At 48.8% G+C, this 70,335-nt stretch overlaps 3 protein-coding genes across 3 annotated transcripts; all 3 read left to right on the top strand.

The window, feature by feature from the left end:
- Positions 1–10,376: 10,376 nt before the first annotated feature.
- On the top strand, positions 10,377–19,712 carry SCART1 (scavenger receptor family member expressed on T cells 1). Its single transcript, XM_081074546.1, has 12 exons — positions 10,377–10,667; positions 12,015–12,323; positions 12,630–12,935; positions 13,079–13,396; positions 13,471–13,785; positions 15,387–15,701; positions 15,876–15,944; positions 16,019–16,333; positions 16,599–16,634; positions 17,138–17,263; positions 17,551–17,766; positions 18,216–19,712. The coding sequence occupies exons 1-12, from the start codon at positions 10,565–10,567 to the stop codon at positions 18,290–18,292; spliced, it is 2,505 nt and encodes an 834-aa protein (XP_080930672.1). The 5' UTR covers positions 10,377–10,564; the 3' UTR covers positions 18,293–19,712.
- An 842-nt stretch (positions 19,713–20,554) lies between these two features.
- LOC308508210 (scavenger receptor cysteine-rich domain-containing protein SCART1-like) lies at positions 20,555–33,170 on the top strand (the record flags this gene model as incomplete). Its single annotated transcript, XM_081074564.1, has 12 exons — positions 20,555–20,615; positions 20,975–21,547; positions 21,885–22,175; positions 22,848–23,162; positions 28,794–29,099; positions 29,243–29,560; positions 29,635–29,949; positions 30,024–30,338; positions 30,947–31,261; positions 31,885–32,022; positions 32,447–32,545; positions 33,082–33,170. The coding sequence occupies 12 exons, from the start codon at positions 20,555–20,557 to the stop codon at positions 33,168–33,170; spliced, it is 3,135 nt and encodes a 1,044-aa protein (XP_080930690.1).
- A 21,942-nt stretch (positions 33,171–55,112) lies between these two features.
- On the top strand, positions 55,113–66,343 carry CYP2E1 (cytochrome P450 family 2 subfamily E member 1). Its single transcript, XM_081074724.1, has 9 exons — positions 55,113–55,315; positions 56,262–56,421; positions 58,736–58,885; positions 59,116–59,276; positions 59,700–59,876; positions 60,851–60,992; positions 64,426–64,613; positions 65,083–65,224; positions 66,004–66,343. Exons 1-9 carry the CDS (start codon positions 55,139–55,141, stop codon positions 66,186–66,188), a joined length of 1,482 nt encoding a protein of 493 aa, XP_080930850.1. The 5' UTR covers positions 55,113–55,138; the 3' UTR covers positions 66,189–66,343.
- Positions 66,344–70,335: the final 3,992 nt, after the last annotated feature.

The following is a 70,335-nucleotide window of genomic DNA, read 5'->3' as shown; positions in this document are numbered from 1 at the left end:
TAACGTTCAGTATTATATCAGTCTCAGGTGTATATCACAGTTATTCAACAGCACCCACCTAGCACTGTACAGTTATTAACACATTATTGGTTATATTCCCTTTGCTGAAGTGATTGCCATGGTCACATCTGACAGTGCACCACGCTATCACAATATCATTGATCTTCCCCCACTTTCTAAATGTTTCAATTAGACTTAACAGTCAATATTATTTTATATTAGTTTCAAGTGTATAGGATAGTGGTTAGACTTTTATATAATTTATGAAGTGATCCCCCTGATTAGTCTAGTCCCCACCTGGCATTATACATAGTTATTACCATATTATTGATTATATTCCCTATACTTTACCATCTGCGACAACATGGGTGGACCTAGAGGGTATCGTACTGAGTGTAACAAGTCAGGCAGCAAAAGACAAATGTCATATGAGTTCACCTATAAATGGAATCTAAAGAACAAAATAAATAAATGGTTGCCAGATGGGTGGGTGAAAAGGCGAAGGGATTAAGAAATACAAATAGGGGACGGCTGGTTAGCTCAGTTGGTTAGAGTGCGATGCTCGTAATACCAGGGTTGCCGGTTTGATCCCCGCATGGGCCAGTGTGAGCTGTGCCCTCCACAACTAGATTGAAACAAATACTTGAGTCGAAACTGATGGGTCCTGGAAAAACGCACTTAAAAATAAAAGTTAAAAAAAAAAAGAAGTACAAACTGATTGTTACACAGTAGTCGTGGGGAGGTAGTGTATAGCATAAGGAATATAGTCAATAATATGGTAATAACTATGTATGGTGTCAGATGGCTACTAGACAGAATCCATTTTGAATGAGGTTTCCCTGTATTAATTTTCACATCTCTGATACCAAAGTCTGTCAGTCAAATACAGAACAATACACTTTATGAACATAAAATCCCTAATAAAGTTTTTATAATTAAATTTTAACAATATAAAAAAGGAAAAAAATATCATAACCAGGTTCAGTTTGGCCCAAGAATGAAAGGTTAGTTTAACATTCATCAAAGTAATTTATCATATTAACAGAATAAAGGGGAAAATTATATGCTCATTACAATATATGCAGAAAATCCATCTGAGAAAATTCAGTGCTTATTCATGCTGAATCCAAGATATGTATGGACATGCAAAGGACCTAGAATGGCCACAGAAAAATCTTGAAAAAGAACACAGTGCCAGAACTAACAATGTGTCATTTTCATCCTCATTCTACAGCTACAGCAACGACAGTTGTGGGACTGGCGTAAGGATAGAGCAAATGGAGAGTCCAGAAATGCCCCCCACACACACATGCACTTAGTTGATTTCAGTCGGAATGCAAAGGCATTTTAATGGGAGAAGGGAAGACTTCAACCGGCTGTGTTAGGGATCCACATGAGAAAAAAACCCTGGCATCTCCGTCATACCACATACAAGAATGAGTAAGGTGGTCCTAGACCTAAGCGTAACAGCTAAAACAGTAAAGTGTCTAGAAGAAAACATTTACAACCTCAAGAAAGCAACACTTTCTTGAAGAGATACAAAAAGGGGAAAAATTCATAAATTGGACTCCATAAAAATTAAAACCTCTGCTCATCAAAAAACACCAAAATGAAAAGACAAGCCAGAGAAAATATTTATAAGCCACATATCTGACCAAGAAGTTGTATCTAGAAAACATAAAGAACTCCCACAAATCAATAGTAAAAAGACAAACAGCAACAACAAAAGGACAAATGACTCCAACAGTTGATTCTCAGAACCTGTGTGATTAGTGAGTGAGCACATCAGCAGGGGCTCAGCATCACCAGTCACCAGGGAAAATAAACTGAGGCTACAGTGAAAGGGCACTGCCACACACACGAGTGTGTACAATTTAAAAGACTGAGAAGACCAAATGTTGGTGAAGGTGTGAGGCAGCCAGGACTTTCCTCCGTGGCCAGTGAGAATGTGAAGTGGTGCAGCACTTTGGAAACCATTTGGCTGTTTCTTTTAAAGTTACATACACCTAAGACCCAGCAATTCTACTCCTAGACATTTACCCATAAGAAATGACAAGCATAGCCACAAAATAACTCACACCAAAGAGTAGACACCAGCTTTACTTATAATTGCCCAAACTGCAAATCGTCCGAGGAACTGACGTTGGCACGGTTGTAGAGCTTATTCAGATTTTGCTGGTCACACATGCACTCATGTGTGTCTGCGTAAGTTCCAAGTTGATTCCATGTGCAGCTTCATGTAACCACCACTGCAATCAGGTTATTCACCTGTAACGTCACCATAGGACTCCCACATGCAAACCTCCACTTCCGACATACCTAACCCCAGAAAACCACTAATCTGGCCTTCATCTCTGTAATTATGTTATTTCAAAATGTTACCTAAATGGAATTATGAAGTATGTGTGCTTTTGAGATTTTTTTTTTTTAAATCTAGCATCATATCCTTAAGGTTCACCTAAGTTGTTGTGTGGTTCCATAGCTTGAGCCTTTTTAGTGCTGAGTAATTGTCCATGGTATGGACGCACCATCGTTGATTTAACTATTTGCCTTTTGATAGACATTGAAGTAGTTTCCAGTTTCTGGCTGCCATGAATAAAGCTGCTATAAGCTTTGCTGTGGAAGGTTTTCATGAAAGTAAATTTTCGTTTCTCTGGTAAAAATGCCCAGATGTGCAGTTGCTGAGTCATATGGTAAGTCTAGTTCTCTCTTTAAAAGGAACTGCCAAGTTATTTCGCAGAGTGACTGAGTGACTGTGGCTCTGTTCCCGACGAGTGTGTCAGTTTCTGGTGCCACCCTGGTGGTTCTATAGTGATAGCTCGTTGTTTCTAGTTCGCATTTCCTTAGTGGCTAATGAGGCTGAACATCTTTTCACATCTGTATATGAAGATCCTCTTTGGAGCTAGGACTTTGTGTGCCCATTTTCTAAGTGAATATTTTAAATGTTGAGTTTTTGGAGTTTTCTAAAATACCTATACTCTGAATACAAGTCCCGTGTTGAATATGTGATTTGCAAGCATTTTATCCCAATGAATATTTTTACAATACTTTCACAAAACAAAGATTTTAAATTTTAACAAAGCCCAATTTATCATTTTTAATGGAATTTTGCATTTGGTGTCAAGTCTAAGAATGTTTTACCTCATATTAGGTACCAAAGATTTTATCCTATTTTTTCTGGAAGTTTTACAGGTTTACGTTATACATTTACGTCCACGATCCTTTTTGAATTAATTTTTGTATAAGGTCTGAAGTTTAGATTGAGGTTCATTTTCCCCACCATGCGTATCCAATTCTTCTGGGACCACTTATTGTATATGTGCTGCCGAAGCGAGCACATGGGACCACTTATTGTAAAGTCTATACCTCCTCCATTTAATAGCTTCTATTCTTTAGTCAAAAATTAATTAGGTATATTTGTGTGACTCTGTTTCTGGATTCTCCACTCCATTCCATTTATCTATCTGTCTTCATTACTATATTCTAGGACCTTTCCTTTGTCATATAAATTTTAGAATAGGTTTGTCTGTGTCTACAAAAAACTTTGTTGAGATTTTGATAGGAATTGCCTTAAAACCATACATCAAATTAGGGAGAATTGGTATCTTTGCTGTGTTGAGTCTTCCACTCCATGAACACACCTCTCCATGTATTCACGTCTTCTTTGATTTCTGTCATCAGCATTTGGGAATTTTCATCAGACATATCCTTTGCATATTTTGTCAGATTTATGCCTAAGTATTTCATTTTCTTTGGAGAAATTGTAAGTTGTATTGCATTTTTTATTTTAGTTTCTACCTGTGAATTGTTAGTATATAGAAATGCAATTGATTTTTGTGTTCTGATCTTGTATCCTGACACATTACTGAATTCACTTATTAGTCCTAGGAGTTCTTTTTGTAGACTCCTTGGAATTTTCTACATAGACCATTATGTCATCTGTAAATAGAGACTTAAAAAAAAAATTGTCTTCTTTTCCAATCTGTTTGCTTTCATTTTCTTTTTCTTGCCTTTGCCGTAGCTAGAAACCAATAATGTGTTGTGTAAGAGTGGCGGTAATGGACATGATTGTGCTGTTTCTGATGGTAGAGGGAAAACTTTGTCTTTCACTTTATATATGATGTTAACTATAGGTTTTTTTGCAGATGCTCTTTATGAGGTTGAGGAAGTTCCCATCTGTTCCTAATTTTTGAGAGTCTATTTTTATTTATCACAAAAGGAGTGTAAATTTTGCCAAATGCTTTTTTGGCATCATTTGATATGATCATGTGATTTGTCTTCTTAACCTTATTGGTATGGTAGATTGCAATGATTGGTTTTCAAATGTTGAACCAGCCTTGCATGTCTGGAATAATTCCCCTTGGTTGTAGTGTATTATTCTTTTTGTATATTGGGTTATATTTGATAAAATTTTGTTGAGAAACTTGCCTTTAAATTCATTAGAGTCATTGCTCTATAGCTTTCTTTTTCTGTGCTCTCTCTGTCTGATTTTAGTATCAGGGTAATCTTGGTCTTATATAATGAGTTGGAAAGGGGTGTATCTTCTTTTGTTTTCTGGAAGATATTGTGTGAAATTGGTGTATTCTTTAAGTGTTTGGTACAATTCTCTAGTGAAACCATCTGGGCTTAGACATTTCTTTTAGTGGACAACTTAGACTTTATTTTTTAGAACAGTTTTAGATTTGCACAAAAGTAGAGAAGATAGTAAAGAGAGTTACCATATATCCCACACCCAGTTTTATTATCATTAAATTCTTACATCAGTGTGGTCCTTTGCTACAATTAGAGAACTGATTGACATATTATTATAAACCAAACTCCATAGTTTATTCAGACTTCCTTAGTTTTTACCTAATGTCCTTTTCTCTGTCCCAGGATCCCATGAGAACAGCTCATTACATTTAGTCTCATGTCTCTTTAGTCTCCTATTGGCTGTGACAGTTTCTCAGACTTTCCTTGTTTTTGATGACCTTGATAGTTTTGAGGATTGCTGGTCAGATATTTATTTTGTAGGATGCCCCTTTACTGGAATTTGTGTGATCTTTTTCTCATTAGATTGTGGTTATGGGTTTTTGGGAGGGAAATCACAGAGGTAAAATGCCATTTTCATCACATAATGTCAAAGGTATATATAACTAACGTGATTATGACTTTCGATGTTGACTGTGATCACCTGGTTGAGGTAATGTCTGTCGGGTTTCTCCACTGGAAAAGCATCTTTTTCCTCTTCTTTCTATACATGACTCTTTGGAAGGAAGACACTATATGAGGACCACACTTAAGGAGTAGAAGTTTATGCTCTCCCTCCTTGAAAGGAGAGTGTCTATACAAATTATTTGGAGTTCTTCTGCATAGGAGATTTGTCTCTTCGCATTTATTTATTTATTTATTTGTTCAATCATTTCTATCAGTATGACTCATGGATATTTGTATTATAAACTTTGGGTTATAATCCAATGTTGCTTTATTTTTTTGTTGTTTTTCAAATTATTCTAGCTTTGACCTTTGGGAGTTTTTCAGTTAGCCCCTGCATACCTTGTGCATACCTTCATCAATGTTTCTTGTTATTGTTTGCTTTTGCTCACTTCTTGACTTTCTGGCCCTACGAGGTGCTCTGGCTCATCTTGTGTATTTCCGGCTCCAGTCCTAGAATCAGCCATTTCTCCCAGGAGCCCTGTTTCCTTCTGTTGCAGATGGTGTTAGAGACCAAAGTCTGGGAGCCAGGTTTGCTTATCGCTGCTGGAGTGTATTTGCTTCTAGGCCCTCTCAGCTGACAGAGTGCAGAAATACATGTGCGTATCCACGTATCTATCCAAATACACACACACATCTATAAATACACACACATGTCTATATACACATATCTACAATTATTTCTGTACGTAACTGTCTATATGTATATTTAGCTAAGCACTAAATCCTCCTGATGTCTCCAACTCTACTCCATCACCACACGGATTCTTCTAGCCCCTGCCACCATTTGCTGATCTGTGTATGTCCATACTAACTGTGAGAACCCTGGCTTCTGGAGCATTTTGATTACAAAAATTTAATTTTGTTACTAGTTACATGAATATTCAGGTTATCTTTTTTTTTCCTTCAGGTTATCTATTTTATCTTGGCTAAGTTTTAGTAGTTTGTGGTTTTCAAGGAGTTGGTCTGCTTGTTCTAATGTGGCCAAATTTACGAGTTTACAGTTGGTCATAGTGTTTCCCTGTCATCCTTCTAATGCCATCCTTCTAACGTCACCTTTTAAATTCCTAATACTGATTTTTGTTTTATCTTTTTAAATCTTTGTCAATCTTTTTAGAGGTTTATTATTGTATTGATTTTTTCCAGATTTTTTAATGTTTCATTAATTTTCTCTGTGTTTTCCTGTTTTCAATTACATTGATTTATGCTTTTCTGTTTCTTGTGTCCTTTCCTATGTGTACTTTGGCTTTATTTAGCTCCTTTTTTTTTCTAGCTATGTGAGATAGGAATATAGATGATTGATTAGAGATCGTTCCTGTTATGTAAGCAGGTAGCACTCTAAGTTTTCCTCTTAGAATTATTTTAGCTGCTTCCCACAAATATGCATATGTTGTGTTTTCATTTCCATTCAGTTGTTTGGACTTTCACATTTTTCTTTGAGATTTCATCTTCAACCCATGGATTACTTAGAAGTATGTTTAATTTCCAAGTGTTTGCATATTTTTCTGTTGTCTTTCTGTTATTGATTTCTTGTTTGATACTATAATGGTCAGAAAACATACTCCGTATGATTTAATTTATTTTAAATTTATTAAGGTTTGTTTTATGACCTAGAATATAGTCAATTTTGGTGAATGTTTCATGTATGCATGACAGAAAGATCTTTTGTTATTGTCCCAGAGATCTCTGCTGCTGTATTATTTTGTTCTATTTTCTCTCTGTTATTTACACTGAGTAAATTCTATCTGTTTATTTTCAAGTTCACGGATGCTATCTTTTGTCATTTCTTTCTACTATTGAGTGTATTCCGTGAATGAAATTTTTTTCAGTTATTGTATTTTTGGTTCTGTGTTATCCATTTGTTTCTTTAAAAACCAACAGCTTTATTGAGATATGAGTCATGTAGCACAGACGCATTCTTTAGAAGTGTCCGATCCAGCGGTGGTAGTGCGCTTGGAAGTATGCCGCCATCACCACTGGCTGGATTCAGAGCGTTCTCATCACCCCAGGAGAAACCCTGTGCCCCTTTTCCACACCCGCCTCCTTCCAGCGCCTGGCAACCACGAGCCCACTTTCTAGGTGGATGGATTGGCCTGCTCAGGACATGTCATATAAATGGAGGCATATTTGTGGCCTTCTGTGTCGGACTTCTTTCACTCAGCATCATGTTTTCAGGTTGACACCGTTGTAGCGAGCATCAGTGCTCCATTCCTTTTAATGCCGAATTTGTCTCCATGGTGTGGACTGACCCTGCCTGTTTATCCCTCCATCAATGATGCACAGTTGGGTTGTTTCTGCTGCTTGTTTATTGTGAAGAATGCTGCTATGAGCATTCATGGACCGGTTTTTGTGTGGACGTGACTTTTCATTTCTCTTTGATCTGTACCTAGTAGTAGACTTGCCAGCTCACGGGGCAGCTCTGTGTTTACCATTTTGAAGAGCTGTGGACTGTTTCCCAACCCTACCAGCAAAACATGAGTCTCCCAGTAGCTCCACGTCCTTGCCACTGCCTCAGTTTTCCAGCTTCTATGTCTTTGCTGAGATTCTCTATTTTTCATTTGTTTCAGAAGAATCTGCACTTCATGTTGGAAGCATTTTTATGACTGTTGGTTTAAAATCCTTGTCAGATAATTCTGACAGCCCTAATTCATCTCGGTGTTTGCATCAGTTAATTGTCTTTTGTCATCAGAGTGTGGGCATTTTGGTTATGAAGTCAACGGACTCGTGATTGTTTTTAAATCTTCTATTTTAGCAGGTGGTCACCTGTTTCAGCGTAGGGTGTAGGTTCTGCCTTCTTCTGTGGACTTCGGTTCCAATGAGTTGAGTTTTCAGTCCTGGCAAAGCCACCCTGGTCTAGCTCACTCTTCTGGGGAGCAGAGGCCCCACGTGTCCCTGCTGGTTCCCAGGATGTCAGGTGTCACCGTGTCACTGTCTATGGTGGGGAGCTGACGCCACTGGCACACACAGGGTTGTGCTGCTGCTGTGGCTGTGGGCAGATTGGACTGCCTGCCTGATCGTGGGGTCTGAGTGAAGCAACCCTGTCAGCAGTTATCACCAAGGGAGGAACCCACAGCCTGGGCCCCTCGCTCATGTCTGGCAATGCTCACAGCTGCTGAGGCCATTGGCTGCTCCACTCACAGACTGAGAATCAGAGCCACTGATAACTCTGGAAAGGTTCTCGCTGTCCCCATTGGTCCGGGGAAGCTGTTGGTGGCTCTCACTTCTGTATATTTGACTCTGAACCATCATTTCCGCCATTGCCCCAGCTGAGTGGCAAGAGCTGGCTGTGGTCATGAGGGCAGCTCTCTGGGCCTTGGGAGTTGGGCGCCTTGTCCTCGCTCTCTGGGCGGTCCCCATCGGTAAGTTTCTCCTTCCTTCACCCATGGAACCTCCTGGGGACAGTGGCTCTGTAGGTGCCGGGACCCTGAGGTGGGAGGATCTCCTGCTATGACCAGCAGCCTGGGTCTCTCTCGGCCCAGAGGTGGGTGGGATGTCCTGGGGCAGGAGGGCATTTTGGCTCCAAAGTGCAGACCACTGGCGACTCTTGTCCCAACACTGAGCAGGCCCAATCCCAGGATGAACCCAGGGCCCTCAACCCCACTACTCAGAGCTGAGGGTGTGGGCTGGGTCAAGGACGGATGAAATGAGGGACGTGGTTGGCACCTGGTCCCAATGACCCAGACTGACAGGATGGGTCTTATGCAAGGCCTACTCCATCCACTGTCCCCTGGGACAGGACTATAGTCCCAGGGAGATGGCACACCAGGATGGGGGACACAGGTTTATGGGGCGGAGCTGCTGGGCCTAGAAGCCAAGAGGCAGAAACATACATAGGGAGGAAGCTGTGGAGAGGGGGGCCTGCATGGCAGGCATGAAGGCACAGCATGGAGAGGCTGCGGGTGAGAGAGTGAGCGTACGGCACTGTGGGACCTGTGATAGGGTGAGTGTGAGAGAGTGTGCCAGTGTGGGCATGCACATGTGAGTGCATTAGTGTGAGTGCATGAGTGTGAGTGTGTGGGGCAGGGAGGCAGGAGAGGGTTGCGGCATCCTGGAAGCTGAAGGAAGACAACATTCCTGGGCAGGCTGATCCAGGGGTCCAGCCAGGAGGTCACCACTGAGCTGGACAGAAGGGGCACACAGGTGGTGGAGGAGGGAATCTGTGGGCAGCCACGTGGAGGGGCTGAGTGATGTGGGGTACCCACAGGGGGACCCGTTTTGTGTTGGAGAGGCAGACATCGGTGTACGTGCATATCTGGACAAGAACTAGGAGGGTCGGGAAGGTGATAAAGGGGCTTTGGGGGAAGTGTCTCCCTCTGGACCCGTGGTGCGCCTGTCTTCTCCAGGACAGGCCCTGGAGGTGGTCTGGGTGGCTCAGGCTGGGACGACTCAGCCCCACTTACGCAGATCTCCCCAGGACTGCTGTTTATTTCCCCTGCACCAGCCCAGGACTGGGTCACAAGGATGGAGGGTCAAGGGGCTGTGAGGAGGTGGGAATGACCTGGGTGCAGAGACCTAGAAAGGCTGTGGTAGGAGGAAGTGCCCATGGTCACGTTTCGGGACTGGCTCGACTGGGAGGTCACAACGGTGGCCTCAGGCAAATGCAGATGTCATCAGCATGTGGCCAGTGCTCGCTCGTCAGCCTGGCACGGACAGCTGTGGCCCGTCTGAGGCTGGACTGTGCTTCTGCAGATGGACCAGACGCTCTGAAGCTGGCGTACAGACACAGTCAGTGTGACGGAGTGGTGCTGGTCCGGCACGAGGGTGAGTGGGGGCACGTGTGCAACCAAGAGTGGACACTGGCGGAGGCCTCCGTGGTCTGCAGGCAGCTGGGCTGCGGCTCTGCCGTGGGTGCCCCCAAGTACGTCCCACTGCCCGGAGAGATGGTGCTGCCCAGGCTGCACAACGTGTCCTGCAGGGGTGACGAGCCCTCCCTGTGGGACTGCAGCCTCGGGGCATGGACGCAGCTCCGCTGCCCCCACGAGTGGTTGGTGGTGGCACTCTGCTCCAGTAAGTCAGCCAGGAGGGCTGGGGGGAGCAGGGTGGGTCGGGGGCTCTGACCTGGCCCAGGCGGAGTGCCTAAGAGGGACTGCCATGCCCAGTGGAAATGGATACTGAAGGAGGCAGGCCGTGTGGCCAGCAGCATCCACACCTCCTGAGTGTGTGCCTGTGCCTGGCAGATGGCACTTTCCGTGAGATCCGGCTGGTGCAGGGCCGAAGCCCCTGCTCTGGGCTCCCCGAGATCAGGAATGTGAACGCCGCGGACCGCCTGTGTGGCCTACACAAGGAGGAGGCCACCGTGTTCTGCCAGGAGCTGGGCTGCGGCCCTGTGCTGCAGGCTTCCCGCCAGGACGTGGGCATTGTCAAAAAGTACATGACCTGCAAGGGCACAGAGCCCACCATCCGGAACTGCAGGCTCAACAACAACCTCCGCGGTGGCTGCGACTTCCAGCACGATTCCGAGGTGGTCTGCTCAGGTGAGGCGCCCTCCATGCTTAGGGCTCCCTCCTGCCCAGGGGAGGTGCCCTCCATGCCCAGAGCTCCCTGCTGCCCAGGGGAGGTGCCCTCCATGCCCAGGGCTCCCTGCTGCCCAGGGGAGGTGCCCTCCATGCCCAGGGCTTCCTGCTGCCCAGGGGAGGTGCCCTCCATGCCCAGGGCTTCCTGCTGCCCAGGGGAGGTGCCCTCCATGCCCAGGGCTTCCTGCTGCCCAGGGGAGGTGCCCTCCATGCCCAGGGCTCCCTGCTGCCCAGGGGAGGTGCCCTCCATGCCCAGGGCTCCCTGCTGCCCAGGGGAGGTGCCCTCCATGCCCAGGGCTTCCTGCTGCCCAGGGGAGGTGCCCTCCATGCCCAGGGCTTCCTGCTGCCCAGGGGAGGTGCCTCCATGCCCAGGGCTTCCTGCTGCGTAGGGGAGGTGCCCTCCATGCCCAGGGCTCCCCTGCTGCCCAGGGGAGGTGGCTCCATGCCCAGGGCTTCCTGCTGCCCAGGGGAGGTGCCCTCCATGCCCAGGGCTCCCCTGCTGCCCAGGGGAGGTGCCCTCCATAGTAAGGGCCCCCAGCTGCTCAGGGAAGGCGCCCTCTGTGCCTGGGGGCCCTCCTGCCCAGGGCTCCCGCTGCCATTTTCCTCGAGGACACCTGTTCATCTTGCTGCTTCAGAGAAAATAAGAGCAGGCTGGGGAAGGCAAGGGAAGGACGAGAGGAATGCTGCTCTGAAAATCTGGCCTCTTTAGCTCGTCACTCTTTGGACAGAGACCTAGAGGACAGAGCTCTTTTGGCTGGCTCAGAGCAGGCGCAGGGGTCCTGGCTCAGAGCCCTAGGCTGACGCGGCTCCTGGCTGTCGCTGCGGCATCTGTGCTGTTTTAGCTACAATGGTTGTGTAGCTGACATGAGTCAGGTTGGGTTTGACTCCTTCCCTCCCAGCCCTGTGTCAGATGTGACTGAATTGTCCCTCATAGGTCCTGGAATTACAGCAAGCTAAAATGAGGTGAGGGCAGTGCTCTGTGGCCTAAGGGTGCCTTGACCTTGCCTCCATGATTATACAGTGCCTCCCTGCCACTGCCCTGGGCAGGCAGAGGCTGTGTGACACGCGTGGTTACCTGCATCAGGTGAACTTAACCTCTGACCTTGGAGAAGCCACCAGGGACACCTGCTTTGTTCTGGGTGCAGGGCAGATGGGCCTCTGGCTCTCAGCTTCCTCCTGGTACTTGGCAGACCCACTGCCTGGACGCAGATCTCCCTGGCTGGCACCTTCTGTGCTCCAGGGGCGTGGCTCCAGGTAGAGCTGTTCACCTGAGAACAGCTGTCCCTGAGAATTTCTGTCCTCCCCCAGGACACACCGAGGCCCGGCTGGCGGACGGCGAGCACCCCTGTGCTGGGCGTCTGGAGGTGAGGCGCGGCCTGACCTGGGGCACCGTCTGCGACGCTGACCTGGACCAGGCCACAGCCCACGTGGTGTGCCGGGAGCTGCGGTGTGGCTCAGCCGTGTCCACACCTGGCGGCTCCCACTTTGGCCCGGGCTCCGGGGTCGTGTGGACGGAGGCCTTCCGCTGTGTGGGCAACGAGTCCCTGCTGTTCCACTGCCCTCAGGGTCCCGGGCACCAGTGTGGGCACAGCCAGGATGCTGGCCTCAGGTGCTCAGGTGAGGCTCGGCCAGGCTTCCTTTCCTGGACTCCGCCTGGGTGCTCTGACCCCAGCTCACAAAGGTGCCTCCAGCCAGGAGGGTGCCAGTGCTGGGTTGAGGGAAGGGGGAAAAGGGGTCACAGAGAGAGGTGCCCTGAGGCTGCAACCTGGCACGTGGGCTCATCTGCACAGTGTGTGAGCAGACGCTGAGCTGAGGGGCATAGGGAGCTGGTAAGAGCCAGGGTGCTGCTCACCGGCCACCACCGGCTACGAAGAAATTGCTGGGTCTGCAGGTCGGAGGGAACCTGACACCCCCTCTCCACAGAGTTCCGACTGGTCAACGGCAGCCACAGCTGTGAAGGGCGAGTGGAACTCCAGGTTCAGGGAGCCTGGGCACCCCTCTGTGCTGCACACTGGGACTTAGCAGATGCCTCCGTCCTCTGCCACCAGCTCAACTGTGGCAGTGCAATGGCCACACCTCGAGGAGACCATTTTGGGGACGGGGACGCTCCTATCTGGTCTGACGTGTTTCACTGTGTGGGGACAGAGCCCTATTTGTGGAATTGCCCAGTGAGCACCCTCGGGGCCCCTGCCTGTGCCCCGGGAAACGTGGCCACGGTGGTCTGCTCAGGTGGGTCAGTAACAGCACTGGGCAGAGGGGGCTGAGAGTGGGCGGCGCTCTGGGGGAGTGGGTGGTCCTCTCCCCTTTACAGGCCGAGGGTCCCTCCCCCTGACACTTGCCAGCCCCTCCCATATCCCCGTCTCTCTCCCCAGGTCTCTCCCACACCCTGCGGCTGAGGGACGGACAGAGCCACTGTGATGGCCGCGTGGAGGTGTCCCTGGACGGCATGTGGGGCCGTGTTCTGGACGACTCGTGGAACCTCCATGGCGCGAGCGTCGTGTGCCGGCAGCTGGGATGCGGAAGGGCCCAGCGAGCCTACGATGCGCCCGCGCCCAGGCGTGGGGCCGTCGGGGTGGGGCTGAGCCGAGCGCGCTGTCTGGGCACTGAGACCCTCCTGACCCAGTGCAACGTGTCCAAATCCCTGCTGGTGCCCGCGGGGGCCTCGCGGGACGTGGGCGTCGTGTGCTCTGGTGAGCGGGGGCCCGCACCCACCGCCATCTGCCTTGGGGTGGGGGTGGGCCGCCCTGATTCGGTCCCTCCGCAGGGAGCCACCGGGTACGGCTGGCGGCGGGGCCCGGCCGCTGTGCGGGGCGCGTGGAGGTGTTCCACGGAGGCGCGTGGGGCACAGTGTGTGACGACGGCTGGGACCTGCAGGACGCACACGTCGTCTGCGAGCAGCTGGGCTGTGGCCGCGCCCTCGGCGCCCCGGGGGCCGCGCACTTTGGGGCCGGGTCTGGGCGCATCTGGATGGATGAGCTGGGCTGCAGGGGCAACGAGTCTGCGCTGTGGCAGTGCCCGTCGAGGGGATGGGGCCAGCACGACTGCGGGCACAAGGAGGACGCCGGCGTCTTCTGCTCAGGTGGGTCCTGGTAGCTGAGCCCCTCGTGGGCCAGTTGGGTACCCGCAGTTGTGCTGTCCGCCTAACGCACACTGGCTCCACGCAGGCTGGACAATATCTTCAGGGCCTCCTCGCTCCCTGGTGTGCGGGAGCCTACACTTGTCAGTGTCCTCTGGCCCCAGTGATGCTGCATGACAAAGCGACTTTGCTTCTTTGCCAGGCGGGGGTTGCTGGTGGTCCCGGACCCCACGGCTGCTGCCTGGGTTTCTCTCCCTCACAAGCTCCCCTCTCACGTGTGCTCCAGGTCTCCCTGTCTCCAGCTCTTTTGATGTATATTTTAATGTGCTGGGGAATTTTTCCAGAGTGTTTTTAAGGGTTTTGGTTTGTTTTTCAGTTCAGACCTATCTGAGGTTCTTTATGTGGCTCTCATCTGTGTGTGATCGTTCTTGAGTGACAGGACTTTTTCACCTCCTGAGGGGCTGAGCCTGCGAGGGGTCTCGGTGGCACTGCCTCCCTGGGCACCCCTGGGCGGGCTTGGGCATCCAACCACGCGTGTGGTCTCTTCTCACTGGTTTTGGTTCCTGTTTTGCTTTAGGAAAATTTTCCTCTTTGTCTTAGATGACTGCATCTGTTTCAGTCATCACGTTTCTTTGTAGTAACACTGAGGTTCATCACTTTGGATCTTCCCCACCATTTCGATTCATCTCTGGGAGAGGTGTCTCCAGGTGTTACCGTATCGCTGATTTGCTTTTCTGGCAATTCGGGGCTTATGTTCCTGGATGTACATTCAGTTTGCCGTTGTGTTTTTAACGTCCCTGAAGCCCTTCCTTCCTCTGTCTTCCTCTGTCTGTCCTTGAGCTCCCTCAGGTTGCTGCCCTCACTCACTGACTGGACTCTGCGGGGTCTGGCTGCTGCCAAGGGCGAGGGATGCTGTTTCTGTTACCTGGCAGCAGGTTCCCAGAGCCAAGAGCAGAGCCAGGCATGGACTGGGCACAGGTCACTGCTGCCCACTCATTGAGTGGGCTGGAGTCTTGTAGCCAGTACAGATTCAGGAGTGGGACACTGACTGATTGCAAGGGGCGTGGACACAGGCAGGGGGTCTTGGTGGCCACTTTTATAATCTGTCACAGATGTATCTCCTTCCTGTGTTTTTTCTAAATGTACTTCAATTAGTTGTGATCCTGCCAGATGCAATTCATATCCAAATTTCTCCACTGATCCTGGAATAGGTATTTTTCATGTACTACAGGCTCTCACAATGACATTTGAAAGGGTTGTCTAATACTCTGTTGTGTGGCACTGTTAGAGTTTACTTAACATGTCCCTGTTGGAATTATACTAGTCAAGCGTGTTGTAATGGGGCGTGGGCACTGGCCCGCCAGGACTGATGCTATGTGAACATGGAGCTCAGGGCACTTTATTTTTTTCAAATTTTTCAATTTTTATAATCACTGTTAAATTGATCATCTTGTTCAAAAAGATTATTCTGTATTTCAAGTAATTGGCAAGGATGGTTTCTGGACAATCAGCTTATGTACCTGCTAAGACATTATAACTGGGGATTAAATCTGGTTACCTGTGGTTACCTGCTACCTGCCGTGGGGTCTGTACTTGTCTTCCAGGGTCAGTGGCTCTGAGGCTGCGAGGTGGCACCCAGCACTGTGAGGGGTGGCTGGACGTGTTCTACAACGGGACGTGGGGTGGCGTGTGCAGTAACGCCCTGAAGGACACCTCCTTGTCCGTCATCTGCAAGCAGCTGGGCTGTGGAGAGCAGGGCTGGCTGGAAAACAGGCCTGTCCACACTGGCCTGGACACCTCCTGGGTGGACAACATTGAGTGCCGCAGGCTGCAAAACTCCACGCTATGGCACTGCCCGTCAGCCCCGTGGCATTCACGCTCCTGTGCCCGCGGAGAGGAGGGCTGGGTCACCTGTGCAGGTGGGGCCCTGGCGTCTCTGGGGGGCCTGCAAGAGGCTTGCATATCCAGACAAGTCACTGCGGGGGCTGCCTTTGACCCACGGCAGGGAGTCTGGGGGTCACCTGGGCTCCACAAACTTCGTCCTGAGGCTGTCGGGGCATTCACACTGCGGCGGCTGCTGTTTAATCCAACAGGATTGTCAGAGAAAACGTGGCAGGAATCCTGGGAGACCCTCAACTGCTTGTCCAACCACAGCTGCCCAGGTACCCCTCTGTCAGTACTTCCGTCCACTCCTCAGCCCAGTCCTGCCCTGCGGTGACCACGCCCCCTTTTCCAGAGGAGGGCGCGGTGCGCGTGCGTGGGGGCGAGGACCGCTGCTCCGGCCGCGTGGAGCTCTGGCACGCCGGCTCCTGGGGCACCGTGTGCGACGATTCCTGGGACCTGGCAGACGCTGAGGTCGTGTGCCGCCAGCTGGGCTGTGGCCGGGCCGTGGGCGCCCTGGCGGGGGCTGCCTTTGGTCCTGGCTTGGGTCCCGTGTGGCTGGACGAGGTGGCGTGCCGGGGCAGCGAGGCGTCCCTGTGGGGCTGCCCGGCGGAACCGTGGGGACGTGCTGACTGCGGACACAAGGAGGACGCGGGCGTGCGCTGCTCCCGTGAGTGGGCGGGAAGCAAGGAGAGTGTTGGGGGCCGGGGAAGACGGGGAGCCATGAGGGCTGCCCTGGAACATCCCCTCGCCCTGCGTGCTCCCGAGTGCGGCCCTGCAGCTGCCCCAGTGCCGGGTCCCTCGGGTGATGGGGCACAGGTTGCCTCAGTAGGGCTCCGATGACAAGTCAGGCTCAGGCTGAGTGGGGCTGGAAAGCTGCTCCCAGGCTGTTTCCTCTCCTTGCTGGCCCTGAAGTCCTGCCCTTTCTCCTGCAGGTGACAGGGGTACCACTGTCCTGCCACGGGCATCAGGTACGTGCAGGCTCCTGGCCCTGACCTAGAGGAGCCCTGCGATCAGGTCACATGGAGTGTCCTGTGCCTCAGTTTTCCCTCCCGCATCCACTGGGGCTGAAGTCAGGAAGAGCAGGACCAGGGGGCTGGAGACACCCCTTTTCTGAGGAACACCGCTGCCCCCCGCTCCCACCCTCTGGCGAGGTGGACAGACAGCAGGCCCTGGCCCTGCCCAGCCACTTCTCTGGGCTCTTCCCCTGCCAGACTGGCTATGCTGTGGCCTGTTGGACACTGTGGCTGTGTCCAAAGCACAACTGAGGACAGCGGGTGGTCAGGACCTTTAGAGCTGCCCTCCTGACCCCTCCCTCCTGACCCTCAGCCCTGTGGGGAGGAGCAGCACAAGGCCCCGCCCCCTTCCCATCCCCCTCCCTCTCCTGGGAGGCTCAGGTGGTCCAGGCACAAGGTCACAATTCCCCAGGCAGTGCAAGAACACAAGGAAGACCCGCCTCTCACTGTCCTTACAGGCCCCACCCTGGTCCCTCTATCTGCGCTCAAGGCTGGGACCATGCCCATGACCTTCTGCCTCGTCCTGGGCACCCTCCTGGGCATCGTGTCCCTGGTCCTGGTGGCACAGTGGTACCGCAGCCGAGGTAGGTGGGCATGGCCGTCGGGGTTGACACAGTGCCCTGGGGATGGGGAGGCTGGGGGCACATGCTGAGATGCTGACTATCTCTGTTCTGGTCATTGTGCTGTGTGCCTGGTCCCACCCTGACTCTCCTATGGTGGCTTCCTGGTGACCCACAACTGGGTGCAGGGGAAGTGTGCCTCCCCTTGTGAGGAACTGTGGCAGGAGGAGCTGAGGGTCTGGAGGGTCTGGCAGCAGTGGACTTAGACTGCGGGAGTGTCCGACCTAGAGGTTCTCATGTGGCCTTTGCAGGTTCTGGAATGTTGGGGAACCTTCCCTTGGAAGGGGTTTATGAGGACATCGGAGCCGTCTCCATGGGGGAGAAAGATGAGGAGCCCAGTGTGTCCTGGGACCTGGTGCTAGAGGAGTATGACGATGCCTGGGAGCCAGAGCATGGCCTGGACGACGAGGAGGGGGACGACGAGGACGCGGGCGATGAGGACGGGGGCCTGCCCCTGAGCCCCACAGGTGTGCGCCTGTGCGCCTTGCTACCCACAGTGCTTTTCCTGCTTTACTGCTCCTGTGCCCAGTGCCCCGCTGTGGCCAGTGCTTACATTTAAAGATCCTGAGAATCTCCTCTGTCTGTGTCCGTGACCCTCACTCCCATGAGAAACTTGGGCGTCAGGATATGTGGCTGTCATCACACGGGCATCTTCTCATGGGCAGACGTGGAGTTGAGGGAGGCCCCAAACTTTTGTTTCGCTTTCTTTTCGTGGCTGTGCACACAGTCCCTCTAGGACTTTGTCCCCAGTCAGCTTCAGGGTTTGAGGAGCCACTTACTCTCACTTCGACTAACACTGTCCAGTGCTTGGCTGGCCTGTGGCTTCAAGGTGTAGTGACAAACTAGGGCCCAGAAGTCCTGGGGGTGCTGAGGAATTGCTGAGGATCCCAATGCATGTTTCCCTCCTTTAATGCAGGTGGGGGTCCTTGCAGCCTGGGCCCCGAAGCTCAGGCTGGGACAGAAGACCATGGTGGCCCCAGCTCCAGGATGTGATGACCATGAGCTGGCCATGGGGGACATCAGTGAGACCCGAGGGTGGGAGAGAAGCCAGGGCCCCTGGGGGCTTCCATTTTCCTCATTTCTAAACGAGATGTTATTAAACTCCCCTGAACTCATTCATTCATCCATTAATTCATCCTTGAAAGGACCTTCAGACAAACACCAGGGCCCAGGTTCTGGTTTTGGCCCCCTCTGCCTCAGCCTAGTCTGATGTCGTGTGCTCTCAGTGTTTTTAGCTGTCCTCACCCATAGCCACAGGTTCTCCAGGGATGTGGGGTGGGGCTCACTATCTGCAGACCCCCCCCCCCCCGGCTCAGGTGTTGTGCCAGAGTCCCCAGTACTCTGATGACCCCACCACGTCCTTTGTGACCACACCTCCCTGACCACACCCACACTCAGCACACCGCTCTGGGAAGGGTTTCTCTGTACCCTCCTTCCCGTGTGTGTCTGGGGTAGGTTTGCAAGTGACCACACCACTCAGACCTAGATCTGTTTTGACTCGTACTCTCGTATGCCGGCACCCCGGGAAACACCAGGCTTAGTCACCCTGTGAGCCCCTTGTCTGGATCGGGCCCCCAGTGATGCCAGTGTCGCCACTCATCGCTCAGTGTCCTCCACCGCAGCTTGCTGTGGGGTCTCCTGAGCACTGCCTCCCACCCTCCAGCCCCCCATGCTCACCCCTCTGGTTGTAAGGCAGGTGCTGCTTGTGCCCTCCTGGGAAACTTGAGGGTCCTTTCGGACAGGAAACCCTAACGAGGGAAATAGAGTTACATCCAGAGAGGCAGGACAGGGCCTCTGGTGAAGCAGGCTGAGGAAGGGAAGTTGCCAGGTTCTGGGGGTGTGGCCGGAACTGCTCCTAACAGAGACTTTGGGCATGAGGTGTGTCCTGGACATCTGAGACTGCCCTTCGGTGTATACTGGCTGTCACTGGGCCCAGTGAGGGGCAAGGCGTTCCCAGGGTTGGCAAGGAGAGAAGGGAGCTGGCAGGAAATGGGGTGGGGGGTCTAAGCATGGGCCAGGGGACCTGGAAGACACGGGGAGGAGAGTCAGGACACCGACCCAGCGGTCAGAAGGTTGGGAGTGAGGAGAGGGCGCAGGGTCCATCTCAGGCACCTGCCTTGGGCATCCAGGCTGCATCCATTCAGGGCTGTGTGCGGGGCTTTCCCCACAGCTCTCGCCCCACCTCCATCTCTGCAGGGTCCTTCTTGGGCATCTTTGAGTGCCGTGCACCCTGCCCTCTGCCCCCAGCTGGGAGTGCAGCTCAGGGTACAATCCCTGAGGTGGGCTGTGGTGGGAGGAGCAGGAGCTCCTCGGAGGCTCCTTCCTGTCGGGGTCCACCTGCCTTCCCTGGAAATGCATACATGTCTGGAGACCCAAACTGCTGTCTTCAACGGGTTCTCTGGCAAATCTTTTGAAAAGTAACTTTATTGATGTTATTCTGCTTACAAAATAATACGCATTATTATTGTGAAATTAAAAACTCATAGAACCAAGAAAGAAAATGGAAAGTACTACTGTATCACTCAGAAATGAATATGTCCACACCTTGCTTTGTATCCATCAAGAACTTTTCTTTGCACGAAGGCACAGAGGTGAATATGATTTACAGTAATGCATTAGATGCATGCTCTATATTACCTGTGTGTTTCTCACCTAAAACATGGAGCTAACGTCCCATTTTCAGTGGCTGTTATTATTACTTCACATGTATCTTCTGTCATTTATTTATTCCTCTCCTCTTGTACCTTTGGCTGCTTTTCAAGGATTCCGTCCTCACAGAGAGCACATGTACCCAGGTCAGGCACGTTTTTACCAGTTTTGGTCAAACCGCTGTGTCTGTTCAGGGAACACCGCAGCTTGCAGTGATCCTTATTTAACACACCTTTTGTACGAGGCAGAAGAAGGCGTGTCTCCCCACCACCGTCACCTCCCCAGCCCCGGCCCCTGGCCCTGAGGTGGTGGCTCCTCTGGGAGTCTCGAGCCTGGGTCTGTGTCAGGCAGCTGCTGTGCAGGAAGCCCAGGGGGGCCTCACCACATGCCACTGGTGCCATCTGTGCTCAGGCCCGGTGGGTGAGCTCCTGCTCTTGGGACAGATGGCGCTCTGATTAACAGCTCTGATTGACAGTTCTGATACCACCAGGGGGCAGGTGGTACTGTCTCAGAAGGCTTCCCACTGAGTTGGAGGCCACCTCCGGAACTTGGGTGGAGCACCCTTGCTTGTGCGTGGGGTTGCTGCAGCAGCAAAGGTGACCAGGGATGGCACTGTCCCCTCTGAGGCTGTGGCCCTTCCTTCTGGCCTGCTGGAACCTCCCTCCAGGTGAGTGCTGGGGTCTGGAGGGCTCCGGGCTCTGAGGCTGGTCCACAAGGGGAGGGCACAGCATCGCTCAGGGGGACGCGTCCTGGAAGTCTCAGCCCTCCGCAGGCAAAGTGACCATGGTCCATGCCCCTGTGAAGATTCCACAGAAAACGGTGCTTAGACATTCATTTTTGTTAACATTTTACTGCATTAATGTCACCACCATCAAAGTAAAGTGCGAGAACACTTGAAGAAATCGAAATTAAGGTTGCAAACTGGGATGGAAGGGGAACATTAGATTTCTGATTTTGGAAAATTCTGGGCCAAAAGTTGTCCCGCGCACCTTTGCCATGGGCGCCGCTCGTGTTGTTGCCCCGAAGGCCTCGCCGAGGACGCCGTGACCCTGCTGAGGGGCGGGAGCCGCTGCGAGGGCCTGGTCACCGTGCAGCGCGGAGCGCAGCAGGGCCCGGTGTGCGGGGCCGGCTGGGGCCAGGCCGCGGCGGCCGTCGTCTGCAGGCAGCTGGGCTGCGGCGGCGCCCTCTTCACGCCCACGTACGTGCTGTGGCCCGCGGAGAGGCCGCGGGCGCTGCTGCAGGCCGCGCGGTGCCAGGGCCACGAGGCCTCGCTCTGGGACTGCTCGCTGGGGCCGTGGGGGCCCGTGCGCGACTGCGCGTGTGAGTGCATCAGCGCCCTGCACTGCTCAGGTAGGCGCCGGCGTGTCCCCACCCTCGTGAGGGCCCGGCGCGTGCCCCCCAGGCCCTCATCGCCTGGCGATGGCCCCACCCGCAGCAGCGCCCCCTCTGAGGCCGGCACCGCCCCGGTGAGGAACGTGTGCTTTCGCAGATGGAGTCGCACACCAGGGCACCCCTTCTGGGTTCACGCGTGGGGCCCAGTGGTGACCACACCAACTTCTGGAGTCGCCCATGGCTCAGGCCAGGCGGGCCGGCGCGGTGGTCCTGGCCCCTCTGCTCTGGTTGGGGACGGGGGTCTTCCCCCTGGGGCGTGGGAGCCCCAGGAGCTGGGAAGCTTGGAGCTCATTTCTGCTGTGCAGTGGGGGTGGGGGCGGCCTCAGGCAAGGAGGGCTGAGGTGGGTGCAGCTGCTGCCCGTCCCCTCCTCAGGGGTCCTGGGCGGGGAGGAAGGGCCTCTCCGCAGACAGGTCTCTGGCTCCACTCCACCCGCCAAAGGCCAACCCCTCCTCCGGGCGCGGGGAGCCACTGTGGGCTGAGTGGGGGGCAACCCTCCCAACCCTGCTCCGGTGAGGAGCAGGGCGGGCTCCTGTGTGTGTGCAGGTGGGAAGCTGGCCACCACGAGGCTGACTGGAGGAAGCAGCCCCTGTGCGGGGACCCCTGACATCCTCTTTGGAGATGGCTCTAACGTGAATTGTGGCTTGCATGCAGAGGAGGCCAGTGTCTTCTGCAGGAGACTAGGGTGCGGCCAGGCACTCCAGGCATCCAAACCCCTCCTCAGCCCAAAAGTCGTGACCTGTCAGGGAACAGAGTCCAGCATCTTCAACTGCAGGTTCAACTTGAACTTGTGGGCACATTGCACGCTTGAGACGGACTCCCAGGTGGTGTGTTCAGGTAGGGATGTAGAGCACAAGGGTCTCTGAGGGGAAGACATCCTCTCCCAGTTGTGCTTGGGGGACTAAAGGGGACATCCACTGCCTGGAGGAGAGGTGGGGAGTTTATCCATCCACTGCCTACCAGCTTGCACGCCGCCCCTGGAGGGACAGTGACATGGAGCGTCCCTAGGACCCTGCTTCTCTCCTGGTAGCCTGAAGTCACCTTGGGAGGTGATCCTTTCCTGTGCCAGGCCCTCCACACGGCTCTCATGGCATATACTGGGATGCGGCTAGGCACTGGGGTTTAAAACTGACCAGACAATTAAAGTGCAAGCCAGACATGCAGTCCAAGCCTGAGGATGGGGTGATGACAGACTGGGGTGCAGGGCTGAGGGGCCTGTGTTCATTTACCCCTGACTCAATGGGGTCTCGGGGTGAGGAATGCTGTCAGAAACTGAGTGAGATGCTGAGGGATGGGATGGGAGGGTCCCCCCAGCCTGCAGGCCCCCAGGAATCCCAGTGCCCTCTTTGGGGCCCCTCAGGGCTGTGCCAGGCCAGGTGGTCCTGGTCCCCCTATGTCCTTCCTCCCAGTGGGACTGGAGGGCAGGCCAAATGGGTCACTTCGCCCAGGGGCCTGCAAAGCACCTGCCCTGCCCCTGAGGGGCTGTTTCAGTCCAATGTCTACCTCTAGGACACACCGAGGCCCGGCTGGCGGACGGCGAGCACCCCTGTGCTGGGCGTCTGGAGGTGAGGCGCGGCCTGACCTGGGGCACCGTCTGCGACGCTGACCTGGACCAGGCCACAGCCCACGTGGTGTGCCGGGAGCTGCGGTGTGGCTCAGCCGTGTCCACACCTGGCGGCTCCCACTTTGGCCCGGGCTCCGGGGTCGTGTGGACGGAGGCCTTCCGCTGTGTGGGCAACGAGTCCCTGCTGTTCCACTGCCCTCAGGGTCCCGGGCACCAGTGTGGGCACAGCCAGGATGCTGGCCTCAGGTGCTCAGGGGAAAGTAAGTTACATGTGATTGTAAAGAAAATTGTTCTCTTAATTTTTGTTAGGATTGTTCATTGCCAGAATATAGAAATACACCTAATCTTTGTGTATTGATCTTGCACTCTCAACTTTCCTGAACTTTTTGTTAGCTTTAATAGTTCTAGGTGGATTCTGCAGGGTTTTCTATGTAGAGCACATCAGTGAATACGCATAGAGATAGTTTTACTTCTTCCTTTCCAATTGGAATGCCCTTTATGTCTTTTTTCTTGCCTCGTTTCTCTGGCTGGACTCCAGGACAGTGCTGAATAGCAGTGGTGACAGAGGCACCCTCCTGTTCCTCCTGATACAGGGGAAAGCTTTCAGCTTTTCACCACTGAGTGTGTTAGCTGTGGGTTTTCTCTAAATGCCCTTTATTGTGTTGAGAAGTGTTACTTCTTTTCCTAGTGTGTTGAGTGTTTTTATCATGAGTCTGTTGGATTTGGTCAAATGCATTTTCTGCATTGATTGTCTTACTTTGTTTTTCCTTCGTGTTGTTAGTGAAGCCATCTGGTGCTGAGCTTTTCTTTGCTCAGAGATTTTTGTTTATTGATTCATTTTCTTTACTTTTTATAAATTTGTTCGTATTTTCCATTTCTTACTGAGTCAGTTGTGGTACTTTGTGTGTTTCTAGAAATGTGTCCATTTCATTGAAATTACCTATGTGTTGGGGTGTGTGCTCATAGCACTCACTTATGTTCCTCTGTGTCTGTAAGTTCACTAGTAATACCTCCACTTTCATCTGATTTTTGTAATTTGGGCCTTCTGGTTGTTTTTTTTCTTGGCCAATCTTGCTAAACGTGAATTTTGTTGACCTTTTCGAAGAATAAACTTTTATTTTCATTATTCTCTGTATTGTTTTTTATTCTATACTTTATTTACTTCCACTCTAACCTTTATTATTTTCTTCCTTTCACTAGTTTCAGATTCTAGTTTATTCTTATTTTTCTAGTTTCTTAAAATGCATTCAGGTTATTGATTAGTGATACTCCTTCTTTCGTAATATAGACATTTGCCACTAGACATTTTCCTCTGAACACTTTTTCTGCTTCAATCTATAAGTTTTAGTATGTTGTTTTCATTTTTATTCATCTCAAAGTATTTTCAGTTTTCCTTGTGATTTCTTCTGTGGCCCATCTGTTGTTTATATTTCAATAAATAAAGGTTTAAAAAAAAAAAAACCCTCCTCAGGTTTGATGCAAGACATGAACCTACACATTGAAGAAGCTCAACAAAGTCCAAGTGGACTATACTCAAAAAGACCCACACTGAAACACATTATAATCAAACTGTCAAACACCAAATATAAAGAGTATCCTGAGAGCAGCAAAAGAAAAGTGAACCACCGTTTACAAGGACCCATTTACAAGTGTGTTGCATTTGTGAATTTTCCAGTTTTCCTTCTGTTACTGATTTCTAGCTTCATTCTACTGTAGTCAGAGATGATATTTTTATGATGTCAGTCGTTTAACATTTATTCAGACTTGATTTGTGACCCAGCACATGATCTGTCCTGGTGAATGTTTCATGGGCATTTGAGAAGAGAGTGTGCTCTGCTGTTGTTGGGTAGAGTCATGCGCTGTACATGTCTGTTAGGTCTAGTTGGTTTATAGTATTGTTCCAGTTCTTTATTTCCTAATTTACCTTATGTTTACATGGTCTATTCGTGATTTAAAATGAGGTATTAGTGCTCTTGTCATTATTATTTTTTATTTATTTATTTATTGAAAAAACCACCCAGATTGTTTATTACAAAAACAAGGAGAAAAATTGAGAAAAGTGAAGAATAGGCAATCCACAAGTGGTTGTGGATATCAACCACTCATAACCAGAACAATCATAATTTTTTATTACTGAAAAGATTTGATCTATTTTGATTAAATGACAAAGTGTTTTTTGACAAGTCTAAATCAATTGATGATATATCAAAATAGTGCCAACAGGTGAATCAATGAAAAAGAAAAAGTTAAAATATCTTAGCCTCAGCACTGGAAGTCCAGCAAGTTCACGTATTTAAAAACCGAATACACCAAGGTCCTTAAAAGAAATTTTCCTTGTCATGTGTAGAATATAATTTATCAAGAGAAATGTATTAACCTGTAAGCCCCTTCTAAATGAAAATTAGAGAAAATTATCTTAGTATACATTTAATTTTCTGTACTAAAAATAAATTTTTTAAATGCATTCGAAACGAAAATTTAGACTGTAAGTAGCCTGGCACTTAATAGAACATGAACACAGAAAATTCACAAGCCAACCCAAGCTACTTATGATAAACACCACTATGAAGAAGAAAAACAAATTTGCATATCGTTTTCCCCAGTAAAAGATGTAGGATACATGGCTGAGTCTGTTATTTACATCAGATAGAAATTAGATCCTTGGGCCAAGCAGAAACTATAACATAATCAAACAGAACACCTACAGAAAATATGCCTCCCTAAATTTTTAATTTTAAAAACGTTTAGTTTTGCTTGTTCTCTTTGCCTTAGATAGTTGTATTCGTTTATTACAAGGTCAGGCTCTAGTCATTATTTTAAAATAACCCTTTAATTTTGTCAGTTTTTGTGGCTCTGTCATTAGATGCATATATATATTCATAAGTGTTACATCTTCTTCATGGATTAACCCTTTAATCAATATATAATCTTTGCCTCTCATAACATTTTTTTAAAAACTTAAAGTCTATATTTGTCTAATATTAGTATAGCCATTCCAATGCTCTTTTGGTCAATATTTGCATAAATAGCTTTTTTTTCAGCCTTTCACTTTAAACCAATTCTGTCTTTAGATCCAAAGTGAGTTCATTGAAGATAGCATATTATTGGACTACGTTTTATTTTTTAATCCATTCTACCACTCTCTGCCTTTTAATTAGGGAATGTAATCTCTTTACATTTAAAATAATACTGATAAGGGAATATTTCTATCTATCATTTTGCTATATTTTTTGTATGTCATGTATTTTTTTGTTTCTCAGTTCCTCTAATACTGCTTTTTTTTTGGTGTATAATTGAGTTTTGTAGTGTACCATTTTGATTCCCTTATGTTTTTTTGGGTGGGAGGTATATTTTAAAGTTTTTTTCCTAGTGGTTAACTTGGCCATTATAACTAACATCTTAAATTTTTTAAATTCTAGTTTGAATTAAAACCACCTTAGCTTCAAAGTATATACAAGCCCTGTGCTTATGCATTTATTGTCGTAAATTACATCTTTATACATTGTGTGCCCATTAACTTAGATTATAAGTATTTTTTCCCCATTTGTCTTTTAAGGCATATAAAAAAAATAGAGGAGTAATAAACCCCAAATACAATAATGTTGGCTTTGTGCTTTCTTATGTAATTACCTTTATCAGTGTTATTTAGTCATATGGCTTTGACTTACTGTCCACCTATTATTTCAACCTGAAGTTCTTCCTTTAGCATTTGTTCTAAGACAGGTCCACTAGCAATGAATTCCCTCAGCTCTGTTTTAATTTTCCTTCATTTTTGAAGAATAGCTGTGCTGCATATAGAATTTGGGGGTAACAGGTTTTTTTCTCTCAGCATTTTAATTATGTTATTCTGGTGCTTCATGGTTTCTATGGTTTCCGATAAGAAATCAGCTGTTAAAATTATTGAGGGTCCTTGTAAACGGTGGTTCACTTCTCTTTTGCTGCTCTCAGGATGCTCTTTATATTCAGTGTTTGACAGTTTGATTATAATGTGTTTCAGTGTGGGTCTTTTTGAGTATAGTCTACTTGGACTTTGTTGAGCTTCTTCGATGTGTAGGTTCATGTCTTGCATCAAACCTGGGGAGGTGTTTTTTTGTTTTTTAAAAACCTTTATTTCTTGAAATATTTTCCCTACCATTTTCTGTCTCCTCTCTAAATAGGACTCCAACTATGCATATGTTGGTACACTTGATGGTGTGACACAGATTTTTAGGGATCTATTTATGTTCTTTCATCCTTTTTTCTTTCTGCTCCCCAGACTGGATAATTTCAGTGTGCTTGTCTTCAAGTTCATTGATTCTTTCTTTTGCCTGCTCAAAGCAGAAGTTGACCCCCTCTATATTGTACTTTTAAGCTCCAACAATTCCCTTTGACTCCTTTAAAATGATTTATATCTCTTTATTGGAATTCCCTATGTGATGAGACTTTGTTATCCTGGTTTCCTTTATTTCTTTAAGCATATTTAAGACAGTGTATTTAAAGTCTTTGTCTTGTAAGACTAATGACTTAGTTTCTTCAGGGACATTTTCTGTTTTTTTTTTTTCACATGAATGTCATACTGTCTTTTTTTTTTTTTTTTAAAGATTTTATTGGGGAAGGGGAACAGGACTTTATTGGGGAACAGTGTGTACTTCCAGGACTTTTTTCCAAGTCAAGTTGTCCTTTCAATCTTAGTTGTGGAGGGTGCCGTTCAGCTTCAAGTTGTTGTCTTTTCAGTCTTAGTTGTGGAGGGTGCAGCTCAGCTCCAGGTCCAGTTGCTATTGCTAGTTGCAGGGGCCGCAGCCCACCATCCCTTGCGATGGAGTCAAACTGGCAACCTTGTGGTTGAGAGCCACTGGCCCATGTGGGAATCGAACCGGCAGCCTTCGGAGTTAGGAGCACGGAGCTCTAACCGCCTGAGCCACCGGGCCGGCCCCTGTCATACTGTCTTGATACTTTGCATGTATTTTATATTTTCTTTTGAAGCTGGACATTTAAAACTTATTATAATGTGGCAACTCAGAAAATTGGATTCTCTCCCCACCCCAGGGTTTGTTGTTGATAATTGTTGTGGGTTATAGTTCTTTGTTTAGTCAGTTTTCTAAGTTCTTTTTGTAAAGACTCTATTCTTTGTTATGTGTGACCACCAAGGTCTCTTAAACAAACAAACAAAACTCAAAACTGTTTTGGTCTTTGCATATTAGCTCCCTGTTGGATTACACCTTCAAAGCTGACACAGGCCATTTTCCATCTCTGCCTTAGCATTCACTTCTTACATGGCAGAGATAAATTGGCCAACTTCTTGCTTCATTAAGTTTCTCTGTTTGATTAGATACTACAGTTCCAAAAAAGTTGGTTATGATGGTTTTACTAGCATACTCATTGTTTAGAGGAGGGATGGAGTTTGGGTGTTCCCTCTTCTTGCATGTCTCAGATTTTCCTTCCCAGTTCCAGGGTGTGGAGTGTGTTTAAGCTCACATTGTGAGCCAGGTGCCACAGCATATGCAGAGACTGAGGTAGGAGGCTGCCATATTTTGCTGATTCCAGGAATTCCAGCTAGACAGTGAAGCAGTAGCTCTGCAGACCAACTGCTTCTGCCTTAGTGTTCACTTCCTGATTGCATGGAGACAATATTCCACAACTTCACTTCTTGTTAGTGTTCCTGTGTTTTTGCTTACATTTCAGAGTACTCAAAAAGTTGATTTGCCTGTTTTCCCCAGCTTAATCCTTACTGTAGTGGAGGGGTGCGTTTTGGTATTCCCTATCCGCCATTTATAGTGATGTCAATCCTAAAAGCTGTTTTCTTACTCTCAGCCTGTTCCTCCCAAGTCTGGGAATGGACTGTGTTTAACAAAGCTTACATTAAGGACAGGGTCTGCAGGGTCGAGAGTAATGCTGACACCCCCCTTCACCAGGGTTCCGGCTGGTCAACGGCAGCCACAGCTGTGAAGGGCGAGTGGAACTCCAGGTTCAGGGGGCCTGGGCACCCCTCTGTGCTGCACACTGGGACTTAGCAGATGCCTCCGTCCTCTGCCACCAGCTCAACTGTGGCAGTGCAATGGCCACACCTCGAGGAGACCATTTTGGGGACGGGGACGCTCCTATCTGGTCTGACGTGTTTCACTGTGTGGGGACAGAGCCCTATTTGTGGAATTGCCCAGTGAGCACCCTCGGGGCCCCTGCCTGTGCCCCGGGAAACGTGGCCACGGTGGTCTGCTCAGGTGGGTCAGTAACAGCACTGGGCAGAGGGGGCTGAGAGTGGGCGGCGCTCTGGGGGAGTGGGTGGTCCTCTCCCCTTTACAGGCCGAGGGTCCCTCCCCCTGACACTTGCCAGCCCCTCCCATATCCCCGTCTCTCTCCCCAGGTCTCTCCCACACCCTGCGGCTGAGGGACGGACAGAGCCACTGTGATGGCCGCGTGGAGGTGTCCCTGGACGGCATGTGGGGCCGTGTTCTGGACGACTCGTGGAACCTCCATGGCGCGAGCGTCGTGTGCCGGCAGCTGGGATGCGGAAGGGCCCAGCGAGCCTACGATGCGCCCGCGCCCAGGCGTGGGGCCGTCGGGGTGGGGCTGAGCCGAGCGCGCTGTCTGGGCACTGAGACCCTCCTGACCCAGTGCAACGTGTCCAAATCCCTGCTGGTGCCCGCGGGGGCCTCGCGGGACGTGGGCGTCGTGTGCTCTGGTGAGCGGGGGCCCGCACCCACCGCCATCTGCCTTGGGGTGGGGGTGGGCCGCCCTGATTCGGTCCCTCCGCAGGGAGCCACCGGGTACGGCTGGCGGCGGGGCCCGGCCGCTGTGCGGGGCGCGTGGAGGTGTTCCACGGAGGCGCGTGGGGCACAGTGTGTGACGACGGCTGGGACCTGCAGGACGCACACGTCGTCTGCGAGCAGCTGGGCTGTGGCCGCGCCCTCGGCGCCCCGGGGGCCGCGCACTTTGGGGCCGGGTCTGGGCGCATCTGGATGGATGAGCTGGGCTGCAGGGGCAACGAGTCTGCGCTGTGGCAGTGCCCGTCGAGGGGATGGGGCCAGCACGACTGCGGGCACAAGGAGGACGCCGGCGTCTTCTGCTCAGGTTGGTGCAGCCACCCAGCCTGCCAGCGCACTTCACAGAGAGTTGGTTCCCTTGACTCTCCTCTTCTACTGTAGGGTTCACAGACCTGAGGCTTCAGGACAGAAGCCAGCCCTGCGCTGGGCGGCCGGAAGTTTTCTACAATGGTACCTGGGGTGGCATCTGCCAGTCCCTGAGTCCTGCCTCCCTGGAAGTCCTGTGTGGGCAGCTGGGCTGTGAGCACCACGGGCAGCTTCAGGCTCGGGTCGTTTCCCGGAAGGCCCCTGGGGTCCTCTGGGTGGCCTCCATTAGGTGCCGGAACAAGCACGAAACGTCCCTGTGGCAGTGCCCCTCAGACCCCTGGGACCAGCACTCCTGCTCCAGCCAGGAGGAAGCCTGGGTTGTATGTGCAGGTGAGGAGGCTCTGTGTGTGTGTTGGGGTCTACGAGGGGTGCTTCTCCAGGACCGGCCTCTTGTCAATCCACAGCACCCCATTTCTCTGTGGGATGAAACTCCCACCTGCACTTTAGCTTCTAATTGTGGGGTGTGCTGGTCCAGCAAGGGTGGAGACCTTGTCCTGAGCCTCTGAGCTGCGGCGGGTCATCTGAAGTCTTCTCAGCCCCCCTGTCCCTCCCGTGGGAAAATCAGGACCACTGGGCTCCACATGCTTCCTCTAGGGAGGGGACCTTTTGGAGAAGCCCAGGAGAGTGTGTGGAACCCCTCAACTTGTGTGGGTACCCTTTGGCTAAATGGATAGAGCTCTCTTCTCTTCCTTTAGAAGCCGAAATTCCTAGGGATGGGGAGAAAAAGAAAAATATTTCACAGAATTTGAAACTGCTAACCTTGAAAATCAGATGTGTCCTAATTTCCTACACAGAAAAGGTGGGACCAGCTCCTCAGGACCCTAGGGAGACCCTCAACTGCTCAGCCACTCAGACCTGCCCAGGTATGTGCCCTGTCCCCTTTCTGTCCTTTATCTGCTTTGCCGTGTACCTGCTGACCTGGGCCACTGTGTTTCCAGAGGAGGGCGCGGTGCGCGTGCGTGGGGGCGAGGACCGCTGCTCCGGCCGCGTGGAGCTCTGGCACGCCGGCTCCTGGGGCACCGTGTGCGACGATTCCTGGGACCTGGCAGACGCTGAGGTCGTGTGCCGCCAGCTGGGCTGTGGCCGGGCCGTGGGCGCCCTGGCGGGGGCTGCCTTTGGTCCTGGCTCGGGTCCCGTGTGGCTGGACGAGGTGGCGTGCCGGGGCAGCGAGGTGTCCCTGTGGGGCTGCCCGGCGGAACCGTGGGGACGTGCTGACTGCGGACACAAGGAGGACGCGGGCGTGCGCTGCTCCCGTGAGTGGGCGAGGCCCAAGGTCCCTCTTTGTCCCTTCTGTGGCCTGGCGAATGGTCCATGTGGCGGGAGGTTTCCTCATTGCAGTCTCTTGGGAAAAGCTGCTTCGTTGTGGTTTCCAACAATATTTTGTGAACATGTCTTGCTTTTACCCTCAGTCCATGTTCACTCCGGGGTAGTGGGGTCACCTTGGATCTAGCACCGCCTCTGTTGTTCCCTACCGTGTCTTTACTCCCAAGCACTGCACCTCGTTCTGTTTGCAGAGAACAAAAGCGACCAGAGTCGTCATCACAGCAGCTTGCTGTATGGGCAGGGTCGGTTCTGTGCCCATAAGTCACCTGCTGTGGCTGCTCAGGAGCCTCTGTTTTGGGGCCACGATAGTGATAGTTTTAACAAGGGGGAACTTCTCCATGAGAGCAGAAAACTGGCACCTCCTCCAGCACACACCAGCCAATTCTGGGGTACTCTGCCCAGCAGGGGCCAGCAGATGCTTCCCTCAACCCTTCTGAAGCCACATGGTGGCCCATGAGGGTGAGGGTGTGGGCCCTGCAGGGCCTCCTTCTCCCTCTAAGGGGCTCGTAGACCCCTCACCCACCATGAAGCCACTCATGGTCTCTCCTTCCAGAGCCTGGCCCCCGCCCCCTGCCGGCCCCAGAGCCCTGTCTGACGCTCAGGGTGGTCAGCACAGTCCTGGCTACGCTTCTCGGCCTCCTCCTCCTGGGCCTCCTGACCCTGCTACGAGTCTCACGGGCCAAGCAGAGAGGTACACACACCCACTCGGGTCCTGCTGTCAGTGTGGTAGAAATGAGGGGAAACTCACAACTGGTGTTGGGGTCTCTGAGGTGGGGTTTCGCTTAAAGCAGCCTTTTATTGGCCAAAGAGAGAGACTTAGAAATTAGTCGGCCTCAGGCCGCTGGTCAGAGCTGAACCCTAGAAGCTCCCACGTGGATGCCCCATTGAGGCTTATTGGGGGCAGAGCCTGGCTTTCCTGATAAGGGGATGGTGTCCAGGGCAGGAGGCACCGAGGGGCTTGGTCCCATCACGGAAGCCCCCAGTCCCTGCCCAGAGCACTCTGCCTTTCTGCTTCCTGAGTGAGGTCCCCACCTGGAAGTCCTGCCCCCACGCCACCCGCTACGGCCGCTTCCATACCGGTCTTCTGTGTGTGACTGTGTTTGCCTCTGCCTCAGGTCTGGGAAGCTCTGAGGCATCTCCTGAAGAACCCCTGTATGATGTCATTGGGGAACTGCCTCTAGTGTCACTGTACGAGGAGATTGGGGAGGCTGAGGGTAAGCCCCAGGGTGAGGAGGACCAGGGTGTGGCCAGGTGCAATGGCAGGTGTGTCTTCATCTCGGGGGCGAGCCTGGGGGCAGGGCTCTGTTGGACCAGCAGGAGGGGGCCGCTGACCATAGGGTGCTTGGATATGAGGAGGCCGTTGGGTACGGGGAAGGCAGGATCAAACCATTGAGGGCAGAACCGGCTGCCGGACTCCAGTCAGAGAGGGCATGTCTGAGGTGGGGGAGGCCAGGTGTGTGGATCCAGCAGGTGGCAACTGGGTGGGGTGGGTAGCTCCTGTGTTTCTGCCGCGCTGCATCTCATTCAGCCTGTGTCCTCACCTGGAGGAGCGCATGATGGAACCACCCACATCGCTGTGACGGGATGATTGAGGAGCCTGGGTCCAGATGCTCTGAGCTCTGTCGAGTGCTTTTTGGTGACATTGCTACTTCCCTAACAAGAGGGAAACCAGCAGGTCAGGCCACCCATGACGAGTCAGATATAGCATCTGTGGCAATATGGTGACATGGTGTCTCATGCGTCATTTCAGGAGAGGCGGTGAGCCTCAAGGGTGGCGAGTCTGCAGTGGAGGAGGGTTATGATGATGCTGCAGTTCCGCTGGAGGAGATGACACCGTGAAGACCCTGGAGAAAAACACACCAGCTGACGTGTCATCGGAGTCACAGTTATTTCTGCTCCTTTGCAATGTGTCGAATTTCAGAATGACACAGAGACGTCACTCTTGGGGCCCTGTCCTCCCCCGCCCCGCCTGTCCCCTTGTCCCCGTCCCCTCTGGGAGATTTTCCCTGTGGGCAGTTCCGCCTCCTAACCTGCAGGCTTCCTGGGCAACACGATAAATGCTGACGCATATAGAAATCCATGGTTGTGTTTACTATTTCTTTAAAACAGAAACAAAAAAGCATTAGTAGCCCCATTGTCATGTACTATCTGTAACCTGCTGCTGCCAGCAGCAGCCTGGTGGCCTCTGGCCCCCGGTGGACTCTTCCTTCATTGTGTTCTTGTAAACTCTACTTCATTGAACCCAAAATATCTTGTAGATTTTCTGCACATGCAATCATGTCATCTGTGAGCACTGTCAGATTATCCATTCCTTTCCTCAACACCCCCACTTTCCTTTATGTGCCTGTCTCCATGGGCTGGACGCCTCCGCCCGACATTGGTCCAGGCAGCACATGGCCTGGGTCTCACTGTTGACCGTGGTATGAGTGCTCCAGATCTCATTTTGCTATTAAATGTAATGTCTGATGGTTTTTTTGTGGATGCCTTTTATCTGATGAAGGAAAATCCAGTCTATTGTTAATTTTCTGAGTTTTGGTTTTTATCATGAAAGTGCTGAGTTTAATCAAATGCTCTCCCTGCATCTATTAAGACGGTATGTGATTTTTCTCCCTTTTGTGGTTCTCGTGGTGAGTTATGTTGATTGATTTTTCAAACGTGAAACCAACATTGGGTTAAACAAACTAACCTTTGTCGTGATGTATTGTTCTTTTTATTTATGACAGAAATCAGTTTGGCAATATGTGGGATCGATAGTTACAAGAGAGATTGATGTGTAATTTTCCTTTATTGTAAATGTTTCTGTTTCATTTTTTGGTATAAGGATTGTTCAGGTCTCGTAAAAATTAGGACATTTCCCTCTTTTAAGAAATACTTGCAAGAATTTATGTAGCGTTGGTTTTATTTCTTTGTTGGATGTTTGGAAGTGCTGTTGGTGTCATATCTAAGAATCCATTGTCAAATTGAAGGTCATGGTGATACACCCCTATGTTTTCTTCTAAGTGTCTTATAGTTTGAGTTCTTAGGTTTTTAACCCTTTGTACTTAATTCTGGTATATGGTGAGGCACGGGTCCAACTTCATTCTTCTGCATGTGTCTGTCCAATTGTCCGAATCTCATTCGTTGAAAAGACTATTCTTTCCCCATCGAATCACTTTGGTAGCTTTGTCAAAAATCATTTGGCCATAGTTACGTGGGTTTTCCTGTGCTCTCAGTTGTATTCCTTTGACCTATAGGTCTGTCCTGATACTAGTGCCGCACTGTCTTGATTACCGTCGCTTTGTAACAATGTGACGTCAGGAAGCAGTGTGAAGCCTCGCTGGTGGGCCATCCCGCTGCTCTGTGGACCTGGAACCCTCAGGAGGAGAGAGACTCTTGCACCTTTTTGAGAATCCTCACAGCTCTGGGACAATTCTACGCTTGTGGCAGGTTGTTATTGACCAGTTAGTACAGATATTGAGGTTCGTATGCTACAAAGTATGGCTGTGCGGTCATGGGCCATGAGATAAACAGTGGTGCAGGAATCCTTCATCACTGGCTGCTTTTATAAACCCACATCATCCCTATAATAACATGGCGCATCGATTAGGAAAATCAGACACAATTGGAAGCTATATTGCATCTAAATAAGTTGGAAGAATTGTTCAAATCTTGAGTCATTGAAACGATTGCATTTACTGTCACATGAAATAGATAATTATTGGTCAGAGATTAAAAATATGTGCTGATTGATTGAGTCGAAAGACCTGAGGACACTTGGGACCAGTGATTATTTCTTTTGTTAAGAACCACTTTAAATTAATACTGGCCCCTTTTTTAGTTCCTTTGCAATGACTAATTTCTGTATGTCTTTTTTTCTGAACTTGGTCGCTAAGTTGCTAGATTTCCCTTGTACCTGTTATTTTGTCAGTTCTGTATGTTGGGCATATTGGGAACAGACCATCCATAGATACTGTATGGATCAGCTGTGGAAGGAACCAGCCATGACGAGCTCACCATGACTGCATCACCGCCAGGGCCCCGCTCAGCATGGGGCCGGGGACAGCCCACCAGCGCAGACTCTTTTCAGACTCTGTCCTCAAGGCAGGACTCTGTGTTCCCTGAACACTGGGCTAGGCCTTCTCTGTGCCCACAGGGCTCCCCGTTTACCTCTGGGGAGGGGGAGTAATTGCTCCCTGAGAGCCGTCCCCGGGGGCGTTCTGATCTCCCCAGCACTTCAGTGTTCACCCAAAGGGAACAGACTGTGCTTAAGGTCAGCAACCAACAAGAGTCACTGGACTGGGAGAGACAGCCTTTACCTCACACCACATCTCATTTTCCACCAGAGTAAGAACTTCCTGCATCTTTTCCTGAAAATGTTCAAGTCTCATGTTTAGATAGGAGACCAGTGGGGGCATGACCCCATGTTCAGCGAGTAACTTTCCTGCCTCGCCTTGTGGACCTTGTGGACCATCGTGGACCATCGTCTTTAATTTTCTTTTTGATGTTTCTGAAAAGCCAGATTTGTTTTTGCCCTGACCTACTTTCCTTTGGAAAAAAATATACCACAATTGCTTTGCTACGTGTTTCCCACTTCAGTGGGCCCCAGGGGCAGGCAGCACTGCACAGATCAGCAGCGGGGAGGAACCAGTGTGCTTGGTCTCTAAGCAGGCCAGTCTCTAAGAGAAGCCTGCCCAGCAGGGGCCCCAGCCCAGCCACGCCCTGTTCTGCCCGGGCCCTGGGAGGGGTGTGAGGCGGGAGGGGTGTGGTGCAGGCCTGGGAGCTGGGTGGTGTGTCGGCAGGTCTTGGGGCTGCAGCGAGCTGAGTCTGTGCCCTTTCTCCCTGTACCCCAGCCCCTGGCCCAGCCTGACTCACTCAGGAGATAAGCTAGCTTAGCCTGAGAGCAGAGGATGGGGTAGCACCAGGAGCCAGGACAGCTGCACTCCTCCTGCCTCGTGGGGGGTCTGCCCTGCCCAAGGGAGAGGCCTGGAGTGGCCCAGGCAGAGGCTAATGGGCTGTGGCCAGGTCAATCCACAGCTGCCTCTGACAATGGAGGACCTTCCCAAAAATGCCTGAGCCATCTGGTGCCCAGCTGTATCCTGGCTGTGACCCCAGCCACTCACTGCCCCCAGGACCCTATTCTCTGCTCCCCCACAGCCCAAGCGCCCATCTTGCAGCACCCACGAGCGTAAGTTCCGTCCTGTCCTGAGGCCCATTCCCAGCTGTTGGGTCCTGTTTTTGGGAATCTGACCTGCTGTGTCTGACTTGCTGACAGTGACCCCCACAGCAACAGGCCGACATTGGCTGCAACAGCGAGCTTCCCTGTGATTGGACGTGTGGGGAGTGTTGGGAGCAACGTGAGGGAAAGCTCATGCTGTGTAATTTATGTGTGATGGTGGCCCAGCCACAGGCAGGGTTCATGGGAGGGGGTGGCTGGGAGGGGTGCAAACGTCCAGCGTGGAGAACTTATTCTCCACTTGTTTCCTCGGGGTGGGGCCTTCGCTGGTATCTTAATTATGTGCTTCCTGGAGCAGAGTTGCCAACAGCGAGTGTCCCCAGAGGCTGTCCCGCCACCCTGTGCCTCTCCCTGCATGCTGGAGGGGCTTACCCGCTAAGTGGCCACAACTACCACGTGGCCATGGAGGAGTGTGTCCTGTGGTTTCTTAGAGGTCGCTGGGCTCGGGGCTCCTCTTTGCCTGGCTTCCCCTCCTTTCCCTGGCTGCTCTTGCTGGAGATCCCTCATTGTCACGGCCATGGTCTGCACCCAGGCCTCCACTCCCCAGCATGCTTCTCTCTCGCCCACCTGGGAGACCTATGTGTCATGGGCTCATGGGTCATGTGAGACATGTCTGCCCTGTTCTGTCCACCATTCCTTTTCCTAACTCAGCCCTCCACCTCTTCATTCTTCCGGGAATTGGCCCAAAGGCCCTGTTTGCCGGGACGCTCAGTTTTTCTGGGATCCACGTAAAATGTCCCTTGGCTTCAGGTACACCTATGTGGGGACAGAGTCCCAGAGAGCAGTGTCCAGTCTCTCAGCCTCACGTGGAAAAGTACTGGCTCAGTTATTAGATGGCCATCAGCTGTAATCAGCTGTAATCAGCTGTGGCTGGGTGGCCATCAGCTGTTACTGGTTAGCCATTAGTCACTAATATAACTGCCGTGGCTACACTAGGGGGTTGGTTGGCAGAGGAGCAGACAGTGGATTGTGGCTAGCATGTGGCTCATGCTTCCTGTGTCTCCAACCCAGCCGCCAACGAGAATATAGTAGTATGACTCCCCTATCCATGGCTCCGTGGGTGTTCCTTTTTGGCCTTATCCTGCGTTCTTGTGCAGGGAGTGGGAACTGAGTCCCTGCATGACATGCGTCTACTGCAATTTTAGGCCCCAAGTGTGGCCCATGTGCAACCTCTCCCCTCCCACGTTGGGAAGATGGGTTTCTGACCCATTGGTTACCCCACAGTGTTCGGTTGTGCAAACCCTCAACTCCCCCAGAGTGACCCTCTGCTCAGCCGCTCTTCTCCCAGAACTAGGTTGTGCTTCCTGTTGCACAGACAGCTGATCACAGCTCAGGCTCATGGGAACTTCTTTGTCTTTCACGCAAAAGCAGACTGGAGGTCGCTATGCGTGGCTGGTGGGTGACTCGGGCAGCTGGCGGGAGCCCAGCGCCCTCCCTCGTTAACCAACTGGCAGGTGAGTGAGGAGCACAGCCTCAGGGCCTCTCCCTCTCTGAATCCTCGATGGCAGCACTGATACCTCCCTTTCAGTCGGAGCTGGCTGCAACTTCCGGGGGCGAGGGCATCTGAACTCAGCCAGAGAGGACGTTGGCACAGCAGCGCGTTGGTGGCGCCTGACTCCTGAGCCGTGGGGTCACATGCCACTGGGAGCCTAGCAAGCAGGGCAGTTCTCATGTCCTCCCAGGCCTGTCAGGGCTGGGTCTTGGCCACTCCCTCGCTTTCCCAAAAGCATGTTAGTCAGTTAAGACTATTACCAGGAATGATATCACACCTCGGCTCTTGTCTTCTTGAAGGAGAGAATTTAGTCAGGAGACAGAGTGCGTGCAGCTTAAGACAGCAAGAAGTTTATTAGCAAAAGCCAATACAGTTGAGACTCAGAGCGGGATGACCCAAGAGAGGAAGCAGCCTCCTTCCGTTGTGGGAGGGTTTTTATCTCTGTGGGTAGAACCATCTCCCGTCTCCCTCTCTGTTACCTTCCTCTCTCTCTGCTGAGGTGTTCCATCTTCCCCTCTGGTTCCCAGGGTTGTTTCTCATGGCAAAAGTGCGAACCCATCAATATCCCACGATTTACCTGAGAAGGTCCTTAAAATGGCCCTGAGAAGCAGGGTGTACATTCTGACAAGCGGGATGGTTTCCCTCCCTCTCCATCACTTTTCTTCCTTCTAATGACATATCTTGTTCTCAGTATACTGCTGAGCAAGCAGGGCTGTTTTTGCCCCAAGAGACAGCATCTGCCAGTGGCCTTGGCCCAAGTAGGAGCAGCTGCCAGGGGGCCTCCTAACAGGGCTGGTTCCTGCCTTCCCTGCTCATTTCGCCATTCCTACCTACCCTATGAGAACCATCTCGGAGTGTACTGGCCCCACAAAGGCAGGAGGACCTAACACTTGTTCAGATATGGTCTTAGTTCATTTGGAGACGTAAAACAGCATGCCACAGACCAAGGCCAAGTAAACAGCCGGCATTTAGTCTCTCAGTGCTGGAGGCTAGAAGTCCATGCTGAAGACCTGCAGATCCAGCCAGAGGCGGAGCCCTTCCTGGTTCAGATATGGCCTGTTTCTTAATGTCCATGTAAGAAAGTCCAAACCTGTGGAGAATTTTTAGGAGTTTATTTCAGCCAAACTTTCAAAAATTTCTGTTGGTGAGATTTTCACTTGTGTCTAAAACTACAATAATTTTGCTTGATACTTTGGGTGCTTACATATGGAGCACAAAAGTGTTCATGCCTTTTTCCTACAAGCTTCTTTAAATTTCAGATTAAATGAAATTGTTTGAGCTGTGATAAAAGCTAGCATTAGAATGTTAATCCCCCCACCAAACTTATCTACCTGTATTATCAAACACCTATAGTAGGTGTATGATTATGGGTTACAATTCATCTGAAATGCTATAACATTTTTTTCTTGTGCTTTAAAAAGTACATTTTGTTTTCAAATTATCTTCTTTGCATAGTGAATTTTGGTGGCTTTAGTGACATGTTTATGCCTTTTTCTCTTTTCTTTTTCTTTTTTTTTTTTTACACAAATGCTGTGGCATATTTTTCCATAAAGAAAAAAATTACAATCAAAATTTGTTTTTTTAAAAATGTATACTTTATAAAGAAGATATAACAGCCATAAGTCTGTATACCAAGACAACGTAGAACTAATTATATAAACTGAGGTCTACTAGAACTAGAAAGAAAACTAGATGAAAGGATTATTGTAGTGGGAGTCTTCAAAACATTATTTCAGAATTGGACAAATTTGTACAAAAATCTAGTAAGGACAGAAAAGAATTGAGTAATGTAATCATTAAGCCTACTTTGAAATAAAAACATTTATGTACTTGGGAACAAAATAAATCTTAACAAATTATAAAATGGAAACATTTTACAGTCCCCCTATTTTGAAAAGAAGTCAATAGAGCTAGAAGTAGTTAAAAGGCAGTTCCTCCCATAGTCACTAATTATGAAATGAAACCAAATTATTGAAAAAAATAGGACTTTTGAAAGTGGTTTCCACTGCTGTCGACATGCCTGTTCTCGGAAGCACCTTATTACTAGCTTTTCCCATTATGCTGCCATCATCACTTTGATGTGGACTTTGGCAAGTACATCTACTCATGTGACAGCTTGTTGCTGAGCTTCATCCAAAGGCTATCATCTCCTGACGCGCACCCTAGGAGTCTGGACTTTGCAGGGGTTGTTTCTGGATACATAGTAGCTTGTACAGTGTATGACAGAAGATTAGTGTTATAAATAACAGCAGTTTTAAAGAACAACCATGATGTAAATTCTGGAATTTTAGATAGAGTTCTGTGTCCAAGGCTATTAACAAAACTGAGAGCCTTTCTGCTTATGAACCCTTCCAATAAGATAAATATATTGAACACATCACAATTTCCACATGATTTAAGTCCAAGAAATAATGCCCCGTCTCCTGAGATGGAGACCTCTTACAGTCTTAGTGACCACCATCACCACCATCACCACCATCACCATCACTGTCATTGCCATCACCGCCATCACCATCACCAACACAATCATTACCACCATCATTGCCATTACCATGTCAGCAAAAATTGCCAAACAGGTATGGAAAGGAGAGAACTTATTCAGGTGAACAGTTTGCAAACTGGGGAGATGTAGCCTATGGTGGAGACTAAAAACGTGCTCCACAAAGGGGAGGCCATCTTTTATAGAGAAACTTCCCACCCTAGGGTCCCAATTTAGTCCATTTTATGCAAACCACATTTCCAAATTGTACATTTCTGATTCGTCCTAACCATGCCGTTCAGATTGGTCAGTATCATGCTCTCTGATTGGTTGATATGCAAATGAGGATATAATCGTGCAGTTATGGTTGGATGAGTCAGGTCTCAGTCCATGGGTGGAAATGTGAAACCAGAAACTTCCTTATAAAGGTTGACTCAGGTGGCAGGAGGATGAAAGCTCAGTCTGTGGCTTGTCCTGAAATGCAGAGTGTCTGAGAGGCCTCTGCCAGTAACAGCTGCTAGATTCTGGTTATGAATTTGAGCTCAGTTAACCACGAGAAATCCATTTGGACAGACGTGTTTCTTCTTGGGGCTCACACTCATCACTACCATCATCAGCACTGTCAGCAGTCATTCTTCTCATTGTCACTATTCTCACCACCGTCATAGAAAAAAAAATCACGACTTGGATATGCTTGCTCCTTTTTCACTTAGACCCAGAAGATCTTTATAATCCTTGACACCATCTCTTAACCACACTCTTCCTTCCGGCTTGTTTTCATTCTCCAGACTCCGTGGTCCTCTCCGCTCTCTTCTGCGCCTTCCCTCATCCTTTCCACTTACTTGGAGCCATCCCTTTTGAAGAGCCATCCATCCCCCTTACAGGTGTCGTCTGTTAGGCAGCACTCTCCATCCAGGCTGCACGTGGCTTCTCCTCGTGCCATGCCATGCCCCACACCCAGAGATGCAAGTGTGATTGTTTTAGGGGCTCTTGGACTAGGGTATTTTTTGATCACTCTCTTGGTGATGCTGATGGGCAGCCAGGATGTGGGCAAAGTTAATTACAAGTGTAAGGTGTTAAGTGCCAGACAAGTCTATTTATTAAAGTAGAACATGCAGGCTGTAGAGCTGAAACATGCCGTGGGGGGGGGGGGGATCTCCAGCCCCCTGCTGTGTAACCAGGGAGCCCTCAACTGCAGATGAAGTCATCCTCCTGGAGGACATTTAACAGGAAGGCAGGAGACCTTTGATCGCCAACAATTCTGTACTGCACTTAGACTGCAAGGTATTTTAACTCCAGTGACATTTTCTCATAAATATGCACTTGTAAAACAGAATTATGTCACCATTGATAACATTTCATTAAAACTCACTTAATATTGTCTAATATCTTGCTCAATTTCCTATAGAGGGTAAAATATGCCTAACTTTTTTCCATTTTAATTTTACTTAAATGGTTTTCATCTATATTAGTTTATCCAATTAATTTACCCAGTGAAAATTTCATTCATCAATTAGTGTTGTGTTTTTTTTGATATCTGTTATTATTTTTACCTCATTGCTTCTACCAATGTGAATTTTTCTTCGAGGCCAATATTTCCCCCAATCCTGTCTTCATGTTTCCATTATTTCTTAGCTAATCTATGAGAAAACTGAAATGCATTTTATGAGTCAGAGATAAAGGAGAAAAGGTGAACTGCCGGTAGCATGGATGAGGGTCTTCGATTCCACTTAGAGATCACACCTCGGTGTGACAGGTGGCAATGCATGACACACTCATACCCTGTGTTTCCTTCTGCCCCCACATTTGAATGTGTGGTCCTGTGTTGGGTGGAGGGGTGTGAAATTGAGAGAAGATTGTCTTTGGCTGAGCTGGGCAGAAGTTTCTTGTGGGTCGTGTAAGTCTTGTTCCAAGCACCGCATCCCAGAATCAGGACCCAGGGATATGTAAGCAAGCAACAGACCCACCCACGACTCTTTGGTCCCACAAGGTACCATCAGCTGTGTTGGGCTTTAACACCTTCTACAGAAAGCCAAGGTAGCTACAGTAATACCAAGCAAAATGGACTGTAAGAAAGGTGTTTTCAGGCTTACTAACTTCATTGCATCCAAAAAGTAGTCTCAAAATGCATAAAAACTGATAGACCTACAGGGAGAAATTTGGCAGATTTTGATGGTCCTCTGTCTATCATGAAGTCAAGCAAACAAACAAACAAATAGTTTTAGAAGTAAAGACATTTGAATAACCATTTTAGACATGGATGGGCTTCATCTAGACCAGTGCCCTCAGACAGTCTGTATTAAAGAGTTAGTTTAGTTTATGTTTTTTGCTGTTTTCTAACCCATTATGGGCTAATATTTTTAAAAACATAATCCAAGTGAATTACTGGAAAAAGGCTCATGTGCTAGGAAATCACAGTCTCTTCAAAGTGTGTGTGCTGCCTCAGTTCCTGGCTGGAGTCACCACAGCAGAGGAGGTGCTCACGGCCAGCATGTGCCCTGCCCCAGGCCCTTCGCCCACTTACTGACCCTGGGACAACTGATATCTGTCTGGGAAAACCGATTTCATCCTAGCGCTACAGCACAAAGAATTAATTCCACATGGATTTAAGATGTCAATGTGAAAGGTAAAATTTTAAAACAGGCAGCTATCTTTCTAATCTTTGTGGGGTAAAAAAAAAAAAAGAAAGAAAGAAAGAAAAGGTTTTTTAAACCTTTGGAGTGCTTACCCCAAAATAAAAGTCTGATCATTTTAACGTATCTATTTATCAAAACAAGCAAATAACAACAAAAGAACCCCATAAATACTGTGAAAAAGTAGCCCAAAGAGTTGAAAAAATCCTTACAACACATAAAGCTAGAAAAGAATTATTAACCAGATATAGAAAGCATTCCTACAAACAATGACAAAGGACAGAAACCCCAAGGGAGGAGCTAAATACATGAATAGGAGTTTTATGGAAGAGGATACAATCTTGATGAATAAACATCTATAAAGAGATTCTATACTTCATTCATTCATAATCAGGGAAATGCAAATTGGAGCCACAATTAGACACAATTTATAGCACTAGGTGGGCAAAAATTAAGAAACCTACTAGTATTAAGTGTTGGAGAGGTGTGCACCATACAGGACCATGTAGACATACTGGTCAGAGTGGAAACGGGTCCAAATACTTGAGCAATAATATGGTGTCATGTATCATGTGTCCCATGTACACACCTGACCTAGACATGTTTTTGCAAAGTGGTCCAGGAAGTATGCACGAGTGTTCTGAGCGAGACTCTTGTGTGATACCAAGAGCTTGGGAGTGCTCTGACAGGACAGCAGGCAAGGCATGGAATCAGTGCCCTGCAACCACAGGTCACACTTGGCACCCAGGGGTAACAATGAGTAAAAAATTCAGGCCTCAGAATATACATGCTATGAAATCCCTTTTTGAAATTCAAAAATAAGAACAATTATACAATGTAAAATCATATAAAGAATATTCGAAGCAAAATTCAGGACAGTGTTACCTGCGGAGGGAGGCTGTGGGATGTGATACAAGATGTAGGTGGAAGGGAGGTTGCCAAACATTTAGGTAATTACATAGGAAAGCATTTTAGCCATTCTAAGAGGTGTGTAGTGGTGTTGTATTATGGTTTTAATTTGCATTTCCCTTGTGAGTTATTTGCCATCCTTCAGCTGCCAAGCCCAACACCACCGATGGGCTGTGTGAAAAAAGAATATGAACGGAGCCCCTTCAAAATGCAGCTGGAGCTGCCGCCTCAGACAAACCGCCTGGCATGTCTCACTCCTCAAACCTTCAGATGTTAGAACAAAGTAACCTTAGGACGGTGCCTAAAGCAACCGTGTGTCGCAAATAACTGTTTGCAAAGACAACAAGAAAGCAAATGTTATGACTACAGGAAGAATGACAACCAGACTGAAAATTGAAAACATTGTTTAGAATTAGTGTCACTGTGTCATGTTATCTGCACGAATGCCTTCCTTCTATGGATGTCATTGTCCCCTCCCATTCTCATAAACACCCCTGGTCTTTGTGTCCTCATTGGAATACTCTTTGGACTTCTGCCTGAATCAGTGCTTCCAGAATAGCTTTTTTTCTTTCTTTTTTTTTTTTTTTGGAGTCTCAATAAATGCTTGTTGCCTCTCACTTTGAAAGGCCTTTTATTTTTAGGTGAACAACTGGCATCTCCTTTGGAGTCTTGTTAGCTGGAGGTTGCCATCCAGAGTTCGGGAGAGTCCTGCTTCCACCCAGAGGGGATAACACTTTTGCACGTAGGCGAACACTGTGGCTTGCTCCCAGAATCTCTCACAACAGCTCAGAGGCACAGCTGAGTGTCAAATAAGTTAGCACACATGAAATCTGTGGATCCCTTGAGTGGACGCATGTGTTCCTGAGGCAAGCAGGCTTGCCCTTTGGACACTGCAATGTTGTATCCTCTGCTTTTGTTTTACTTGGAAAAGGTTTTTGGCAGTTGCCAAGGTCATTATTTTTAACCAACAACACATTAAACATGACAGACTTGTCTGCTCAAATTTCTAATTTGGGGCTCGCTACCCTTTCACCACACAAAATAAGAGGAAATTTCCAGGCTAGGTTCCTTAAATCAAGTCTTCTGAGCGCGTTCCCAACTCCACCCCCACTCCATGCCCTTCGTGCTCCCCCACACCTGTCTGGGTGCCCAGAGAAGGGCCACTCCACTTGGACCACAGCAGCACCTGTGGTCTGCCCTCTGCCTCCCCATGCCCGCTACAGCTCGGTGAGCTGTGCAAGTGTGGCCTTTCTCAGGCGAGCCAGGAGTGCTGCCTACCTCACAGGCATCCTGTCCTCACCCTCACTGCTCAGAGAAAGTGCAAGTGGGGCAGAGCCTGTCCTGGCAGTTCCCAGGTCCGCGGGGTGCAAAACGCTGGAAGGGAGCAAAAGACTCCCGAAGTCCTGCCTGAAGCCAATCCCCTTCATAATACAAGCGAGCTAACAAGTGAGCAGCAGTAACGTGGCTGCAGTTTCAAAGCAGAACAATCACGGGCTCGCCTGTGTTGCTAATAAATTGAGAAAAAAATGGGTTGGAATTCAGTGTATGGAATACAGCCTCACTTTTATGCAAATAAAATATAAAAGGCGATTTTTTTCTTTTCATCTTTCAACATACACAAATATTTCTATTGTGCACAAATATGCATGACTTATAAAAAATGTAAAATTATAACCTATAATTTAAGATCTCCCTTATGTCACCAGTTAGAAGAGATAATTAAAAACATCCTCTTTATTCTCTAGAAAATTATATAAACAGAGTCACTTCAAATGGAGTGAGAGCTGCTGTCCCAGAGGAACTGCCTGGCTCTGCTCATCTCACTCCTCAAACCTTCGGATGTTAGAACAGGCAGTGACCTTTGCACGGAGCCCTCACAGCTTCGCAGCTGCTTGTCTCAAGCAACTGTTTGCAAAGGTGACAGGAAAGCAGACACTGACTACGACTGAAAATTAAAGACAAATTCCCAGGATTAGCATCACTGTTGGCTTATGTGTACCTACAGAAATTCCTTCCTTCTATCATGTAATTGCTCCCCTTCCACCTCCCAAATGCCCTTTGTCCTTCCTGGTAATCTCCCAATTGAGACTCTGCCTGTATCCAGTGCCTCCTGAGTAGCTGTTTTTTGGATCTTAAATAGATGCGTGTTGCCTCTCAGTTTGGCCTTTTACATTTTAGGTAAACAGTTCTAACCACACACAAAAAAGCTCTGCAAAATACCCAGAAACCATTCTAATGGGAAGCTGGAAGTGGGTCTGTGAAGGAGGAATTTGTGATGCAGGAGATGTATGCCATGGAGGTCTTCGGTGGCCCTGGACATAAATAGTGATAGCTCCCTGGTTCCTGTCTTAATCACCTTTCAAATCAGCTTTTTCATCTTAAACAGAAGATTGTTCCGAGCCTGAATCATAGGAAGTCCCCTGCCCCCTGCTCCATTCCAGGCCCAGCTCCTGGGTGAACACCACCACTTGAATGACCAGATTAACCAGAGGAAAAAGCCACAGGCTCCACGAAGCTAAACAGAATTTCTATCACCCAGCCACCTTGCGTCGATGGCTTTGGGTCCTGCTTCTTGGGCCAACACTTTTAACTCTGTTGAGCCAAAATCTATTTTTCCTCATTCAGGGGCCTTGTGGATACAGAGGATTCCCCAGCAAGATTACCAGTCCCAACCAAAGAAGCCAACACGGTCTTCCAGGCGGATCTCGAGACCCCTTCCTCTCATCTAAGATTCAGATATAGTGAGAGTTCTGTGAATCCTCAATAGGTAAGGACAACTCCATGCCCCTGTCCAGCAGGAAGCAGATACAGAAGAAAAGACCTCTGTCCCTCAACTTCCCATAGAGATTTTATGGGGAAATAAGGCAGTCCCTCAAGGGAAAAACAAGGCAGGCAGTTAGAGATAGACATCGGATCTCTGCATTCCTGCACCCACAGAATGCGACCACCCAAAAGACCTCCCCTCTCTGTCCAAAACTTCCCCTTCTCACTAAAATTATCTACCCCTATCAGGGAACAAATGGGTACAAAATACCCAGCTGGATTAAACCCGTCACTCACACCTGCGTAGTAAAGGCCACAAGGACCTTCATTTCATTATACCATCATGATAATATCATGCATATGCCCGGAAGTTCATTAATATCATTGTAACAGGCTGAATTCTGGGAGGGAACATGCTCAGTCTAAAAAGATGAGGTAATAGCCCCTTGTCAATCACAGGTGTCAGTCAAGTGGTCCCACAACTGGAAAGGAACAGCTCGTTCTAGAGAAAAAAGGGATAAAAACTCCAAGGCCTCGCCAGTCAGCGCCTTTGAGCCTTCGAGCCTTCTGAGCCCATTCTGCTCAGGCCCGCCCCAATCCCTTTGGAGTGTACTTTCTCTTCTAATAATGGCCTTGAGCCACTACCTTCTGCTCAGGCCACTTCCACCTCTTTGAAGTGTACTTTTCCTTCTAATAAACTGCTCTTTCACTACTTTACCTCGGTATCTCGTTCAATTCTTTGCTCGAGATGCCAGGAACCTGGACATAGTGCCAAGAGAGGCCCCCACTCCGGTAACATATTTTGGTGAGCCAGCCAGGAGGTCAGCCCCATTTAGGGTACCCCAAAACTTCTTGCTAATTCTTCTGTAACCTGTTTTGTTTGCTGTCCTTTGCAGGCATGGTCGGACAGTAAAACAGCCAATAGGGCGTCTGCCGCTTGAAGACTCCGTGACAGGATAACCCGGTCTTGGAACAGGTCATTCAGGACCTGCCGGACTCAAGACAAATACAAACACCTGTCAGGTCTGTTTGTACAGCATAATGTCTCTCTGGAGACTTGATTTGTCATCCCCTCTGTTCTTTTGCCACCTTGCCAGCTTCCTCGAGGGACCTCAAGCTATCCTCCTTTTCTGCCTTATTTCTCGCTATGAGGGGCCATACTCTATTGGCCCCATTTCAGTTTTCAGCTGGGCACCTCTCACTAAGGGGCCACATTTGAGCCCAGTCTTCTGGCTTGCACTTCGTCACCTTTTCTTTTGCCCAACCCGACGGTCCTGCAGTCCATGTGAGGAAGAAGGAGCATGTTGCTTTGTGTAGCGCATACTCAGTGCCAGTTTCCTGGCTGCACCATCCACCAGATACATCTAGGACTGCGTCCCTCGAAGCTGGAATATCCCAGCCAGTTTCTGGTCCGCTTCTCCCGCGGCCGGGACACTAGGAAGGGCTTCACTGACCTTACACGTCTTGGCCATGCAGCCTCTCTCTGTGAGTCGTTTATAGAAGTTCTGAATCTCTTTCCTCTAGCTATCAAAGCTTGTTTCCTCTTATAAAAGTGGCCCCCCTCCAAGTTCTGAGTATCATCTGAATAGTCCACTTCCTGTTAGATGAGGGAAAAAGATACGGGGAAATGGGCGGCAGGCCTACAAGATGCCAGAGGTCATGGCATACAACCTTCTACTACTGGGCATTTAATCATTGGCCATCAAATCTATCGCCCAGGGCCAAGTCGAAAACAGACAATCATAAAGAAATACCCTGCCTGATGGGTACAGCAAGGCAAGGTTTGGGAGCATGGGTGGCACAGCCCAGCAACCATGACGACTCCTGGCGGCCATGCCTCCTCGGTCGCCAGCGTCTGGTCACACAGAGCATCAGAACCCACAGGTCCAAGGGATACCCTGCAATTAGGTGACAGCAGGGAAGAGACAGCAAAGGGATGCCTTTCTTCTCTCCCTCCTCTTTTTCAGATAGACAACAAGCTCTCAAGTGCCTGCACATCTTTGGACTGTGTTCTAAAACATTGGGACAAGTCTGACCCCAAACCCTGAAGAAGCAGCGTCTGAAATACTTTTGTTCAGAAGCCTGGCCCCAATACAAACTAGGTGACCAAGAAAGTCGGCCAACTAATGGAAGTTCAAACTATAATACTATCTTACAGTTAGATTTCTTCTGTGGAAGGGAAGGCAAATGGTCAGAAATTCCACATGTTCAGACCTTTATCGCCCTGTACCAGGACCCCTCTTTATGCCATGGGAACAAAGGAATCAATACCAACAAAGATCAAAAACAAAGCCCAGATCATCTAGACCTTGTAGATGACCCCCTCCTTAAGCCGCCCCCTGCTCCTCGAAGGCAACAGGCTCCCCCACCTCCCAAGTAGAATCACAACCTCTGCCATACCTACCTCCTCCAGCGACTGCCCCCTCGAAGGACCCTGAGGTTATCCTTAGCCCCCCTCACACCAGGAGTGGGACACTTTATCCTATAATCCCACCATCCACTTTCACTCTTTCCCCTTAGGGAAGTGCCCAGAGTGGAGGGTACAGTGAGGGTTCAAGTCCCCTTTTTGTAACAGACATTCAGCAACGTAAGGAAAAACTAGGAAAGTATTCTGAGAATCCTGACAGATTTGCAGATGGCTTTCACACTTTAACTTTGGCCTTTGACCTCTCATGGAGAGGTGTTCAGTTTATCTTGGCCACCTGTTGTACTGCTTTTGAAAGGGGATGCGTCTTATAAGTGCCTGCTGAGAGGCAATGCCCCAGGACCAGACACAGAAGGTGCCTTCTGTTGATCCTAAGTGGAACTATACCTCCACAGAAGGGAAGGTCAGACGTGCCAGGTTTCTAGAAGCCCTCATTGGGGGCATAAAAAAGAAAACTAAATCGATAGTTCAGAGAAAAGGGAGCTCCACCCATCTCCTAACCCACTTATAACCAGGAATGCCTGAGGCTGAGGTAACTGAAGGAAAAAGAGACATTTTTAAGACCAAGCAGCTATTTCTTAAGTCAGACCTCCCACTCCTTGTTCCAGCCTCTTTGCAGTTGTAGGGTTAATTATAAAATCTCAGGACCTCTCAGCAATTGTTAATAATTCTGTTTATATATGCCTGATCTCTAATATCTGTGCTTGTCTGTGTTTTATATATAATAGTGATTTTTGCCTCTGGATGCTATTACCAGATAATATTTAATTGGCTTAAAGAAAAATTAAGTGCTTATATACATTTAAATAATAAAAAGTAATTCAAGTACTTTCCAGGATCACGTGATCTAAGGAAATATTTGATACTAATGCCGGTTTGACTTTTGGTTAAACACTTATGTCTTTTAAGGTTATTAACATTAAATATGGTATCTTTTGTTTTACCTGGGTTTGCAAAAATAAATTCATGTTATCTCTGTTTCAAAATTTGTCAAGAAAATAGCTTGTGTAATAATAAACTTTGAAATCTCATAGAGTTAGGAACTAATAAAATGTTAACTAAAATAAGGTTGTAGATGAAACTTTTCAGTAATTATATGAATGGATGCTTGGACGAGGTTTCTCAGCATCTGTTATTAACTTAAGATTTCAGTTTTACTAGGTTGTGATAAATGACAAAAATTATTAAGTATCTAGGTATTTCAAAATAACAAAATATTAAAATATTAATTATTAGGTAGGTCTGAGTTCATCTATTTCTGGCTCCTTGTCACAGCAAAGCTAAAAAATAACTTAAGACCTGTTAATAAATATATCTTGTATTTTATTATAAAACCCATACTTCTAAAGGTTGCAAAATGTATTGTGGATTTGCTAATGGAAATATTGGTGACTTGCTTTTAGTTGTCAATAAAACTGAAGGTTCTAAGGGTTATGAATTCTAATTAATATGAAAGCAAATGATGTGTGTTTCCAAGGAAGGCATGGAAATGTATTTTTGAAGGAACTGAAAGAAAGTAGTTAGTCCTAAAATTGGTTATATCTGAATGAGTGAGGAGACAAACTAAGAGGGAATAAGAAAGTCATAGATGGTTTATGAAGGAAAATCTTGAGATAATTTTATATATGGTTAAGCTAAATGCAATTAAGTGAGTTTAAATATCAAAAATAAGATGGTACAAAATAAAAGTTAAGTTTTTTCTCTTTGCTAAATAAAACAAAGTTTGTTAGATTATTGGTCTGCCATTGATATTATGAAAATGTGTTTTTACCTGAAAAGCAAACATTATACGTGTCATCAAAATAATTTTGTATGTTTTATGTTGTCTCAATCAGGTCCTTGGTTAGTCAAAAATTAAATCTAAAAACTTAGTTTTGCTAATAGTTAAGTAAACTTCTATATTTTAGAACTGCTAGAGTTCATGTGCTTTCCTCGGTATCGGGTATAGACCAATATAAGGAAGCTTAGCCTGATGTTTTCCCCTAACTGGCAGGGAATCCCAAAGGTTCTGGCCCACTGTTACACCCTGATTAAGAGGCTCAGATCCTAGAGAAGGCCAGGAATTTGTTACAACATCTTTAACAACCGAGACAGAAATAAAGGAACAGTGAGACCAGAGGATGAGACCAGAGACAGGCCAGACTTTTGGCCACAGTTATAGACAACCCAGGGCTGAAGCTACCTCAGGGCACCCCAAAAGCCCCAGAAGAGGAAATGCCAGATAAAGGAGTCTGCTTTGAATGTGAAAGCTCAGAGCACTGGAATAAGGAGTGTTCTAACACTCCAAAGCAGCCCTGCCCCCTGTGCAAACTAAAGGGCACAGGAGGAGGGATTGCCCCCTGTTCTGAAGGGAGCAGGGACCAACTCCTTTCCCACAAATAGCTGTGATCACTGTTGGGCCTGAAGTTCCCAGTGGCTCCCAAGCTGTTCTCATCACAGCGGGTAAAACTGCAGATGACTCTGATGTGGCAGGTAAGCCTGTTAATTTCCTGATTAATATGGAAGCCATTTATTGTGTCTCAACTGCTCCCTCTGGACCTTTTTCCTCTGAAAACTGCTCTGTTGTAAAGATAAAGGTAGCGCCCAGATTTGGGTTTATTTTACTCAGACTGTTCTTATCATGGTTCTATATCTTAGAGGAAATGTAAAATAAGCAAACTAAAGTTAAAAAGCGTTCTGGAAAAGTTTTGTTGGAAGACCTCAAAGCCCTGGCCCTAACTGCTGCCCATTGCTGTAGATTCTACCCTCAGTTCTGTCATCTCCTATGTTGTTAGCTTGGGAGAGTTTCAACAGGCACTTAGATGTAGGGGACAAAATATTATTAGAAGCTTAAAGGAAAGGGTCTTAGCAGACCAGTTACCTCCTATATGGAAGGGACACCTTCAATTTTTCCAAGCACCCCCAACGGTTGGACTTCAGAGAGTCAGTGGCTGGGCCCACTTCCCTCGAATCAAACCTGTTTCATTTAAGTCTCCACAGTACATCCCTAGAAGGAAGACTGTCACTCCTGTTCCTGTGAGCCAGCTGAAGACCTTAAGCTCCTCTTCAAACAGAACTGCTGGAGATGCTCATTATTGCTTTAAATTTTTCCTCTGTAGTACTTGGTCTTATATATGCCTTCCAGCTAATTGACTACTTGGCCTCAAAGATCAAAAAAGCCCCAATAATCAATCCCTAACTGTTCCTTTAAGGACATATATAAGAACCAAAAGGGCCACACAATTTATTCCCCTTTTAATAGCCCTTGCTGTTGTTGCAGGGATAGGTCCAGGCATAGCCATGTCTAAAGACCTTTCTGACAGCCTGGATGACATTTCTAAGAATATCATCACTTTACAAAACCAATTAAACTCCTTGACAGGAGAAATCCTTCAAATTCACAGGACTAGACACCCTAACTGCCAAAAGGGGGGCTATATTTATTTTTAAAAGAAAACTGTTGTTTCTGTGTTAATCAGTCTGACATAGTCAGATGCCGCTCAAAAGATAAAGCCTCCAGGGTCTGCCAACAATTAAGTGAATCTTGGGGACCCTGGTCCAAGATCTAGAGCGAGGCATCCTGGCGTCTTCCCCTTGCGGGACCGTTATTAATAACTATTTTAATCCTTGTCTTTGGACCCTGTATTGTAAACTTCATAACAAAATTGATTTCCCCCCGCCTAACAGTCCTGAAGCTCCATCTGATACTCCAACAAGGCTTTAGGCCAATTCCATCGGTTGAGACTAAGCCAAAAGTCATACTCTCACATCTAGACCACATGGGACAAGATTTTCGTAACTCCCCAGTAGCCTTATAGATATGAGACCCCACCACTGTCGGGGGGAATGATACAGGCCAAACGAGTTTCTTAGCTCCCTAGTTCCTAATCTTAATCACCTTTCAAATCAGCTTTTTCATCTTAAACAGAAGATTGTTCCTAGCATGAATCATAGGAAGTCCCATGCCCCGCTTCTACCTCTTTGAAGTGTACTTTTCCTTCTAATAAACTGCTCTTTCACTACTTTACCTCTGTGTCTCATTCAATTCTTTGCTCAAGACGCCAAGAACCTGGACATTGTGCCAAGAAGGGCCTCCCCTCCAGTAACAGTAGGACGTGTGAAAAATAGAAAGTCTACCCAAATTAACTCATTGATTTACAGCAAATTCAACAAATATCCTCATTTAATTTTTTATAATTTGGTAAAATGATGAATTGTCGCCTAATTTTCTACAATAAAAAGATATGTTTTTTACAATCAGAGATTAACGTTTTCAAAATTGATCAACTCTTTTTCTCCCTGCCCGTTTTTCTCCACTTAATTTTCCCAGGTGATTTGACAAGTTGACTAGAATTCAGATGTTGAATTTTCCTTCTCTGGTCCTGTGAGTTTGGCTGATGGTGATTCAGGTACTAGTAGGGGCTATCCAGACAAACCTGACTGATAAGAGGGGGATTATAACGGTGGCACTAAATCTTCTCTTTTGAGATTTGGACCTCTGGTATAATTCGATTTAACAAGTATAACTTAGCTTGGGAGTTTTTGAAAGTGTTTTGTTCTTTCTTTTCTTTACCTTCTTCCCGTCAAAACTTAATGACTCTGTTTACTATACACTTACTATGAATTCCAGTTTCAATGGTTCTGTTTACTTCAGCCTTGCATGCCTGACACTGTGACTTGGGAGAGGTTCTGTATCTGTATGGGACCCACTCCTGGCTCCAACTTAATTTATATAACATGAAACGGTGGCCATACCCAGTTTAACTGCACCTTCTCCCATCCCAACAGACAAAGCCAAATGCAATAGAAGATTCCATTACAGGCCAAAGCAATTTACATCCTGGTTAGAAAATATAAAACTTCCGATGAAACAAAGACTCAAAGCAGTAGTGTCCAGCCGACTTTGCCCTCCTCCTACTTTAATAAATCTCCCTTCTGTATTTCTACCTGCCGGGTGAATTTTTCACAATTCACAAGCTAACAACCTCGCTATTGATTCGATTTTCAGAGAATTGACCAGCACAACCCGACACAGTCGGCACGTGATTGATGGTGGCTTGCACAAATCCTGCCCCAGACAAACACATGAAAACATAACCTTAAACCTCTTCGTCTAACTAGAATTAAAGGGATGTAGGCCCCCATCCCCCATTGTGACCTATGTGTTGGTGACCCTGGACTTTAATTTTGATGTGGGCAAAAAAGTGGTGCTGTAATAAATCTAACTGAAAGTGACCTCATGATTCCTAACTGGGAGGGTCATGGGAGGTAGTCACTCCTTAGCCCTGTAACTTCTTTACTAAAAGGTTACTCTTCACCTCAAGCCAGCCCCTGTCCACTATTCTTGTGTGTGTAGGTTAACACACCTTTGAAATGCCGGAGCGATCCTCTGTTCAGACTTCTCAGAGGTGTAACCACCCTCGAGAGAGCACATAATCTGTTAATTATCCTGTAAGCCCACTCCCCTTGCTTTCTCCCACCTCCATTTAAACTTCCTATATGCCCTCCTTAATTCTAAATGCATAAAAGAAACTGCACACGGTCGTTCTCAGATGCACTTTACTCAGCCTGTTGAGACCTTGCTTCCAGGTGTATCCTCTGTTTAGCTCAAACACATTTTTATAAAAATTCTCTACAGGTTGGGATGTTCTTATGTAAACACAGACATGGGTGCAGATGCCAGCAGTGTTGACAGAGCCAGTTATTGTCGGGCCTGGATGAAACTTCTAAGGTGCAATCACTGCGGAAATTAGCCTTTGAAGTCACAGCAAACAGCAGGTAATAATAAACTAGCATCTCGGGCCAGAAGAAAAGGTACTGGGTGGCTGGTCACCCTCCCTTTCAAGGGTGCATTATAAAAGCTCTGCCTTTCTGCAGAAGTGTCCCCAGAACTCGGTAGAGCCCCCAACGGTGCCATGTCTGCCCTGAGCGTCACAGTGGCCCTGCTGGTGTGGATGGCCAGCCTGCTGGTCATCTCCATCTGGAAGCAGGTCTACAGCAGCTGGAAACTGCCCCCCGGTCCCTTCCCATTGCCCATCATTGGGAACATGTTCCAGATTGAAATCAGTAATATTCCCAAATCCTTCAGCAAGGTAAGAGAAATACTGTTCATTTGGTAGAGGAGAATTTGGGAATTAGACATAATATGTGTTCATTCTCCCCATTGTCAGACAAATTGTTCTGAATTAACAGTAACATCCAAGAGTGATATTCAGAATGTGTGCTAATGGTCCAGCTTGGGCGTGGAGCCCTCAAATGGGCATTGGCCCTGGCCAGCTCTGGGGGGCCCTGCTTGAGCTGAGTGTCAACTGCCTTGTCGTTGGATGGCTTGTGTGGCGGCGGCTGATGTTGCCCCTGCGATGCAAGGAGGGCCCTGCATTCACACCAGATACACACCTCCTGGGTGTCACTCACAGTCCTCTGGGTATGTCCAAGAACAGAGTAGAAAGTGAAGTGTTTGTTTGAAAAACCAGCCTGCTACCTCCTCCTACATCGGGAGCATGAATGAGCTAACAAACGTAAAAATTAAATGAGTTGATAAATCTATTAAATGAGTTAATACCTAAGAGAATGCCACAAGGCACAGAGCAGGCTTGGCAAGTGTCTGAGTTAAGGGAGGTGTTGACAGTGCTTTATGGGCCACAGAGGATGCTCTCGCAGGGGACAGGACGGTGCTGGGCTCTGGTCCTCCTGCAGTGCACTGGGGCCCAGGATCTGGACTGGGGACAGCAAGTAGTGAAAGTAACAGGACAGGTACAGGCAAAGTGGCCTCAGGGGAGGGACGGGGAAGCTGGCCCCCCAGGAGGGGTACTAGCCACACCCAGGTGAGTGTGGCCAGCTGTGCCGGTGTGCAGGTGCACTGGAGCAAGGCTCCCTTCAGCACAAAGCCATCTGGGGAGGGTCCTCTCAAGTTGGGCTTGACAAGGACAGTCTTTTCCCAGATCCCTCTGGGTTCTCTTGGTCCACAGCAATGGCTTTGGGGGTCCTCTTCTGCCAAAGAGCCCCGGTGGCCTCACTCTCTGCTTGCTGGTCTGGCAGATGGCAGAGCAGTATGGGCCGGTGTTCACCTTGCACCTGGGCTCCTTTCGCATGGTGGTCCTGTACGGCTACCAGGCCGTGAGGGAGGTGCTGCTACAGCAGAAGGACGACTTTTCCGGCCGTGCGGAATTCTTCATGATGCATCAGCACAAGGACAAAGGTACCTCCCTCTTCTTGGTGCCAAGGTGGGTGCATGGGCCTGGCAGGGGCTGACATGACAGCAGTAAGCCCCATAGTAAAGGCAGAAAGGTAAAGGGATGCTCAGACAATTCAGGTGATGGTTGGTGCATTCATTCATTCAGTCACCACTCAGTGTGTATTTTTGCGAAAACTTCTATGTGAAGTTGTACCCCAAATGACTAGGACCTCCAGCACCCACACTCTGACCAGCAGGACAGACATTTTAGCAGAGAAATACGACAGAGGGAGAGTGGCGCTTGTGAAAGATGAGCATGCCTTCCTTGGGCAGACCTTCCATCCTGCGGGCCCTCATCCTCCTCTGATCTTGGGAGCCCTTCCCGCTCAAGGCTTCAATGGCCACTGAGGTCCCCTCCCAAATGATGGGCACCGAAACCTGCTGGATTCTGAGCAGGTCCACAGGGCTTTGCTCAGCTGCAGTCTGTGTTCTCCACTGAGGGGCCGACAATATCCACCAGGGTGTTCTCAGACCAGGAAGGGGGTGCTGAGTGCAGTCCCAGCCCAGAATGAGACTTCTAGTGGTACCATCTCCCCTCTCTGTCTTGTGCACCCCATGTCTCCACAGCCCTGAGTCCCCTCATCCAGAAAACGCACCTGTCACCTCCTGCAGGGGGAAGAGGACTGGGGTCTTGGGGTTTAACTGGTCCTTGTGTGAGAACTCTGACCCCAGACCCCGCCTTCTGTGTCTCCTGGGATGTTCTGAGCTCATGTGGGCCCCTGCTTAGTGGGGGCTCCTTCCTTCAGCTTTTGCCTCCAGATGCTCACTGCCTTCACCTGCTGCTCCCCCCATCCTCTGACCGCCCCTGCTTATTTTTCAGGTGTTCACTGTTGCTTTACGCTTTAGGGTGATGCCAAAGCAGATTAGGAATAAACACAGTGTCTCACCCACCCTACAAAACTTGGATGCCTTTAGTTCTTCCTGAATCAATTTTGGTAACAAGCCTCAAGAAAACCTTCATCCATTTTACGTAAAAATTTCAAAATGATGCAGTTACAGTTGGGCAGTGTTCTCACGGTGTTCTTGCCTTAGTTTTCCAGTCTACGTCTCCAAGGTTACATTCTGTCACAATCAATGGCCTTGGATTTTCCCTTTTGGACATTGTGGATTTGTTTTACTTTTTTGGGTTTTACTCAAGCAGCTCTTGTCCTTGTTCCAGAGAGCACTTATCTGCCACCTGGTCCTAGTCATGGCCCCCTGGGTACAGCCATCCAGGGCCCAGCACCCACATTCCACTTACGGGGCTTCACCTGGGGGCTCCAAAGCTCTGTTTTCATGTATCCCACCTGGCCCAGAGCTGACCCTGACCATCTGCTGGGACCTGGACATGGGACATATCTGTACCCAGGGACAGTGACATGAATGTTCATTATTAGCATGATATTGTGCTAAAAGAACTGTACCCACCACTCAGTCTTCATAAAGCATGGAGACAGAGCCACTGTTGGCTCCATTTCAGCCTGTTAGGGGTCCCAAACAATGCTCCTCTGGGTTCTCTCTCTGTGTCTGTCTGTCTCTGTCTCCCTGCATCTCTGTGTCTCTGCCTTTGTTTCTTTCTGTGTCTGTTTCTGCCTGTCTCTCTGTCTGTCTCTGTATTTGTCTCTCTCTCTGTGTCTCTCCTCAAATTTTTCTCCATCTTCCATGTGTACCTTGCTACACCACTCATTTCTGTGACATTTTAAATCACCTGCCCCCAGCACACTGCCCTCAGTGGCTGGCCTCCTGCCTCCTGGGCGACACTCTGGTCCCCACACACCCCTCTTGGATCACCCAGCCAGCTGATCCCTTGGAAACCTCGTGTTTGGGTCCCATGTCCCCAGGCCCGCACCCTGGCAACCAGGACTCTGCCCAGTGTCCAGGCGGCGCACCACACAAAGTCTCCCGGAATATGTGGCTCAGACACACAGAGTGGAACCCAGGACCGCACTGGGCCCCTGTGTTGAACTCGGTGCAGGGCCACAGGCCCCTGTCCCAGACCTGTCAGATGTGGTTCCCGAGCTGGGGGCCTGTGACCCTGGCACTGTAGCAAGGACACTTTGTGAAGCCACAGAACTGCGACTGGAGATATTTGTGGCGTAAGGGTTAAAAATCGATGACAACAGAATGGCTTTCCAGGAATTTCGTCAGCAGACAGGAAAAAGGTGGGAAGCGCAGTTCCATTTCACTCGGGGAGAGCAGGCAAAGTGGAAAGGAGCGACAGTGAGTTGCTGGAGTGCACGCGAGGGCTCCCGAGGGGGGGGTGCAGCTCCGTGTCCCATCCGCGTTCCCGCTTCCTTAGGAATAATTTTCAATGATGGCCCGACCTGGAAGGACATCCGGCGGTTTTCCCTGACCACCCTGCGCGACTTCGGGATGGGGAAGCAGGGCAACGAGCAGCGGATCCAGAAGGAGGCCCGGTTCCTGCTGGAGGCGCTCGGGCAGACCCAGGGTGCGTGTGGCGCCTGGCCGCCCGAGTCCCCGCGCCCCGCCCGGGGGCACCCCAACCCGGGGGGGGCACCCCAACCCGGGGGGGGCTCCGTGAATACCCGAAAAGTGAAGCAGTCCGAGTGGGAGCCCATATCCCAAGCTCTTGGGAATGGCCGTGGTTTTCAGGGGGGTGCGTGTTCGCCCGCAGACCAGGGGCCACCTGTCACCTCGCGCCTGTCTTCTGTCTTCCAGGCCAGCCGTTCAACCCCACCTTCCTCCTGGACTGCGCCCCCTTCAACGTCATTTCTGACATCCTGTTCCGCCAGCGCTTTGGCTACCGCGAGGAGCCGGGCCTGCGGCTGCGGCGGCTGCTCCACGAGAACTTCTACCTGCTGAGCACCTCCTGGCTGCAGGTGCGGGCGTGCGTCTGTGCTCGCCTCGCCGGAGTTCACCTTGGAGGGGACACGGGAGCCCCAGGTTATGTGGGCAGACAGGCCTGCAGGAGCCAGGACGCCGGCTCCGAGCATTTTTTCTGGGGATGCCCACGGCCCCAAGCTGCCCCGGACACTTACAGTTTCACTCGGTAAAATCGGTCCCCACCAGACACACGACACATGCGCGTCTGTGTTCACATCCCCCACAGAACGCGCCCCACCTAATAGAGGCGTGCCCCAAGAGATACCATGGGCCCAAATACTATAAATAATACAATACCCACAGCCATACATTTAGACTTGGAGAAACTTATTAGTTTAGTACACAAAATTATGTTGCATCCAGGGGAAAAAACAAACATATAGTAAGATGTCTCTCTCTGTCTCTCTCTCTCTTTCCAGATTTATAATATTTTTCCAACCTTTGTACACTACCTGCCAGGAAGCCATAGAAAAGTAATGAAAAATGTGTCTGAAATAAAAAACTATTGTTTAGAAAGAGTGAAGGAGCACCAAAAGTCACTGGACCCCAACTGCCCCCAAGACTTCATCGATTGCCTGCTCGTGGAGATGGAGAAGGTACCCTTGCCACACAGCCTGTAAAGCCAAGTGCAGCTGTTAGGAGACGGAGGTGGGGGGCAGATTGATGTTATAACCTGCACTGGGCACATTGTGATGCTTTTTAGTTTCACACAAGCACACTGCCTTTGGCACAACCAGCACACGCTGCTCCCACACCAGTCGACAGTCTGCCTGCCTGACCTTCACCACCACTGCACTGGCCACCACACTGCTCAACAGGACAGTCTTTCTTGAGGAACAGTCAGGACCGGGTTTGTGGGTCCCTCACATTGGCTGCCTCCAGTCCTTGCTTCCTAACCATGGCCACGTCCCATATGAGGAGAGGCCCTCAGCATTCCTCATCAGTCCATAAACTCCAATTTGGACCCAGGTCCCAGGCCTAATCAGCATCTGCCTGAGTCTCTCAGGCCCCCAGCTCAGGTTGGTGAAGCCTCTCCTTCTTCCTTTCATGTCACTGGTGGCTCTAACACAGCACGTGACTCCACATCTGATTTCCCTAGATGACAGCCTGTGGGTATCTGAGAAACCCGTCCAGCAGTGGGGCCCCTCACTGCCCTCCCAGGTGTCTGGGTCCCAGGGACATCCCTCCCTTCTGGGACCCAAAGGCACTGGTTGTGGTGGCTGAAGGTGGCTGAGCGCAGCTCCTGCGACTTGGGTTATTGGCAGAGGCCCCACAGCTCAGCCCTGGACTACAGGAGGTCATAGCACAGGACCAGGAAGGGCCTCACCCCAAGACGGCCCCCAAGGCCATGGAAAGGACACAGTCCTTCCTGTGGCTCGTTTTCTGGCAGCCGGGCTGCCCAACGGAGATGACTGTGTCTCCACAGGACAGCCTGTGCAGACCTGCCCCTCCTCCCTGTGGAGCTGGCAGGGCCTGCCCGGCTCTTTGCTGTGGGGGACACAAGGGTCTGTTTCTTGTTCACCTGAAGATGTCCCTTTATCAACTTCCTGTCTGTCTCTAACATCTTCAGGAAAAACACAGTGCAGAGCCTGTGTACACCTTGGACAGCATTGCTGTGACCGTGGCCGACCTGTTGTTTGCGGGGACAGTGACCACCAGCACCACTCTGAGATACGGGCTCCTGATTCTCATGAAGTACCCGGACGTCGCTGGTATGTCAAGTGACAGGCAAGGACGCCTGGGCTGTGCGGCTATCACACCTGAACGGTCAGCCTAAAGTGTTTAGGCTTCAGCTTTCTGTCTGCAAAGTGGGAACTGGCATTGCTTGTTAACCCTTGCAGGACTGGCACTTGGGATTGATGGGCAAGTTCTTTGAGGGGAAGTGCGCTTGTACATGACCTTGGCTTCTGCCCCACCCCCACCCTGACCCTACCATGGTGCTGGCACCTGCGACTCAGGCGACCCCAGATGCAGCAGAGGTGCCCACCATCCCAGGGACCCTGGCAGCACCGCCCACAACCTCTGTGACACCAGCAGCAGCACAAGAATAAACGCAGAAAGGCACCTGCAGCACTGCCCTCTGGCAGAGGCAGTGAAAGGTGGAAAGTGCAGACTGTCAGAGCCGGAGACAACGCAGGTAGGAGAAACCAAAAACGTGTGCTGTGGCGCCACCTACTGGAAAACAGAAGAAAGGCCTACAATGACCAACCGTTGAACTCAGAGTCAAAGCAGACAAAGCCTTACCTAAAAAAGAGAAGCGTTTGCTCCTGCAAATGCGGGGCAGAGGGACAACCCGTCCACCACCATGATAAACCACGGTAACACGATATTACAGAAAGTGGCAATTCTCCAGAAACCAAACTAAAAATCACAGAAGATTGTGACCTAACTGGTAGTGAATTCAACATGTCTGTCATGAAGAAACTCAGCAAGCTGCAAGAAAACTCAGAAAGACCATTCAATGAGCTCAGGAAAAATCGAGGAAGACACAAGTAAACGGAAAGATATCCTGTGTTCATGGATTGGAAGAATTAACATTGTTAAAATGTCCATACTACCTAAAGCAATCTACAGATTCAATGAAATCCATATCAAAATCCATATCAAAATCTGAATTCAATGAAATCCATGTCAAAATCTGAAGGTCATTTTTCACAGGTACAGAACAAAAAATCCTAACATTTGTATGGAAACAAAATAGCCAAAGTAATCCAGAGAAAAAATAACAAAACCAAAGGTATCACACTTCCTGATTTCAAACTATACTACAAAGCTGTAGTAACCATAACAGTGTAGTTCTGGCAGAAAAACAGATACACAGATCAATGGAACAGAATCAAGAGCCCAGAAATAAATCCACACATATATGGACAAATAATGTACAACAAAGGAGCCAAGAAGACACCATAGAGAAATGACAGTCTCTTCAATAAATTATGTTGGGAAAACTGAACCACCACATGTGAAAGAATGAAACTAGACCACTATCTTCCACTAAACTGAAGGTAAACTAAAGGTAAAGTAAACTAAAGTTACCTCAAAATAACATAAAACTTGAAACAATAAAATATACAAAAGAAAACATAGGTGGTGGTAAGCTCATTGACACTGGTCTTGGTGATGTTTTTGTAGGTTTGACTCTAATAATTCAAACAGGCAAGGAAAACAAAAATAGAAATAAACAAATAAGACTACATCAACTCAAAAGCTTCAGCACAGCAAAGAAAACCATCAACAAAAGGAAAAGACAACCTACTAAATGGAAAAAGATAGTTGCAAATCAGACATCTGATAAAGGGTCAATATCTAAAATATATAAAGAACTCATACAACTCAACAACAACAAACAAACAACCTGATTTTAAAATGGGCAGAAGATCTGAACAGACATTTTTTTCAAAGAGGACGTACACATAGCCCACAGGCACATGAAAGATATTCAACACCACTAATTATCAAGTAAATGCAGATCAAAACCACAACGAGATTCACACCTTTTAGGGTGGCTATTACCAGAAAGACAAGAAATAACTAGTGTTGGTGAGGATGTGGAGAAAAGGGAACCCTTGTGCACTGTTGGTGGGAATGCAGATTGGTGCAGCTGCCATGGAAAACAGTATACAGAGTCCTCAAAAAATTAAAAATCAAACTACCATATGATCCAGCTACCCCACTTCTGGGTATTTATCTGAAGAATATTAAAATGGGGCCGGCCCGGTGGCTCAAGCAGTTGGAGCACCATGCTCCTAACGCCGAGATCGCCAGTTCACTTCCCACATGGGCCAGTGAGCTGAGCCCTCTACAGCTAAGACTGTGAACAATGGCTCTCCCTGGAGCTGGGCTGCCGTGAGCAGTCGAAGGTTGGTGTGAGCTGCTGTGTGCTGACATGTGTGCTACCCTGAGGGGCCGTGCTGGCTAGCAGTCGTGAGCGGCCGTCAGCTGACGAGAGCTACGGTGAGCTGCTATGAGCAGCTGACCAATGACTGGCGACCGACTGCCTCAGCTGGGTGGAGTGCAAGGCTCATAATACCAGCATGGGCCAGGGAGCTTTGCCCTACAACTAGACTGAGAAACAAGGGCTTAAAAACCGGGGATGGGGCTAGCCCGGTGGCTCAGGCGGTTAGAGCTCCATGCTCCTAACTCCGAAGGCTACTGGTTCAATTCCCACATGGGCCAGTGGGCTCTCAACCACAAGGATGCCAGTTCGCTTCCTCGACTCCCGCAAGGGATGGTGGGCTGAGCCCCCTACAACCATCAACAGCAACTGGACCTGGAGGTGAGCTGCACCCTCCACAACTAAGATTGAAAGGACAACAACTTGACTTGGAAAAAAGTCCTGGAAGTACATACTGTTCCCCAATAAAGTCCTGTTCCCCTTCCCCAATAAAATCTTTAAAAAACAAAACAAAACTGGGGATGGGCAGGAAAAGAATATTAAAATGCTAATTGAAAAAATATATGCAACTCTACATTAATTGCAGCATTATTTACAACAACCAAGATATGGAAATAACCTAGGTGTCCATCAGTGGCTGGATGGATAAAGAAGATGAAATGGAATATTATTAAGCCATAGAAAGGATGTAATCTTGCCATTTGCAACAACATGGGTAGACCTTTAAATTACTATATACCAAGTGAAGTAAGTCAGATGGAGAAAGATGGACAAATTCCATATGATTTCTCATATGTGGAATATTAAAAAACAGAACAAATGAACTCATAGAAACAGACCAAAGATCAATGGTTACCAGAGGGAAAAGGGGGTGGAGGGAGGGGGAAGTGGGTAAAGGGAGTCAATTGTATGGTGATGGTGGAAAGTATATTTTTGGTGGTGAGCACAAAATATAGATGGCGATTTTTAATGTTGTACACCAAAAACTTACATAATGCTATAAAACAATGTTACCTCAGTAAAAGATAAAAAAGATAATGGAGGCCAAACATGCTGTAGACTATAACATCATAGAGCTTAGCTCTTAGTGGCATTTATGGAGCGGTTATCCAACAGTCCAGAGTACCTGGGGCACCCCAAAGCACTACTCCGAGTGCTTCATAAACATCTATTGGGTGCCCGGGTGGATGGATGGATGTTGAGTAAGCCTGGAGTCAATCCTTTACATCTGTCCATTCATGTCTTGGCAGAGAAACTTCATGAGGAAATTGATAGGGTGATCGGGCCAAGCCGCATCCCTGCCATCAAGGACAGGCTGGAGATGCCCTACACGGATGCCGTGGTGCATGAGATTATGCGGTTCACCAACCTTGTGCCTTCCAACGTGTACCACAAAGCCAACCGTGACACAGTGTTCAGAGGATACGTGATCCCCAAGGTCAGATGTGAGTCTAGACTGCACTCCCAGAGCACCATTCTAGCAGCTGTGCCGGTACCCTGCCAGGGAACATGATGGGGGATACAAGGGAACCTCCTTATGGCAGATGTTGCTGAACGGTGGGGGCTGGGCCAGCAGAGTCCTGCCTCCCCAGAAGTCCTCACAGGGACCCAGTGAGCACAGAAATGGAAGAAATACAGAAAAGGGACTCATGAGCTAGTGCCATGGCTTTGTGGTGTATTCTGACACCATAAACCAACAACAATAATATCCTGCCCTGGAGTAACTCTTCTGAAAAGATCAGAACTCTCATCACTATTTTGCCCTGACCGCTGACGGCTTTCTGTCTCATCCTTAAGCAAACACCTTCCCCGACTGGAATCATATTATCTGTGTCAGGTAAAATTCAAGATAACTGGCTTCTACAGCAAAGGCCATGGTTTGCTAACTTGACTTTTATTCCTTCTAGGACACAATCATAATTCCAACACTGGACTCCCTCTTGTATGACAAACAAGAATTCCCTGATCCAGAGCAGTTTAAGCCAGAGCACTTTCTGAATGAAAATGGAAAGTTCAAGTACAGTGACCATTTCAAGGCATTTTCCGCAGGTAAGAAGAGTTCAAATGTAGCACCTTCCTCAGGGATTTGTCCCAAATTCCTGCCCTCTGCTCCATGTGTGATCTGCCATCATCCCATACCTACATCATGTCCCACTTCTCTCAGTGACATGACCCAAATGTGTTCTTCCCTGTTCAGAGAGGTTAAGTGACATCTTTTCACCAGAAATCCTGGGAGAGAGGTGTTACGGATGAATTATTCTTCCATACAGTGTATATTTCACTTTCAGGGCTAAAACTCTTTATCTGTTTAATAGGACCTACTGAAAAATCTTTCAAAACTGTATTACCTAATTCTCAATAGGATTGCTAGACAAAATCTAACATTTGGTTATCTGGGCTCATCATAGGACCACCTAGCCTTCTTTGCGCTGTGACTCAGAGTCCCTCTCTTGAACCCTTGGCCCTCTTCCCAGGGTCTTCCCTCTGGTGTTGGTGTGAGGGCCAGGCTTATGGCCAACTCGTAACTTTCACATCAATGTTGAAGCATTGGCCTTTTTCCTGTAGGACACTGGGGTGAGCTTGGGGTAGGCAGGGACCATTCTTCAATCCAGCATTGGTTTATGCAGCCAAATCCGAATGACTAAGGTTTGTGAAGGCTGGACCCTGGTGTTCTTATACTGAAATCCACCCTGTGCTTCCTTTCAATGGCAGAGAGGGGTTCATTTTGCATAGGGTGGCATTTTGCCCACAGCCTCCTCCTCCCTGGCTCCTGAGCTGCTGTCTCCAAAAGCTGTCCCAGTGTCTCACGCACACTATTGTCACTCCAGGAAAGCGGGTGTGTGTCGGAGAAGGCCTGGCTCGCATGGAGTTGTTCCTGTTCTTGGTCGCCATGTTGCAGCACTTCCGCTTGAAGTCTCTTGTTGACCCCAAGGATATTGACCTCAGCCCTATTGTGAATGGGTTTGGCAGCATCCCACCCCAATACGAATTCTGTGTCATTCCCCGTTCGTGAGTGTGAGGTCCGTGCACTCTGAAGACAGTAAAATGGGTGAGCCAGAAGCCACTTTCTTTGTGCAGAGTACGAGGCTGAGCAGGTTATGCATGCAAAGCGCGACACACTGAAAGCTGTGTGCATGTCCTGAATAAAACGAGTCATATTTCAAAGCCAGCATCTTCCAATCTCTCTCTGGCCAACCCCCCCTGCCTGTCTCTTGTAGGGATCCTCTGATAACCTTGGGCTCTCCCAGATAACCCAGGATAGTCTCATCTCAGGATCCTTAATCCCATATTCAGAGTCCCACTTGCTGTGTAAGGTAACGTGTTAACAGGTTCTGTGATTAGGATGTGATTGTCACTGGGTATATCGTTCTACGAACCCACTTTCCACCCCATCCACCATGGGGCGTGACCAAAATCCAACTTTGACAGACTGGCAAATCAGCAAACTGAAGTCAGCTGCCCCTGCCTGTGCTCATCATCAAACCCATGCAGTGGTCATGCTGCTGCCGACAGAAAAATGTAACGCTGCTTCGCGGATTTCAATTTGAGGAATATCTTAGGAAAACTCTGAAGTACTCAAAAGTGATGGGAAAAAGTTGGGAGGAGAATGGATGCCTTTGAGCATGAACATTTAACTGATGTGGGCAATGGCATTTGGCTGTTAACAGTCTTAATTTGACTTCCTGGTCCAACTAAGGAAGTTTCAAAACTGTGTATTTACATGCTGATTGACTGAGCCTCAGCGATGACAAGTCTTGTCGTCTCCTCAAGGGTGAGCACTGGCCAGGAAGTACTATTACCTCAGAAAATTAGTCCCAGCTGGAGAAATCCTCCACTGACATGAGTCACATTTGGCAACATGGGAAGAGAAGGGGTCAGTAAGAGTGAGGTGGACAAAGTTCTGTCAACTGTAACAAATTGCCACTGTAGTTCCTACAGTCTGGAGGCTGGAAGTCCGAGATCAGGGTGGCAGCATGGCGAGGTTCTGGTGAGAGCCCTGTTTTGGGTTGCAGATGGCTGACTTCTTGCTGTACCCTTCCATGGTAGAAAGAGAGTTAGCTAGCTGGCCTCTTCTTATAAGGGCACCAATCCCATCATGGGGGCTTCACCCTCATGAAATAATGATCTCCCAATGGCCCCACCTTCTTATACCATCACAGTGTAACATGCATATATACATGTATATAGATAGGTAGATAGATAGATAGGTAGATAGATAGATACAGATAAATGTGAACTGCCACCTTGGGATGCTTAACCATGGAGCTGGGAGGACTGTGGGTGGAGCTGGGCCACCTGTTGACTCTCTAGCCCTGACTTCCTGTTGAACTTTGTGGTAACTTCAGGGGGAGGGATGCTAATAAATAGAACCTGGCCGTTATTTTCCTTCTTCAGTGGGAGCTGGTTGGAGCCTCCCAGTGGTGGTTTTTATTTCTTTGTGCCTCCCGCCTCCCCAATAAACTTTTTTCTTGTGGCTTTTTCTGGAGAATTATTTTTGCCAGTAGAATATACCTACATACATATATATATATATATATATATATATATATATATATATATATATATATGTTTGTTTGTTTTTAATTAAAGGTTATTGGGTTGACAATTGTCAGTCAAGTTACACAGGTTTCATGTGTACAATTCTGTAATACATCATCTATATATCACATTGTGTGTTCACCACCCACAATCATTTCGCTTTCCTTCACCATGTATTTGATCCAACATCATCTATATTGATGGCTTAGAAGTAATTTTGGTGGATGAGAAAATATTTTAGCATCTTTTTAATGGGTTTAAAGAGAGTTGCTTTCAAGAGTTTATTTAAACTACTCCATGGTATTGCTGCCTCAGCATCCATATTATGTGGCCAGGTGGCCTGCTGGGACCTCAAACTGACAGGAACCCTTCCTGCAAGCCCTAGATAACAGTCCACAGAGTCATAAACTCATGTAGGATGGATAGGACTTCCCCAGCAGCCCTTGTGAGGAATAGCACCTCCCTTCCCAGTACCTTCCCCTGCTCTCCTTACATAAGACCCCTGCAGAGCTTACTTTTTGTTTGAACTGAGCAATCGGGCCATAGCCCCGGAACCCCAAACCACTTCCACAGTGGACCGTAAAAGGCATGTGCTCCAAGTCCTGCCCCGTGCTCTCTGCCTGCACCCTTCCTTGACCTCCCCTGGTGACCCCATGAGGCCTGCTGTATAGCTCCTCCCAGACCTGTGAGTAATAAACTTCTCTATTTCACTTTTACCTTGTCTTCTGTTGAAAACACCGCATACTATCCCATATTTGGGAATTTACTTTGAAAGTCTTAATTTAACAAAGTCATAACAGTTGGCAATTGGGTTAAGTAGTTTAATAAAATGCAGACACTGTGGTATTTCATCATTCATGCTTTAGCATACAAGGGTAAAAGTAGACGTAGGTCTATAACCTATTACCATTGTCATGCGGGGTCTCAGCTCCCGCTCCCCACATAAGAACGCAGGACATGGTGAGGCCAAAAAGGAACACCCACGGAGCCATAGGTAGGGGAGTCACACCACTACATTCTCTCTGGTGGCTGGTTGGAGACACAGGAAGCAGGAGCCACATGATCGGCAACCCGCCAGCTGCTGCTCTGCCAACCAACCTCACGTGCTAACTGCAATGCCCGCTTGCTAGCTCAGGCACAGCTGTTATGTCAGTGGCCAATGGCTAACCGGAAACAGTAGATGGCCAACTAGTCACAGCTGATGGCCATCTACTATCTGAGCCACGACCTTTCCACTTGAGGCCGAAAGCCTGGAAACTGCTCTCTGGGACTCTGTCCCCACAACCATTATCACAAGTCAGACAATTAGAGCTAACATTTACTATCACGGAATGTTTTTCCCACTTTCAAATTTCGTCATTCATTGCATAGTCTCTTTCAGGTTTTCAAACTGATTCACTGGGAAACCGGAATTCCAGGTGGTTGTCACGTAAATACAGACAACACCGCATCCACTTCAGGGCTGCCTGCAAGTAAACAAAACGTCTTGGGAGGGTTTCTGACTCCCCCACGCGGCCCCGGGGCTGGGGAAGCCTCGGGTTCCTCCTGCGCACGTGCGGCCGCGCCCACTCCCACCCGCTTTCTCCCTGACGTCCCGCACCGGCTGGGCCGCCTCTGCTCCCGCGCGCGCCGTGGGTGGGGCCCCGTGTCCTGGAGGCGGCGCGACGTGGAAGCGGAGCCCCGCGGCTCTGGGCACGGAGGGCGGAGGACGGCCGTGGCCCCGGGGCAGCGGAAGGTCGCCGGTGACCGGGCGCGGGACGTGCCGTGGGGTCCGAGCCCGGCGCCCCGACTCCGCGGTGCTTCCCGTGCGCGCGTGGGCAGAAGCCGGTTCCCTGGGACCGGCCGGCACGTGTTCTAGACGCTTCGCCCACGGGCTGGGGAGTCCAAGGTGCTGGCGAGGCCGCGGTGGGTGTGCGCACGGCGCGCGTGGGAGGTCGGCCACTGAGCGGCCGCCCACGTCACGTGCACGCGTGCACTCTGCTCCTCCGGTCGCGAACGTAGTGACGGCCGGTGAAGTGCGGCTCCCGAGACGCCCGTGGAGTGTCCGCGGACCGCGTCCCACTGCGCGGCCGCGCGGCCGTGGGGTCTCCGGGGAGCGCCAGGTGCCCCCTGCGCTGTGCGGCCGACCAGCCGTCCTGCTGCGCGTTTCCCGGACGTGAGTTCCAGGACGGGCACGGGGCCCTGGATGGGACGCGGTGGCGGTTATGAAGCGTGAGGGTGGAGTGAACCGTCATCCTTAACTCATTTTGACATCAGCTTGCTGATTCTTTCCCTAGTTTTCTTATGAATATCTCGTACATCTTATTAGGAAAGGAATCTATTTTTAATGTTTTAATTGCGGTTGACATACATTTAAAATATTTCAGTAACAATCGACATTAGTTTCAGGTGTGTAACATAGTGATTTTTATCATTTACAGTTATATAATTTACGAAGTAATCACTCAGATAAGTCTAGTGCCTATCTCACATCATACATACTTGTTAGGAAAGTAATCTATTTATGATGAGACTTACTTTTTTTCTTTTGACTTTGCTTTGCTTTTAATTATTGAAATAAGAAGCTTTGATATTTAGTATTAAAATTGCTTGATTTGTAATTGTATCATTTCTGAACTTTC

The sequence above is a fragment of the Rhinolophus hipposideros genome, assembly GCF_964194185.1.
Source record: "Rhinolophus hipposideros genome assembly, chromosome: 15".
NCBI classification, from domain to species: domain Eukaryota; kingdom Metazoa; phylum Chordata; class Mammalia; order Chiroptera; family Rhinolophidae; genus Rhinolophus; species Rhinolophus hipposideros.
Note: the sequence above shows the minus strand (reverse complement) of the source record. Positions and strands in the feature narration are given on the sequence as shown.

Bases quoted from the DNA above. Each gene is read 5' to 3' on its own strand.
- SCART1 (XM_081074546.1), top strand. From the start codon at position 10,565: ATGACCTGCAAGGGCACAGAGCCCACCATCCGGAACTGCAGGCTCAAC. The intron at 15,702-15,875 runs GTGGGGCCCTGG...TTAATCCAACAG, and splicing joins GGGCTGGGTCACCTGTGCAG to GATTGTCAGAGAAAACGTGG. The intron at 16,334-16,598 runs GTGAGTGGGCGG...TTTCTCCTGCAG, and splicing joins CGCGGGCGTGCGCTGCTCCC to GTGACAGGGGTACCACTGTC.
- CYP2E1 (XM_081074724.1), top strand. From the start codon at position 55,139: ATGTCTGCCCTGAGCGTCACAGTGGCCCTGCTGGTGTGGATGGCCAGC. The intron at 59,277-59,699 runs GTGCGGGCGTGC...CTCTCTTTCCAG, and splicing joins TGAGCACCTCCTGGCTGCAG to ATTTATAATATTTTTCCAAC. The intron at 59,877-60,850 runs GTACCCTTGCCA...TAACATCTTCAG, and splicing joins TGCTCGTGGAGATGGAGAAG to GAAAAACACAGTGCAGAGCC.